The following is a 60,948-nucleotide window of genomic DNA, read 5'->3' on the forward strand; positions in this document are numbered from 1 at the left end:
CACATTTTAACAAATACAGAAATTATTAACATTATAAATATAAGACCAAACTATTTTTTCAGGGATGGGACAGGTTGGAAATGAGGGGTGAGAGACAAAGGCACTCCTATTGCTGCATGTGGATGCAGCCACACCATTTCATTTACAGCATACTTATTCACTGTGTTGTGTTCAAGTTCCATATTGTACTGACTGTCATACAAGGATAACATAAGCAAATCAAATCAAATTAGAAAAGGATCAATGCTGTTGTGTGGATTTTGCTGAACATGGCTGATATTTCGCCCTATATATTTGGTATCCAGCACAGGCATATTTGATGTAAAGTCAAAATTAACACTACACTGCTGACAATATATTTTACCGTTTCTGCATGAACTTTTCTTTTTTAAATTATAGTATATTAGTACTTCAAACAGATTAACAGTTATCGTGATGTCAACCCATAATTTTACATCACAAAGACTGTAATTCTGCCAATTTTTTTTGTTTTTCAGTCATTTTATAAATTTTGCACTGCACAAGATGATTGAACAAATTGCAATGTTTGAATTTGTAAACTCAAAGAATAAAAATCCTTTGGTCACAAATTAAATGAATTTTTGAAAAGAAATTTACTCTTAAACACTTTTAGCATATATTCTTTACACGGTCATGTATTTCAAGGAAAATATGCCTATTAAAAACAGTAATTTCTTCACTTTCAATTTTTTTCAATACTATGACAATTATCAGCCATGAGGTTATACAAACACAAGACCAGATAAGCGTTTTTCATCATTTCCACAGGACTCTTTGGAAAATCCATTAAAAACAGTTAAAAGTGACTTGAAATGATCACTTGGTATACATTTAATTTACAGATGCCAGGTTGTGTATTTCACATGCACTCAGGTCAGTAAGGAAGTGCGTCATTACTATTTTGGACTGTTAATTCTTATTTCTGAATTGTTTAACTTTTTCCACATTGAACTATCTTTTGGCAGTTTATACTGTAGCTTAGAATTTTTTTGATTGATGTATTTAATCATCTTTTGGGTTCTTTGGGTCCATATCCCACCTCATGCCCCTACATCATCAACTATTTACCAAAACTCCATGCCAACAACCAATTACCTGACCTGGCCACACATTAGAGAAGGTACAGCGTCATTGACGGTATTTTTGTCATTTTTGGTAAAAAAATCTTTAAAAATCTAATTCTTCAAAAGTACCCGTCGGATAGCTTTGATATTTGGTACATATGTCTCTAGGGATGATCTATTTCAGATTTGTTCAAATTGTGCAGAAATATGCAAATTTGCATTTTTAAGGCAATTTTTGCCATTTTGGTCAAAAAATGTATTTCTCTGAAAGTACTGTTCTGATAGTTTTGAAATTTGGTATACAGGTTTCTATAGATGAACTAAATAATATATATTGAATTGCTGATGAAATCTGTAATTTTGTATTTTTGGGGCAATTTTTGCCATTTTGGTCAAAAAATGTGTATTTCCAAAAGTACTGATCTGATAGCTTTGAAACTTGGTATACAGGTTCCTACAGATCAACAAATTAATATTTATTGAAATTATGCTGAAATCTGCAATTTTGTATTTTTTGGGCAATTTTTGCCACTTTTGGTCAAAAAATGTGTATTTCCAAAACTACTCATCTGATAGCTTTGCAATTTGGTATACAGGTTCCTACAGATCACCTTAATGATATTTATTGAAATTATGATGAAATCAGCAATTTTGAATTTTTGGGTCATTTTTTTCCATTTTTGGTTAAAAAAATGTGTTTCTCTGGTCCAGCAGCTTTGAAATTTGGTATACAGGTTTCTATAGATGAACTAAATTTGATCTTTTGAAATTATGATGAAATCTGCAATTTTTATTTTTGGGGGCAATTGTTGCCATTTTTGGTCAGAAAATTTTATTCTCAAAAAACTACTCATCAGATAGCTTTGATGGACATGTTCTTAGGGATGATCCGATGTGATATATGCAAAGTATGATGAAATCTTCAATTGTTTATTTTTGCAGCTATTTTAACCACTTTTTTCTGGCCACTGCATTGAGCTATCAAAGATTTAATTTCCACCTTCTTCATCAACATGTGTCAAAAATAGTTATTCTCTACATAAACACAGCGGAGCTATATCGGCCGCTAGGTCGCTTGTTTGTTTAGCATTTTGGATATGCAAACAGGGATATCAAGGATACCTGTACTGATCAGTGTGTAACCCGAAAAAATGCCATGACGAGCAGGTTCTGAAATGACGCACGCTGTGATCAGAAACAATCTTTTTTGGGCCTATGGACAACAGTGATACTCAAAGGTTTGGTGATCTTTTGACAACTTGTTTCATTCTCAGAGTTGTATGAGAATTTCGATAGTCGTCATGACAACAACCATGACCTCAGCATGCCGAGACTAGACATACTGTAGCAGTACTAAAAATAGACCATGGGCTTTCTGTAGGGAGGGTGCATATTGCCCGTGATTGACACATTATGATCAAAATGCAATGAAAATGCATTTTCATTGACCATCACTTCCAGTGCCTGTCATTCAAGTACGTCAGTTCAGATATTGGACATTGCACGCCAAGCACTGACTGAATTTTATGTCCTGGTCTTTGGTAGTCCTTCTGGGCTACCATTTTATTGATTTGGTAGCCCCAGGGAAAAGTTTATTGTCTGTGGACGCAGGACTACCGCTAATTTCGAGCCCTGTATGTATATTATGAAGATATCTTGAATTTTGTATTTTGGCTGAAATTTTTGGTGATTTTTTCATTTTAAGCAAAAATTATTCTTCTCTGAAACCGCCAGCCCAATCGCTCTCAAATTTGGGTCAGATGTTTCCAAGGGTGTTACCAGTGTTCGAAATTCATGGAAAATATCAACCAGTCAACAGAACTGGTAACTTTACTATTACCTTGTCTCTGAACAAATGAAGATGGGATGGAATCAATTTTCTCTTTAAATAACCTTTATTTGTAAACAAACATAAATTGCGAGGTACATATACTGCACAATACGTGAGTACTTGACTTTGTATTCATTATGCGTACTGTCAGTTTCCATGTATAACAGAATACAATCATATACACCCGTGGCCACTTTAGTGTTGATCAAGCCTGTCTGGTGCAAGCAGAAATTCTGTCTGCAGAAGGGTGGTAAAACTGTTACTTTACCCTGTGTCAGTGGTGATAATGATCCTACTATCGTACCCCATGGACACGCCGATTAGCCTGAAATTACGGAGTGATTATAAAATACACTGTATACAAATGATGTTGACAACAGCATTTGCCCTATCAGTATTTAGTTTCAGGTAAAACTCATGTGTTTCAAATGCAGTCAGTGTTACAGAACATCACACATTTTGTGCCGATTTCAATATTGCAGTGAATGCTTACCAACGATACTATAGCGTGTATCGTAAGTGTCGTGTTCAGACTTTGTTCAGACGTGGGAATTGAGAAAATGCCACTTTGAAAATGTTAGCAATTAAATTACAGACATCGCCCGTCTTGACTGCAAAACTTTCGAATAAACATTCACTTGCACTAAGCCATGTTTCATTCCTACAAACCGTGAATAAACTTACTCCAATTTCACTTGGTACGGAAAGGTAAGAGTAAAGTACAGTCGGGGTAGCGTTTTACATGTACATGTATTCACATGTGTGCAACCATGAACGACACTTTTCTCATCCCGGTTGAAGGGAACCTGTCCTGATACATGATGTATATCTCTTCCAAACTTTTCTGGCTCCCTCTACGCTTATCTTAAAACGGTCGCTCGCTTGTTTTTTGTAGCTCCTCGTGGTACCTCGCTAGATGCCAATGTCTTATATTTTGAACAATCAAGCTGCCCACGTCCTTACTGAAGGATTTTCCCGTATGATATTTGCCACCGTTGTTATTGATGTTCATTGTCGGAGTGCAGACTTACAGCGTGTCTACAGTGCAGTGTTGTGATCGATTTGAATTGGGCAGGCGAGACATTTTAGTAGAACGTTATCTCAATCCTAACAGTGGGGTGCCGATAGTGAACCTTACATTTATTACACCGACCACCACTTTGTTTCGTTTATACAAACAGAATTTCTGCTTGCACCAGACAGGCTTAATCAACACTAAAGTGGCCACGGGTGTATTAAATGTCATGAGTCTGGGAGAAAACAGGTGCACAATGAATGTCCACAGTTTTACTTGCTTTGCATGCTAAACATCAGACAGATCACCAGTGCTATCATCTGTCTCAAGCCTATCTCCTGCTTACCCCACAATTTTTTCTATTTTTCTGTTTTTCCTAAGTCTTTGAAGTTCAGCGCTTTCATTATAAATGCCCTGTGTGTTTGCAACCTCTCAGGCAATAAGCCCCAGAAAGTAGCAGTGGGGAATGCCACGTCTTGCAAAGTGTACATACACAATCTCATTTTCCACGACAGACACATCAGTTGAACCATCCGACAATAAACTGCTTGTGAGAGTTCACTTTCAATTTTAGCTCGTTCTGCCTCTGATATGGCTACGAGAAACTGTTGGGCACTTTTGTCGTTATTATATGGTATGTATGACCAATATCCACTCCTTTCTGTTTGCCAAGTGTGCACTGCCATCTAAAGTCGCTGATCGGTCTGGATTTCTTTGCCGAAGCATGAGCGATTCTGAATAGTTTTGACAGCTTATCAAATGTTGCAGTGTTCATTGATTGCAGTGTCCTTTCCACCACCAAGTCACCTGGAGCAGCATTTTTAGCTCACATTTTGTTAAACCAATGTGAGTTTATCGTATAAGCTGAAGTCGATGGCGTTTGTATGTATGTGTGTATGTCTGTATATATATATGTATGTATGTATGTATGTATGTATGTATGTAAGTATGAACGTATGTAAGTATGTACGTACATATAGTATGTCCGTCAACATCAAACACGCACATTTCAGCTTGGTATTTGGTGTGTGGATGCATCCTGGGCTATATATTGGATTTTGTTCAAATGAAGTCTGCATTGCCAAAATTATGCTAATGAGCTTACAAAATGTGAAAATGGTCAAAAATTAATATCTCGAGAACCGCTGTTTTGATTGCTTTGAAAATTTGTGTGCGAGTACCTTAGATGAACCTCATACAGTTTTATGAATATTGTGAAGTTATCCTTAATTTTGTATTTTTACTGAAGTTTTTGGTGATTTTTCTCATTTTCAATAAAAATTCTTCTTCTCTGCCAGCCCAATCGCTCTCAAATTTGGGTTGGATCTTTGCAAGGGTGTTACTCTTCTAATTTGTTGAAAGTATGACAAAATTGGGAAAATTACTATTTTGGAGCAATTTTGTCATTTTTGGTCAGATACAGTGTACGGGGGGGGGGGGGGGGGGGGGGCGTATATGTATGTGACTTAGTGTCAAGTTTCTCATCTGTATCATCAGATGACAGACCATTTATTTCAAAATTTATCTGTTTGCAGACCAGGCCTGTAAGAGTCATTAGATACACCATTATTACGTCTCTGTTTTGAGACTAATGTTTCAGACTTAGCTGTGACCTAACACTGCAATGCATGATTGTGTGGAGTTATGTTCTGACAGATGTATAATCATACATGTCTGTAAGAAACCTCTGATATCTCAGTGAAGATACAAGTCCAGTGACAGACGCTATTGTACATTCTCTGTAACAGGAACTGTTACAAGCATGTTCTAGTCTGTAGGGTGTATAATATTCAGGTTGTTACCCAAATACCATGACATCAGCCAATATGCATCAACACCCAGCCTCCCAATTTGCATTGGCCAATATACCGGTATACTAGCTACTCTGCCGGTACATTGCATACTTTGAGGTATTTACAGAATAACTTCATATTCTTTGAATATATCAGTGCACTGACAACGGTGTTTGCATTGTCACCTTGTGATAAATTTCATCTCAACTTGTTTATAAAACAGAGATCCATCCGATGACACCTTGAAAAACTTGAAAAAAGCTTTAGAAGAGATCAACTGCCAGGACTGGGTAAGTCAAGATAATTCTGTCACATTTCATACATCATGTTGGTATATTGTTGTTTAAGTAGCATGCGCCTCAATATTGTAAGACTCATTACAAACTTTTGCTCAAACTTTCCTCAACAAAACTTTCTTAGATGATTTAGTGTCTTGTTTCAGCAATTCAGCAATAAACCACACCCACCTAAGCCCAACGATGGCATACCATGAGATTTTGACCAGTTCATGATGTATATGCTCAAGCAATCTATGCATACATGTATATGAAGTGAATGAGTCAAAATCGATTGGTACACATGCTGCTGAGGAAATATTTCTTTACCAGAGAGTTCATGCCTGTTCTAACTGTGCTATATTGTGAATGTAGTATGATGGTTATTTTTATGCCTTGACCAATCAGATCACAGTATTTGTGCAATCAATATTATAATTCATTATATACCAAGGTACATGTATATACAGATACATCTATCTTAAAGCCTCTGCATGAATTTGTAATACATGATACTTGCCAGAACTTGTCATTCAAAGCACCTGCCAAGGATTGAGCACACTAGGCCCACTCTAAATACTTTTACAAATAAACTTTATAATAGTGGGCCCAGCAAGTTGCTTCTCACAAAGCTACGGAATGACCCCACTGAGAAAACCTGACTGTTTCCATAAGAAAGTCAGGGCCAAAAGTTCTTGAGGTGTAGTGACAGTGCACAATGTAATATTATCTGAAGGCATTTTAGGAAAAGATAGACATTGTATGATTGGTGACATCTCTACAGTGTGTTTCTTTAGTGGGTACACTTCATTTTTTATACAATCACAGAAACATGGAGAAATTCTGTTCTAAATGATGTTTTCACACCAATTCAGATAAAAAACTGATTTGTTTTAAAATCTTGACAAAAGGTTCAGGAATATCCTAAGTGCAAGTCATTAGTTTCACTATTTCTATTTGATTCCCTCTCTCATTCTTATCCTACTCACAGGTAAACGCGGTCAAAGACACACAAGTATTGTCACAGCATCCAAAACTACTGCCAAAAATCTACGATGTACTTCTTCAAGGCCAGAAAACTCAGGAAGGAGATAGAGACTGGACCCGTGATGAATCTCTCAAACCATTCTTTTTAAGATAATGTCTGCAAAGTGAGGCTGTCTGGTCAAGTTTTGACTGTTTTATAGTAAAATCCCAGCATGCATTTCACGAGCACTGCCAAAATAGTCCAATCATCGTAGATGTATTTACAAGTGATCTACAGTGATTTAAAATATGAAGGAATTCCAATATATATTCATACCATAGAATTATGTACTTTAAAAAAGAACAGATATCAGAAAGCATTCCATTCATATAAATAACTTCAATGTTCCAAAGATGTTGTAGATTTGAAGTCAATGCGTCCACCTCATGTGACATTTTAAGATTCTGATGTACAGAACAGATCTATTGAGTTTAATACGTAAAAAAATTTTAACCAACCAGAATCTCTTTTACACACATCTATGATCAACGACTTTTAGATAATTGCCATTATGCAAGAATTTTTGTTGTATGATACTCTTTAATCCATGTTGGAATTGTTCTCAATGATGCTGGAGAAGTGTTTGCAGTGTTGTTTTATGTCTGTCTGACAGACCAGTATGTCCATTTTTGGTGAGACCAAGTCAAGCAATTTATATCTATGTTGTAATGTCATGTATGTTAGGGGCACATCAGTCACAGGTGTTCTTAGTAATGTATGAATAATGTATGAGTATTTTGATCAAATTTGTGATTCACGTTACAAGCTATGGCCACATACAGCTTATATTGAGAGATCCATCACTTGAGGGCGCTCTCTATGCCCCCCCCCCCCCCCCCCCCCCCACCAAGGTCAGGCATGCATAGGGAGTGCCCTCAAGCGACAGATTTTTCAGTTGAAATAAAGCTATGCCCAATCTTTATCACTGAATTACAAGACTTGTTCTAGGCACGGCATAGGTGTGACATGAGTATCACAAGATACTGACTTATGCCAAATAACACTTTTGGGAAAAAGATATAATGTTGTGCAGATGAGAATAGCTGGTTCTAACCAGTGATTATTATCAGTTGATCAACTTATGAGTAGAATGGTTTCTAAAAACCAAAGAAGCAAGATGCTACTGTAATCAATAATGCATGATGCGAATTAAGTGTGTCTTAAACAAAACACTTATTCATAGAAAAAATAAGCGAAAGCCAACCTACCAACAGGCAAATTATTTTTATCAGTAATGATAAAAATTTTCCAACATCATTCTAACGTGGACAATTCCTAGAAAACTTTACATTCAAAAATTTGGATGTAAAAATGTCAATACATATCAGACCAGGTCCTTGAAAGTAGCAGGCTAATACCAAAGCATAGCAGTTAAAAGGTAAAGCCTTGAATAAATATAATTCTTCCGTTTTCCTCAAGATTTTAAACTTTAACTTAATACATCAACTTGAAAAGTTTTAATATAAATCTACATGGTTGGGCAGCTCATGTTACTATGCAAAACTCTATCCTCACTGTAAATTTTATTGGGTAGTACTAATAGTCATTTCCCAAATTTGAGTTTTTGCCGATCTATATCTTTGTATCCTGTTCTCAGTGCATTCAGAGATAACATGTATGAGCATTTTGTATATAAGTATTTTGCTCCAATGGTATCATATATGATTCCATTATTTCCAAGACCATTGGTGCGGCTATTATGGCGCCTGCACTGTAAAGATAATATGCTTTGAATATTAACTCCAAGTCAAAACACTCATACATATTATCTCTGAATGCATGGAGGACAGGAGACATTATAGAGATAATTATTATATTTTTGAAATGCTTCTTCAGTAATTTTCATTAAAATGTAATTTTTTGTCAATATGAGATTTTAGCTTTTAACTTTGTTAACATTATCAGATACGCAAAGATACAAATCAAAGATTTGTTCTCAATTTTGACAATGTCTTTCAGAGCTACTTATTAAGTTAACTTCCGAAACCATATGAATGGCAGAAATACATAAATGTAGTGTAAAACATCAACTTTGAAAGTTGTGAAGGTGAATTGCCATTCAAATTTCTTGTTAATGATCTTCAGGACAACTGCATAATATCATCAATTTCAGTGATTAGCTAATACATCATTTACCATCATACTTTTAACTTGAATATGCCTGACGTCATGTTGTATTTTTGTCATGAATATGCAAACCTAAACATGTGTCCTTCTACAAGACTGCAAGAAATATGTCAGAAAATGGTATGTCCATGGACCCCTACCACAATGTGCTGCAGTGAAAACAGAGATGCAAAACTGACAAAACTTAGTTTAAATTTCAATCAGCAAACAGCTTTACATGCTGCATTGTTCAGTAACAAACCTAATTAAAGCTAGCCCTATGGGCCAATATGTGTGCTATTCAAAGTAATTTTAGAAATTAAACATGTATGCGTTAGATTCATTACCTGTAACTTTAAATGTAATCTTAATGTACTCTGTTCAGCTTGCAAGATACAGTTTCTTTCTCTTTCTTCCAAAATATTGTTGCAAAGCCTACTGTTTAACTTGCCAGCACAGCTTGTATGTGTGCAATGGCCTCTGCAACTGTCATCCATTTCTTGATGTGCGTCAAAGACAAAACATCTCATTCATGAACATTCCCTTTCGGTAAACAATCAGGTGACTCCTATTTCCCATATTAACAAAAAACTGGTAATGTTTAGAATTCCAGTAATATTTCATTTTTTCAAGTGTTTCTATATCTAAGTCAATAAATCTCTACTTATCATTTAATTTACCATTTCATTCACTTTTACTGAATATTGGTCATAAAACGTTGTAAAACAGCGACATATGAACAGGTAACAGGTAACAGTAAGTGTCAGTAATCAATGCACACAATCAATATAGTACTTTGTTATGTGTGAATCAATATAGCAATAAGAAGATTGTCCCCTTGTAAGTCATCATCAAACAATTGACTTGAGAATATCACTGCCATATATGGAATTGTATTTCTTTGTTAACTCCTGTCATACATGGGAAATGTTGCTGTTTTGGCAGTTACTATGTGTCAATTGAAAATGATGAAGTACTTTCTTGAAAACATTCACAAAACCAGACAGTGTGACAGAGTGCATGTCAAGTGCACACTTTCTACTTTCTTCCAAGGTTTTCAATATAAATTTTGAAGAATTGCTCAGAATCAAGGTTTTAATTTTTCTATTTCACATTTACCGCTTAAATTTCCATGTGGGATTTTGTAATCAAACCTATCAGTACAATCTATTTTACATCGGACACACTTCTATTGTGTATGGAAATGCTAACCAATACTACTCTCAAAAACCAACATTTCTATACAAATAGATAAGAGTAATGTGTGACTAGCTGAGTGCCTTGAAACTCCAGTAGCCATCAAGGTTTGAACCTTTCAACCCCTGTGTTTTGCCATGCAATATGACCCTCGGCTGCACTGATTTTCAGCCTGGTTCAACCTAGACTCTCTCACAGCCCCTCGTCCGCTACGCACTTCTATCCTCAACAATATGGTGATGCGCCCTCAAAGGTCTCTCTAGCAAGTGCGGCTGACCAAGCCAGCCAACCTACATGTATAGCGTAGCAGAACCTCGCTGGCTTTACCGGGTCGATGAGCCAAGCTTTGCTCAGATCACAGCTTGGGGCGGCATAATGGTCTGAGGTTAACCGGCGAGGGCCTTGAGAGAGTCTAGATTTAACCCAGCTCAGAGAATTGTTGCGAAATAAATATAAGTGTCTACACATTGTAGAGTACAATTGAAACAAATTTGGTTTTCATTCCTACTTTTCATGTTAGAGTGTAAATTCTACTTAATCTGTGTATCAAGTATCCATTGAGAAAATCATAAAGTGTGTATGCTTGTGAAAATCAGAGATTAATAATGTAACTATTCAATTGTTCTTTGTATCTTTCAAAAGGAACTCAACTTGGGGGGTGTAGGGTGGGGGGATGGTGGTAGAGAGCGCCCTCAAGTGACGGGTTTTTGAGTCTGGACTGAAGCATGAAAAAGTTAAAAAAGAAAGATTGTTCATTTTACTCACAATTTCATTTCTGGCGAATACCTTGGTGAGTGAACCCACCCATTAAAGAAAATGGTTTATGGCATGATGTCAGACATGCCAATCACCCTACAATAGCCAATCAAATCGCTGGTACTGGCAGCCACACCTCAAAGGCCGGGATATCGTGCAGACTGCATTGCAAATGAGCAGGGAAAGCAAAGGATATTGAAAGGTATGTGTATCACTTTTTCCATTCATATCAGTTGACAAAACATATTGCGACTCCAGCCTTCAGATATTGAGGATAAGTGACGTACTGGTAGCAAAACCGCAAAGGCTGTCATGTCGAACTGTGTAGTTGTGTACATTACAATTTATTGCACTCATGGAGGTACCATGCTGTACCGGTACTGTAGTGTTGAGAGAAAAATGGCGGTCTCTGCCGACACTTGAGTATAGCTAAGGTAGCTCATTGCAGCTACTTGAGTGGCGTGCTTCCTTGCGGTGCTTTTCAACGGCACATTGGCTGCGTGAAATAATGTCAATGGATCGTCTACTATAACCTTGCGAAAGTGCAACTGCAAACTTGTATGTATAAGATTGAATCATTATTCATTGTCCTGGCAAGGAATTGCCAGTTGTACTTCATACCTAGCGCTACGATGGCGGTGTAACTTTGTCGTATTTGAAATGCAAGTTATTTATTGCACTGTGACTCCACTGTAGTGGGCTTGTCCCCACCATCATGGTGTTCGACCTCATTCACTGGTAATGATATCATACCCATCCATTATCCAAAACTCTGGCCTGATTTTCTGGTAACATATACCAGAGTTACCCCTATATATAGGGGTTTAGGCCTGAAAGGGTTAAAAGTGTATTTCAATTACACAGTTATGATGTAGGAAAAACACAATACAGCACAGCTAGACTAAGGACAAAGTACCGGTACACTGTCATATAATGCAGTCAAAAGTTGTGAGAAAAAAGAGCGACACATGTTGGTCAACAAATTACCCATGACACCAAGACACACACGCACGTATGAACGGAGAGACAAGCTTTTGTCTTGTGTATAACATTGATTTATAAGTATGCAAGAGAGATGGCCATGTCACTCTGCAAAATCAGCATATGACCTAAAGACGTATACTCAGTCTATTATCTGTATACTCCATAGGCTGGTGAGAGTGGAATGTTGCTGTCTACGTGAGGAAAATTTATGATACTAAAGTTCAAATCATCTCTCTCAGAATCAATCATCTTCTACTAATCTCTCTGTACAAAATTTACAATTTTGATATATATCGAAAGTCATTTCACATTTTCATGTCAGCTAATTTATAATTTGCATATCTAATGAGCTTTCACAGTTCGGCATATATGGCTTGAAGGACTTGGCCAAAGGTAATTACACTTGCTATATAAAGTGGTGATACAATGACAAAAGTCAAAGAACTTTAATATTTTCATTTCAGCTAATTACATATTTGTATACTTCATGACCTTTTAGAATTAATAGGTGGTGAATATTGTTCATTATGTTGATCATAATACTTTCAATGAAGTTGCAAACATGTGGCAAAGGTTCAAATTTACACATAACTGCAATATATAATGAAACACGTGAGCATTTTCAGTTCATATCTGGTTAATGTATATCCGGGTTTTTTTTTCTAAAATCATTAATTATGCAAATGAGCAAAAAGTTTGCAAGCCACACCCACCAAAAACTAATCTGTTCTTGCCATTTGCTAACTGAATCTATAAACCAGATTTGATTCTGATCTGATGAGCCTTTTTGAGGTATCGGACCAACAGACAGACAGACAGACGGACAGACAGACATCGCTGCGACATATGCTCACGTGTGTAAACACGTGAGCAAAAAATGTATGCTGGAATTGTGAATGTAACATCACACTTGCCATAAATATCTAGAGACCTGCAAATTGTGTACCATTTAACTTCAAAGATTATATCACTTTGCTGATTTTATGTACTCTGACAGTTTCTCATTGAATTATTATACAGTGCTTGTCATTGGGTATCATGTGTGTCAGTGAGAAAACTTACGTTGTATTATGTTTATTTACATAAATTGCACAGTTTAAAGTACAGTCTGAGAGAGGATTTGCATAGTACCCCAGAATGAAAGTATAGGATGATTGGTTTTGCCTTGCAATAAGATAAATAATATTATAGGTTTGATGCAAATAGTGATTTTTCTTGGCAAGCGGCTATCCAAAATTAGTCATTGTATCTGATTGCATAATAATATTTAATAATATTAATTCTTAAAACATAACGCACTCCAAAAACGTCTTAGTGCGCTGAACACCAGTATTTAAAAGATATAAAAACGGCTAAAAAACTCAAAAAACTACAATTATGAATAAAACTCAGTAAAAAGATGGGTCTTCACACAACGTTTAAAAGAAGATACATTTCTGGTACAACAAATTTCTGAAGGCAGTGCATTCCACAGCAAAGAAGCACATACTGAAATGCTCTCTGACCTTAGGACTTATTAAATAGCCGCGAGGAGGAGTTAAACACAATTTCTCAGAAGAAGAAGATGCATACATGTAGAAATGTCAGAAAACATACTAGGAATATTGTCAATTTCATAAAACTTTCACAAATGATCCACTGAAAGGTGCTTTATTGAAAAATATAAAACAAATACCATGATACTGTGCTTGATTTTTAAAGAGAATCATAATTTTATGTTTTTCTTTGAAAAATCACCGATGCAAAAGTGCTGACTCAGCATTTTTTCACAATTTTTATTACATTAAATAAGGTGGCATCTTTGTTATTGGATGAGTAACTTCAAACATGATGTTTATATCGGAAATACTACATGTAGACAATACTTAAAAATCAAGATTGTAATAAAATAATATTTTTATCCACCATGCGTGGCTATTGTTTTCTTTGAACAGGTCAAATTTCCAATAAAGTCATGTGTAGAGCTCAAAATCATGGGGTAATGGACAATTGAATGTAAACTATCTCAAAAAGTAGATTGGGCTACAACATAAGTGATTTCTAGAATATGACAATATTCTTGGTATTGGGTAGTCCCCCACCTTAAAGTCTGTACCTGCCACAGTCAAACATTTTCTAAGTTTTTCAAAGTTTTTCTAAGTTTTTCCACCTATGGGAGAGTACTTCTGAAAACAGTGAGACAACTTGTCTAGTCAGTGAACACACCCAGCTTTATATATCTTTAGTATATAATTTCTTCCTCTGAGTACTTGCTACGAGATGTAATGGTAAAAAAAACAAATCAGCAACAGTTACAACCAACATGTTTTATATAGACCACTGATATAACAACATCTGGGACAAAGTTATCGTCAAAATAATCAAGGAAAGGTCTATAAAATGGATCGTTATAGTGGACAAAACGAAAGAAGTATTCATGTTTCATAATTAACTCTTCTCCAGAAATTTACAACCTGATTTGTTCATTACTAGCCTTCCCAATAATGCGCCACTTACAGTCCCTGCAAAACTATATATATACCAGTGTGTGTGTGTGTGTGTGTGTGTGTGTGTGTGTGTATATATATATATATATATATATATATATATATATATATATATATATATATATATATATATATATATATATATATATATATATATATATATATATATATATATATATATATATATATATATGTATGTATGTGTGTGTGTGTGTGTGTGTGTGTGTGTGTGTAATATTGGGGGCCATGGATTTTCTCCATAATTTACCGGGGGGGGGGGGGGCACAGAAAAAATCACAAGGAAAATAGAAAATCCTCCAGGCTCCCCCTGGAATTAAATTCTGAACACTCCCTAATTGACGATAGTCTTCTCGTCATTTTAGAGTCATCCTTGGAGTAGCCTCTCCTCTTGTACACAACATAGAACACATTTGGTTGTTTACAAAAATACAGGGTGTTTATAGGAGAGCATGTACGAGATACCCTTGCCTATCATGTTAAACACAGTCTACCATCAGAGTTTGTGCCAAGGTTGTCTCTCATTCCTAGTTCCAAAAGTTGCCTAAAACGTGACACTTCAAGGAAATGCTTGCTGACAAAGTAGTTTCTTAAATGTGATTCTGAATAATGTACATATTGATACATTGGTCAATTCTGGTACAAATAAATGCAAAACCCAGACCTGCTGGGAAAGGAAAGCCTCTAATTTATAAAGTGACTGAGGATATGAAATCTCATGTACAGCAAAATTGATCGAACTAATGCTAACAAATTATTCAATTCATGTACCACAGGTCCTGATATATAAGCTTACCAGTGGATAAGTTTTCTCTTTGGCTGGCAGTTCACTGAAGTCTTTGATCCTGTGGACTAAAATGGCAGCACAGTTTGATCCATTCCCTGACTTTTTGATGGAGTTGGCAAACCACATTGGAGATGGTAAGGAAAGCATTTTCAAAATATTAGATTTGATATGTTTGACCAGCAATGTAGCATACGCAATTATATGCTACGGTACACTTCTGATTGTACCAATAAATGATAGACATACTCTGTTAAATTATTTGTTAATTCACTGTGTGACTGGTCATGCATACCGGTAGATCTTGGATTGTTGTGTTCATTCTCAATTTCTCCAGGCCTGAACCATTAGGGAGGTCAAAATGAAGGGATGTCCTGCAGAGCAAAAACTACTAAATCATTCCGCAGGCGCACTGATTTTTGAAAAATGAATATGAAGTTTGCCATAAACATGGGATTAATGTAGGCAGAGTGTAAAGATATCACTAATACTTGAGTTCACCATTAAATGTATTCATTTATGCAGAGTACCGGTATGTCACTCATCATTGTTGGAGTACGGTATGTAACCAATGCATAACACTCTCAAAATCTGTTGTTATCTCTTCCAGGGAAATTTGACCAAGAACACAAATTGTTTGTTTAAGCAATAAAGCACACCCACCTATAGTATACTACAAGATTTTGACCAGTTCACAACATATATACATGAGCAGTGAAGTAGTCGCTGTATATCGCCGCTGGGTGTGATTTATTGCTATTATATCATAACAGTATTTTGATATTCTGGCGTTGAACGTCAAAAACTGACTTTTGCTTAAGCAGAGAGCTCGTGTGTATGCCTGCCGTGGGGTATTGCTAATATACCACCGTTTTTTTTTACGTCTCAACCAATCAGATCGCTGTATTCGGGCCATCAATATACTGGTATGATTTAAAATACTAGGATTGTTTATGATAGACTTTAGTTCACAAAAAATTCCTTTACATTCGTTATGGCACACCTCTATTAACGCTTGCATTGTGGTCCAGATTTCGCCATTCTTACTTAAATATATATAGTTGCTATGACATTCCGTGTCATTGTAGTAAAGTTTTCATGTCATGCTATTTCATTTCAGCTGACCTTATGGCCATGATAGATGCAACCAGTGCTCTTACGAATCCCTCCTTTAGTAAAGTTCAGAGAGAGTGGGTCCAAAAACAAAGCAGAGGATATGTACTCTTTGAGAAGCTGCGAGAAACAGGACATATATCACAGAACAAGTCTGAGATTCTCATAAGTCTACTCAACAAAGCCAACCTTCGCACACTTGCAGAAGCGGTAATCTTCGCTACCACAAAGGTTTTAGTGATACTATCCGTTTGATGAAATTATCAAAGAAGCTGAAGCTGCACAAAATCCCGCAGCATACAGTGTTGAAGAAGAAACTGCTCAAAGACAGCAACATTCAGAACTGCAACCAGCAACCTCTGCCACAGTAGAACCAGTCACAGCATGTCAGCTGTTCCTCTTGACCATCTGCTCACCACTGTCCATAACACTACTCAGAAAAAGTCTTGTGAGGTTCAAGTAAACACAATAAAATCCCGTGGTAAGTACAAAATTAAGATATATATTGAAAAGGATGAATTCTTTATATGATTGTCCATGTGCGTACCTATTCAATTCACACTTTGCAAGTGTTTGTTTTCGATTGAATCACCAGAAAACAATTTGCTTTCTGAATACAGTCGTGTATCTCTTGAAATGAATATTCCATATTCCTGATTAGAAAGAAGGAAGGAAGGATTAGGAAGAATTTTTTTTAATAAATTGAAAATCCAACACAAAATTCATCCCAGTAAAGTGTCCATTGGATAGTTGTATAAACTGGTATAGCACACGACATGGTTATTCCGTGTTGCGATGTGCCAGAATACATCACCTGATGGGAAAATAGATACGTGTAATCCCAACAGAATCGACAAAACTGACATTAGAGGGTATTTTGAAAGATTTTTCTCGGGAAATAGTCTCGTATGTGTGCTACCAGAAACATATTGCTATACCCCTCTGCCTATGGCCTAGGTGAATAAGCGATGTGTTTCTTGTAGCACACGGCCCAATGGGTAATAAACAGGCACTATATCCCTCATGACCAGGTAATAGGTGTTTAATAATCCCCCTGTATTCCCCACTAATGTGGCTATTGTGTTTTAGACAAGTGATTCCATGCTGCATGGGGAATCACAAATACGCATCACAACACAAAAACATGAGTGAGGAATACAGGAGATTATATATTTGACCCATACAATATACTTACTTTTCTGTGAATAAACCATTCTGGCATGATATTTTACACTAACACTGAGATAGGGATGTTTTGAAGTGAATTCATGCATTTTTGTTATGCAGTCATGGCCAGGTCACAGCTAAAATGACTGCTCAGCAGTTTATGGCCCTGTCAAGGTAAACTTCAATCTGGTCAGAAAACCACATAATGGCAGTTTTCAGTTTACTAACTACCAAACACATTCCCTTCCATTTACTAAATGCTTATATATTGAGTTGCAATAATTTTCTTGAGTACAGAATATGGGGAGCAAGAAGATAGCGCTCAAAATTAGCAATGCTGATCAGCAGTAAATTTGCTCGAGGCATACTTCTTTTTGGACACCGTGGTGCGAAGCACCAAAGGTGTCCTATGTCGCCACAATGTCTGTGTGTGTGTCCGTCTGTCCGTCAGTCCGTCCGTCCGTAGACAGATTTTGTTCCACTCAAAACCCTTAGGTCCAATGTCATGCAATTTAGTATTTGGTATTATCATGATGAGACTTAGATCTAATTAGATTTTGGTGGGTGTGGCTTATTAATTAATTGCTCATTTGCATATTTTATGACTTTTTGCCATAGGGCTATATCTCAAGAAATATTGAACCAAATTCGATGTGACTGTACACATACTTAAGGTAAAGGGCGACGAATTCGGACGCGCACACGCTTTAGAACATTTCTGCGCAGATTTAACTCCAGCCTGCCGCAAATGGGTTATTTTGTAGCATGTATTTAACATCACCTGTCATTGTTGAAATTGCGCTTTTACCTAATTTTTTGACCCAGTCTCTTAGAAATACATGTGAACTTTAACCTTGTCATATTTTGACCCCTAGGAAGCTGGTTTTTATTCAATATGAGCGCAAAATTAACATTTCTCTCCCATTTACATGGCGCATATTACCCATTCACCTGGAGATATTGTAAAAAGTAGCATGGTGACACCCTTTTATTAAAAGTGTAAACTAAATGGTATTATGTCAGGATTTTATTCGCCAAGTTTGGTCAAAATGACACCATTCAAAGCGACAGGAAGAAAGTTCGAAAATTATGTAGTGATATAATTTCGATATCGTCATTTTGTAATCGATACTTATGTTAAAATTTCTTTACAAACATCATGAAAACTATACATTCGATAGATATGGATCTTAATTCTTGGTATTTATTAAAATTAACTCATTTGCTAAGCGTTTTATAATTGCTTTCTTTAGTTTAAGTATATTATATCATTTTTATTTATTTCTAACGACGCCATTTTAACGTCCGTTTCCATGGAAACGAGCGTGGTGACCCCCATTTTTTATTTCATTTTTGCATTTGCACAACTTCCAAGAATATTTGTGCAAAGTTTCAAGAAAATGACACCACAACCTAATTTTGACGTCATTCGTAGTACTTCACCTTAATTACCCTATAGCATAACTATGGTAAAAGTTTAGTAAGTTTGGTTAATTAATTATTTTTTTTCAATAAAATAAAAAAATGTGTTCAGTGGGTTTTCTCATAGGAGTGTACGTTAGCAGTAAGGGGTTCGTAAAGTTGTGTTTGCGGCGCCATCTAGTGGTCAGAACCAGTAAGGCCTTACGATGCTGAAGTTAGGTTTCGGATTCGGTTTCGGATTCGAGTGACTGAAAGAAATTTTATATTTTCAGCCGATTAAGTTATACTGTGGAATACTTTATTTTCACTTGGAATTTATTTTCGTTACTTTCGCTGGACTTTTTTTCAGCTATAATAAAATCCAATCAGACTAGACGAAGTGAAAATAAGACACAAGCAATCTGTTTTCAGCTAAAATAAATTCCAGTGAAAATAAAATAGTCCGCAGTACTTTCGTATGCAAAGATAAATACTTGTCGTCAAAAGCAAGTTTTTACTGGAATAAATGCTGCCATATGTTGTGCATATTTTAAAGTATAAATTGTGTGCGTATGTTCACAATTAAAATAGTCAAAAAATAGAAATTACAGAAAACTTCAAAGCACTTTAATTTGAAATTGAAAGGAAGAGTCGAGCAAGGAAAATGACATTTACAAAAATATTTATATTTATATGTCACAATGTGTGTCACATGGTATGATGCTAATGTGCTGTAATACTTTGATGTTTTGATTGATGTTGTTCTCCATAGATTTCATTTTGAATGTACCATACTAAACTCCCGGACTAAACTATCAGATTGCATTGAATGCATTTCATTGTATTGTGCGAAGTACTGTTAGCTTGAATAGTCCAAACTGCATAATGCCCATAATTGCTCAAAAGTTGTAACTTTTGACTAATTTTTCAGCAGTTTTGTCTGGTGTATTCATGCACTATAGTTTCTTACTCTACTGCCTAAAGTGTTTTTTTTAAACTGTATAAATTATGATTATGTGCGAAACATTTATGTCATGAAATACATGCTACTGAGTAGGGTGATCTAGTTAAAATATCTCCTTGTGTATCAGTAGCTATCATATCCTTCGAAAAAATAATAACATAAGCTGGAAATAAAACTATTCTCTGTTATTCGAATCCGAAACGGAATCCGAAATCAAAACCGAATCCGAAACTGAGTCCAACTTCAACTTGCGTTGGTAATGGCTCCATGTAACATGTAACAAGATGGCGTCTTCATTAATAGTAATGATCATCATTAATATTCATAAGCTCATTAATATTAATGATTGTACAGTACATAATGATGTACTATCGCTATTGCCTTCTTATTATGCGTGATATACCCGTGAATTACTGTTACCTACTGTATTTACTGTTCATAGCTGTTAATACTGTTAATTACTGTTATTATGAGTGATAATATGTATATACCCGTGAATAACTGTACCTACTGTATCTACTGTTCATAGCTGTTAATACTGTTAATTACTGTTATTATGAGTGATAATATGTATATACCCGTGAATTACTGTTACCTACTGTATCTACTGTTCATAGCTGTTAATACTGTTAATTACTGTTATTATGAGTGATAATATGTATATACCCGTGAATTACTGTTACCTACTGTATCTACTGTTCATAGCTGTTAATACTGTTAATTACTGTTATTATGAGTGATAATATGTATATACCCGTGAATTACTGTTACTCACTGTATCTACTGTTCATAGCTGTTAATACTGTTAATAACTGTTATTATGAGTGATAATATGTATATACCCGTGAATTACTGTTACCTACTGTATCTACTGTTCATAGCTGTTAATACTGTTAATTACTGTTATTATGAGTGATAATATGTATATACCCGTGAATTACTGTTACTCACTGTATCTACTGTTCATAGCTGTTAATACTGTTAATTACTGTTATTATGAGTGATAATATGTATATACCCGTGAATTACTGTTATTCACTGTATTTACTGTTCATAGCTGTTAATACTGTTAATTACTGTTATTATGAGTGATAATATGTATATACCCGTGAATTACTGTTACTACTGTATCTACTGTTCATAGCTGTTAATACTGTTAATTACTGTTATTATGAGTGATAATATGTATATACCCGTGAATTACTGTTACCTACTGTATCTACTGTTCATAGCTGTTAATACTGTTAATTACTGTTATTATGAGTGATAATATGTATATACCCATGAATTACTGTTACTCACTGTATTTACTGTTCATAGCTGTTAATACTGTTAATTACTGTTATTATGAGTGATAATATGTATATACCCGTGAATTACTGTTACCTACTGTATCTACTGTTCATAGCTGTTAATACTGTTAATTACTGTTATTATCAGTGATAATATGTATATACCCGTGAATAACTGTTACCTACTGTATCTACTGTTCATAGCTGTTAATACTGTTAATTACTGTTATATGAGTGATAATATGTATATACCCGTGAATTACTGTTACCTACTGTATTTACTGTTCATAGCTGTTAATACTGGTAATTACTGTTATTATGAGTGATAATATGTATATACCCGTGAATTACTGTTACCTACTGTATCTACTGTTCATAGCTGTTAATACTGTTAATTACTGTTATTATGAGTGATAATATGTATATACCCGTGAATTACTGTCACTCACTGTATTTACTGTTCATAGCTGTTAATACTGTTAATTACTGTTATTATGAGTGATAACATGTATATACCCGTGAATTTACTGTTACCTACTGTATCTACTGTTCATAGCTGTTAATACTGTTAATTACTGTTATTATGAGTGATAATATGTATATACCCGTGAATTACTGTTACTCACTGTATCTACTGTTCATAGCTGTTAATACTGTTAATTACTGTTATTATGAGTGATAATATGTATATACCCGTGAATTACTGTTACCTACTGTATCTACTGTTCATAGCTGTTAATACTGTTAATTACACTTATTATGAGTGATAATATGTATATACCCATGAATTACTGTTACCTACTGTATCTACTGTTCATAGCTGTTAATACTGTTAATTACTGTTATTATGAGTGATAATATGTATATACCCGTGAATTACTGTTACCTACTGTATCTACTGTTCATAGCTGTTAATACTGTTAATTACTGTTATTATGAGTGATAATATGTATATACCCGTGAATTACTGTTACCTACTGTATCTACTGTTCATAGCTGTTAATACTGTTAATTACTGTTATTATGAGTGATAATATGTATATACCCGTGAATTACTGTTACTCACTGTATTTACTGTTCATAGCTGTTAATACTGTTAATTACTGTTATTATGAGTGATAATATGTATATACCCGTGAATTACTGTTACCTACTGTATCTACTGTTCATAGCTGTTAATACTGTTAATTACTGTTATTATGAGTGATAATATGTATATACCCGTGAATTACTGTTACTCACTGTATCTACTGTTCATAGCTGTTAATACTGTAATTACTGTTATTATGAGTGATAATATGTATATACCAGTGAATTACTGGTACTCACTGTATTTACTGTTCATAGCTGTTAATACTGTTAATTACTGTTATTATGAGTGATAATATGTATATACCCGTGAATTACTGTTACCTACTGTATCTACTGTTCATAGCTGTTAATACTATTAATTACTGTTATTATGAGTGATAATATGTATATACCCTGAATTACTGTTACTCATTGTATCTACTGTTCATAGCTGTTAATACTGTTAATAACTGTTATTGTGAGTGATAATCTGTATATACCCGTGAATTACTGTTACTCACAGTATCTACTGTTCATAGCTATTAATACTCTTAATTACTGTTATTATGAGTGATAATATGTATATACCCGTGAATATCTGTTACCTACTGTATCTGCTGTTCATAGCTGTTAATACTGTTAATTACTGTTATTATGAGTGATGATATGTATATACCCGTGAATTACTGTTACCTACTGTATCTGTGTTCATAGCTGTTAATACTGTTAATTACTGTTATTATGAGTGATATGTATATACCCGTGAATTACTGTTACCTACTGTATTTACTGTTCATAGCTGTTAATACTGGTAATTACTGTTATTATGAGTGATAATATGTATATACCCGTGAATTACTGTTACCTACTGTATCTACTGTTCATAGCTGTTAATACTGTTAATTACTGTTATTATGAGTGATAATATGTATATACCGTGAATCACTGTTACTCACTGTATTTACTGTTCATAGCTGTTAATACTGTTAATTACTGTTATTATGAGTGATAATATGTATATACCCGTGAATTACTGTTACCTACTGTATCTACTGTTCATAGCTGTTAATACTGTTAATTACTGTTATTATGAGTGATAATATGTATATACCCGTGAATTACTGTTACCTACTGTATTTACTGTTCATAGCTGTTAATACTGTTAATTACTGTTATTATGAGTGATAATATGTATATACCCGTGAATTACTGTTACTCACTGTATCTACTGTTCATAGCTGTTAATACTGTTAATTACTGTTATTATCAGTGATAATATGTATATACCCGTGAATTACTGTTACCTACTGTATCTACTGTTCATAGCTGTTAATACTGTTAATTACTGTTATTATGAGTGATGATATGTATATACCCGTGAATTACTGTTACCTACTGTATTTACTGTTCATAGCTTTTAATACTGTTAATTACTGTTATTATCAGTGATAATATGTATATACCCGTGAATTACTGTTACCTACTGTATCTACTGTTCATAGCTGTTAATACTGTTACTTACTGTTATTATCAGTGATAATATGTATATACCCGTGAATTACTGTTACTAGTTATTAGTGTCACTGATCCATAAACTCTCAGCGGCGTTGATTTCTTGTGCGGTCAAGGGATCAAGTTTACGGTCCTTTTCCTCGCTCTTCAGATTGTTCACAAATCGTAGAACATAGGCACTTACGCGTAACAGTCTAGTCAAGGTGCTATAATATCTCAATGGAATAGGCAATAAAGGGGACTATTTGACTTCTGATAATTCTTGAAATTTAAAACACAAGACTGGAGTCAATAAAATAGTGTGACAACCAATACATTATTTTCTCAATGTAAATATGTAAGAAAGATGTACAAGTTTTTGGTATTGCACTGCAGTGCAAATACCGGTAGTACGCGCGCTTCGATGCACGTAAACTGTGGTACGTATGTAATACTGTTAATTACTGTTATTATGAGTGATAATATGTATATACCCGTGAATTACTGTTACTCACTGTATCTACTGTTCATAGCTGTTAATACTGTTAATTACTGTCATTATCAGTGATAATATGTATATACCCGTGAATAACTGTTACCTACTGATCTATGTTCATAGCTGTTAATACTGTTAATTACTGTTATATCAGTAATACTGTTAATTACTGTTATTATCAGTGATAATATGTATATATACCCGTGAATTACTGTTACCTACTCTAGCTACTGTTCATAACTGTTACCTACATTTTCGGATGCTAACGGCCCCTCTCCAGAGGTGCTTGTCGATACAGCTGTATACAGCTGTATACTCAAGCAATTTGCGGGAGAGAGGTCTTCTTCATTTTTCTTACTGCAACGGAAAAGGCGACCCTCCCCCCATGCTTAGGTTAAATTTTATGACCCTTCGAAAATGCTTGCGTTAAAAATGATGACCCGCCCCGACAACACCGGCCCACAATCCCTGTAATTTCTGTCCAGTCCCTTATTTATTCCTTTGCAGTTTGCCTTTGAAAATTTATCAACCAGTTGGTCTGCACTATCGCTTTGCAACGCCTGCCTACTATATGAAATTCGAAGACCTAGCTCTACTGCTATAGACAGCACAATTTTGTGAAAAGTAATTCAAATTACAGAATGCTCATTACTTCTATTGTAAATTTATTACACTCAAGTCTTTTCCTCTCTTATTTAGGCCCTAGAAACGATAACAGGTACAGTTATGCCCTTCATTCGTTGTAAAATGATTGCGATTAGCTGTTAAAAAGACAATTGTATATGGTAAAAAAGCATATTTAAGGATTGGTGAGATACACGTACGTAAAATGTTTGACGGTATGTTAACAAACAAGCATGTTTACCGCATTGAGAATGTCCTTTGTAATGTACGATTGACGGGGAATTTGTAAACGTGAGTAGGACAGTTGTTTGGCTACACGTTCGAGGCGAACGTGAACGCGACACATCGCGAATATCTGTGGTGATATCATCGAATTGTGTTGTAGACCCTCACGTTCACGATTTGGCGTTACGGAAAGAGCCGTTTTCATGTAAGTTCTACATTTAGAATATTTCCCGTATTTAGAAAAAGAAAGTGTCGTATTTTTCTTGAATTATGTGTGCAACTAGTAAGCTTGCTATTTAATAGTGATCACGTTTTACGATTCGTCCACACTTTTTCCATATTGGTGCATATCGTGCACTACACTTTCCGAAGGTCCAAAGTGTAGCTTTGCCAAAGCGTGCTACGTACAGTCGGATAAGGCGTGGCCAAACACTTTTTGGGTCGGCACGTCAACGCCAACGCGAACGTGGATTCTACGCTTTCGCGTTCACGTTGAGCGTGTAACCAAACCAGTCTATTATTTTGTTCCTTAACTGGTGGCACTATTTTTTATTTGTCTTGTGCAAAGTATTACTTTGGCCAATCGGATCGACATTTGCGTCCAAGTAAACTTCGGCTTAGATTAAACGCCGTTCAAGCTGATTGACAATGACCTTACCAATACTTATTTTCCCACTCTTTATTGTATGTGTGAACATTTGCTTAGACATTTCACCTAAAGAATTTAAGTGTCAGGGTCACTTTCAGCGATACAGTGTAGAGTCAGTGGAAGTCAGTCACGCATATGCATGACATTGATTTTATTACATTACATTGCCGACTTTTAGTTAAGAATGCGGCGTCTTAAAAACGAGAGGTTAGGGGTGCCGCAGGCTTGTTTGTCATATCAATGTTAAATGAAACAGCAACAGTAAACCAATAGAAAGGGTGACTCATCTTGTATTGTCTCATTTATAGTACATATGGCATTTTGTATTTTTCTTTCACAATCTTTAATTAGTTGGGTATACTTGAAACAAACGTAACAGATTCGATGATGGGTGATTTATTAAAGATACGACATTGTGGACCTACCCAACCTCTTCCCTTTAACATTTGTACCGTGGTCACTGACCTTCGTTTCTGTAACAATTCTCTTGATAAGTCAGCTAATATTGCGGACGATTATGGTTAATATTTCCTTTTTAGAGGGCACGAAGAAAAAAATGCTGGCGTAAACATGCACGCACAAGATAAATGTTAGAGCCTTTATTTTAGTGGACAGACAGTTTTGCATGAAAGGGATGAGTGTCTTTGTTGGTAAATTACATGTACGTTAATTTCCTGAGGCTTATAAGGGAATTACATCATTTGATTTCTGAGCATTCTCGGTAGCCAGAGCAATGATTTCCGTTCCGCTGACCTACGCAAAAATCAAAATCTCTTGACAGGTAGCGCTGAGCTGTTGCCGTAAAGAGGCGCGTTGTTTACGACGATGATTTCTGAGGGGTATGGAGGAAGTTGGTATAAGGGCAATTTTTTTTCACAGTAAGAGTTTCAGCATTTTTGTTTTCTACTCTCAGACCTGCATCAACTTTTTTTCAAATGGAGTAGCAGTGCAATTTTTTTATAAATTTGAAATCAAGTTTTAATGCATTTTTCATAACTGTACCACGTCACTGATTCTCAACTGTACCTATAAATATCTTGTTCTATGCAAGTAGAAAGAACTCTAGCAGTTTGTATGAAAGATGTCTACCAACCATACTTCTGCTCCTGCAGCTCCTTGACTAGACTGTTACGCGTAAGTGCCTATGTTCTATGATTTGTGAACAATCTGAAGAGCGAGGAAAAGGACCGTAAACTTGATTCCTTGACCGCACAAGAAATCAACGCCGCTGAAAGTTTATGGATCAGTGACACTAATAACTAGTAACAGTAATTCACGGGTATATACATATTATCACTGATAATAACAGTAGGTAACAGCATTAACAGCTATGAACAGTAGATACAGTGAGTAACAGTAATTCACGGGTATATACCGGTACATATTATCACTCATAGTAACAGCAATTAACAGTATTAACAGCTATAAACAGTAAATACAGTGAGTAACAGTAATTCACGGGTATATACATATTATCACTGATAATAACAGTAATTAACAGTATTAACAGCTATGAACAGTAGATACAGTGAGTAACAGTCACGGTTATATACATATTATCACTCATAATAACAGTAATTAACAGTATTAACAGGTATGAACAGTAAATACAGTGAGTAACAGTAATTCACGGGTATATACATATTATCACTCATAATAACAGTAATTAACAGTATTAACAGGTATGAACAGTAAATACAGTGAGTAACAGTAATTCCCGGGTATCTACATATTATCACTCATAATAACAGTAAAGTTCAAGTGATGGAGACAGAGGCGTCGACTGTATTTCTTCAAACTTTATTACTACAGCTACGATGAACTAAATATACGTGAACAGTAGATACAGTAGGTAACAGTAATTACGGGTATATACATATTATCACTGATAATAACAGTAATTAACAGTATTAACAGCTATGAACAGTAAATACAGTGAGTAACAGTAATTCACGGGTATATACATATTATCACTCATAATAACAGTAATTAACAGTATTAACAGCTATGAACAGTAGATACAGTAGGTAACAGTAATTCACGGGTATATACATATTATCACTCATAATAACAGTAATTAACAGTATTAACAGCTATGAACAGTAGATACCGTAGGTAAAATTAATTCACGGGTATATACATATTATCACTGATAATAACAGTAATTAACAGTATTAACAGCTATGAACAGTAGATACAGTAGGTAACAGTAATTCACGGGTATATACATATTATCACTGATAATAACAGTAATTAACAGTATTAACAGCTATGAACAGTAGATACAGTAGGTAACAGTAATTCACGGGTATATACATATTATCACTCATAATAACAGTAATTAACAGTATTAACAGCTATGAACAGTAGATACAGTGAGTAACAGTAGTTCACGGGTATATACATATTATCACTGATAATAACAGTAATTAACAGTATTAACAGCTATGAACAGTAAATACATTGAGTAACAGTATTTCACGGGTATATACATATTATCACTCATAATAACAGTAATTAACGGTATTAACAGCTATGAACAGTAAATACAGTAGGTAACAGTAATTCACGGGTATATTCATATTATCACTGATAATAACAGTAATTAACAGTATTAACAGCTATGAACAGTAGATACAGTAGGTAACAGTAATTCAAGGGAATATACATATTATCACTGATAATAACAGTAATTAACAGTATTAACAGCTATGAACAGTAGATACAGTAGGTAACAGTAATTCACGGGTATATACATATTATCACTGATAATAACAGTAATTAACAGTATTAACAGCTATGAACAGTAGATACAGTAGGTAACAGTAATTCACGGGTATATACATATTATCACTGATAATAACAGTAATTAACAGTATTAACAGCTATGAACAGTAGATACAGTAGGTAACAGTAATTCACGGGTATATACATATTATCACTAATAATAACAGTAATTAACAGTATTAACAGCTATGAACAGTAGATACAGTAGGTAACAGTAATTCACGGGTATATACATATTATCACTGATAATAACAGTAATTAACAGTATTAACAGCTATGAACAGTAGATACAGTAGGTAACAGTAATTCACGGGTATATACATATTATCACTGATAATAACAGTAATTAACAGTATTAACAGCTATGAACAGTAGATACAGTGAGTAACAGTAATTCACGGGTATATACATATTATCACTCATAATAACAGTAATTAACAGTATTAACAGCTATGAACAGTAAATACAGTGAGTAAAATCATTACAGCAAAAAACAGGATGGTTGAACAGTCTCATATACATTACGTTTACTTTATTGTACCTAACATACAAGTTTTTGTAGATAACATTGTAGATAAGAAGAACCGACTCATTTAAGTGTCTGGATAGACCACACAAGGGAGTGCTAAATTACTTGTCGTGTTGATAGTACAGACGGAAGTTAATTAGGAGAGCACTCTGGCTAACCATAAGACGTACTGATGCCAATCTGTTTTTATAGACACACAAGAATAAACAGTGGAGTGGAGTGTCACTTAGACGTCTGTCAAGTTTTACTTCTTAGAAAATGCATGCCCTTCATTAAAAGTCGTTTTATTAAAACTTGCATATGGCAGAATAAAAACCAGTATTCAAAAGACATTTCTGTCTGACATGAGGTAATCGCTGCTTCATTCATTCCTCTCAGAGTCTCGCTGTTTATCCATGTGTCTCGCAAAAAATCCTAATCAGCATCTGTCTGCATTCATTGTATCATGTTTCGTCTACCTAGAGTGTTGACATAGACCGACATGAAACTGTTTAGATATCATCAACATGATAAGTATTTCGGCACCTCCGTATCCAAACACTCAAATGAGTCAGTTCTTTTTATCTACAATGTTATCTACAGAACTTGTGTGGGACGTACAAAAAAGTAAACGTAATGTATATGAGACTGTTCATCCATCCTGTTTTTTGCTGTAATTCACGGGTATATACATATTATCACTCATAATAACAGTAATTTACAGTATTAACAGCTATGAACAGTAGATACAGTAGGTAACAGTAATTCACGGGTATATACATATTATCACTGATAATAACAGTAATTAACAGTATTAACAGCTATGAACAGTAGATACAGTAAGTAACAGTAATTCACGGGTATATACATATTATCACTGATAATAACAGTTATTAACAGTATTAACAGCTATGAACAGTAGATACAGTAGGTAACAGTAATTCACGGGTATATACATATTATCACTGATAATAACAGTAATTAACAGTATTAACAGCTATGAACAGTAGATACAGTAAGTAACAGTAATTCACGGGTATATACACATTATCACTCATAATAACAGTTATTAACAGTATTAACAGCTATGAACAGTAGATACAGTAAGTAACAGTAATTCACGGGTATATACACATTATCACTCATAATAACAGTAATTAACAGTATTAACAGCTATGAACAGTAGATACAGTGAGTAACAGTAATTCACGGGTTATCACTCATAATAACAGTAATTAACAGTATTAACAGCTATGAACAGTACTACTGTAGATACAGTAGGTAACAGTAATTCACGGGTATATACATATTATCACTGATAATAACAGTAATTAACAGAATTGACAGCTATGAACAGTAGATACAGTAGGTAACAGTAATTCACGGGTATATACATATTATCACTGATAATAACAGTAATTAACAGTATTAACAGCTATGAACAGTAGATACAGTAAGTAACAGTAATTGACGGGTATATACACATTATCACTCATAATAACAGTAATTAACAGTATTAACAGCTATGAACAGTAGATACAGTGAGTAACAGTAATTCACGGGTGTATACATATTATCACTCATAATAACAGTAATTAACAGTATTAACAGCTATGAACAGTAGATACAGTGAGTAACAGTAATTCACGGGTATATACATATTATCACTCATAATAACAGTAATTAACAGTATTAACAGCTATGAACAGTAGATACAGTAAGTAACAGTAATTCACGGGTATATACACATTATCACTCATAATAACAGTAATTAACAGTATTAACAGCTATGAACAGTAGATACAGTGAGTAACAGTAATTCACGGGTATATACATATTATCACTCATAATAACAGTAATTAACAGTATTAACAGCTATGAACAGTAGATACAGTAGGTAACAGTAATTCACGGGTATATACATATTATCACTGATAATAACAGTAATTAACAGTATTAACAGCTATGAACAGTAGATAGAGTAGGTAACAGTAATTCACGGGTATATACATATTATCACTCATAATAACAGTAATTAACAGTATTAACAGCTATGAACAGTAGATACAGTAGGTAACAGTAATTCACGGGTATATACATATTATCACTGATAATAACAGTAATTAACAGTATTAACAGCTATGAACAGTAGATACAGTAGGTAACAATAATTCACGGGTATATACATATTATCACTGATAATAACAGTTATTAACAGTATTAACAGCTATGAACAGTAGATACAGTAGGTAACAGTAATTCACGGGTGTATACATATTATCACTGATAATAACAGTAATTAACAGTATTAACAGCTATGAACAATACATACAGTAAGTAACAGTAATTCACGGGTATATACACATTATCACTCATAATAACAGTAATTAACAGTATTAACAGCTATGAACAGTAGATACAGTAAGTAACAGTAATTCACGGGTATATACACATTATCACTCATAATAACAGAAATTAACAGTATTAACAGCTATGAACAGTAGATACAGTGAGTAACAGTATCATGAGGTATATACATATTATCACTCATAATAACAGTAATTAACAGTATTAACAGCTATGAACAGTAGATACAGTAGGTAACAGTAATTCACGGGTATATACATATTATCACTGATAATAACAGTAATTAACAGTATTAACAGCTATGAACAGTAGATACAGTGAGTAACAGTAATTGACGGGTATATACACATTATCACTCATAATAACAGTAATTAACAGTTTAACAGCTATGAACAGAAGTTACAGTGAGTAACAGTAATTCACGGGTATATACATATTATAACTGATAATATCAGTAACAAACAGTATTAACAGCTATGAACAGTCGATACAGTGAGTAACAGTAATTCATGGGTATATACATATTATCACTCATAATAACAGTAATTAACAGTATTAACAGCTATGAACAGTAGATACAGTAAGTAACAGTAATTCACGGGTATATACATATTATCACTGATAATAACAGTAATTAACAGTATTAACAGCTATGAACAGTAGATACAGTAGGTAACAGTAATTCACGGGTATATACATATTATCACTGATAATAACAGTTATTAACAGTATTAACAGCTATGAACAGTAGATACAGTAGGTAACAGTAATTCACGGGTATATACATATTATCACTGATAATAACAGTAATTAACAGTATTAACAGCTATGAACAGTAGATACAGTAAGTAACAGTAATTCACGGGTATATACACATTATCACTCATAATAACAGTAATTAACAGTATTAACAGCTATGAACAGTAGATACAGTAAGTAACAGTAATTCACGGGTATATACACATTATCACTCATAATAACAGTAATTAACAGTATTAACAGCTATGAACAGTAGATACAGTGAGTAACAGTAATTCATGGGTATATACATATTATCACTCATAATAACAGTAATTAACAGTATTAACAGCTATGAACAGTAGATACAGTAGGTAACAGTAATTCACGGGTATATACATATTATCACTGATAATAACAGTAATTAACAGTATTAACAGCTATGAACAGTAGATACAGTAGTAACAGTAATTGACGGGTATATACACATTATCACTCATAATAACAGTTATTAACAGTATTAACAGCTATGAACAGAAGTTACAGTGAGTAACAGTAATTCACGGGTGTATACATATTATCACTGATAATAACAGTAATTAACAGTATTAACAGCCATGAACAGTAGGTAACAGTAATTCATGGGTATATACATATTATCACTCATAATAACAGTAATTAACAGTATTAACAGCTATGAACAGTAGATACAGTAAGTAACAGTAATTCACGGGTATATACACATTATCACTCATAATAACAGTAATTAACAGTATTAACAGCTATGAACAGTAGATACAGTAGGTAACAGTAATTCACGGGTATATACATATTATCACTGATAATAACAGTAATTAACAGTATTAACAGCTATGAACAGTAGATACAGTGAGTAACAGTAATTCACGGGTATATACATATTATCACTCATAATAACAGTAATTAACAGTATTAACAGCTATGAACAGTAGATACAGTAGGTAACAGTAATTCACGGGTATATACATATTATCACTGATAATAACAGTAATTAACAGTATTAACAGCTATGAACAGTAGATACAGTAAGTAACAGTAATTCACGGGTATATACACATTATCACTTATAATAACAGTAATCTACAGTATTAACAGCTATGAACAGTAGATACAGTGAGTAACAGTAATTCACGGGTATATACATATTATCACTCATAATAACAGTAATTAACAGTATTAACAGCTATGAACAGTAGATACAGTGAGTAACTGTAATTCACGGGTATATACATATTATCACTGATAATAACAGTAATTAACAGTATTAACAGCTATGAACAGTAGATACAGTGGGTAACAGTAATTCACGGGTATATACCTATTATCACTCATAATAACAGTAATTAACAGTATTAACAGCCATGAACAGTAGATACAGTAGGTAACAGTAATTCACGGGTATACTCATATTATCACTGATAATAACAGTAATTAACAGTATTAACAGCTATCAACAGTAAATACAGTGAGTAACAGTAATTCACGGGTATATACATATTTCACTCATAATAATAGTAATTAACAGTATTAACAGCTATGAACAGTAGATACAGTTAGTAAAAGTAATTCACGGGTGTATACATATTATCACTCATTATAACAGTAATAACAGTATTAACAGCTATGAACAGTAGATACAGTAGGTAACAGTAATTCACGGGTATATACATATTATCACTGATAATAACAGTAATTAACAGTATTAACAGCTATGAACAGTAGATACAGTGAGTAACAGTAATTCACGGGTATATACATATTATCACTCATAATAACAGTAATTAACAGTATTAACAGCTATGAACAGTAGATACAGTAGGTAACAGTAATTCACGGGTATATACATATTATCACTGATAATAACAGTAATTAACAGTATTAACAGCTATGAACAGTAGATACAGTAGGTAACAATAATTCACGGGTATATACATATTATCACTGATAATAACAGTAATTAACAGTATTAACAGCTATGAACAGTAGATACAGTAGGTAACAGTAATTCACAGGTATATACATATTATCACTGATAATAACAGTAATTAACAGTATTAACAGCTATGAACAGTAGATACAGTAGGTAACAGTAATTCACTGGTATATACATATTATCACTCATAATAACAGTAATTAACAGTATTAACAGCTATGAACAGTAGATACGGTAAGTAACAGTAATTCACGGGTATATACACATTATCACTCATAATAACAGTAATTAACAGTATTAACAGCTATGAACAGTAGATACAGTGAGTAACAGTAATTCATGGGTATATACATATTATCACTCATAATAACAGTAATTAACAGTATTAACAGCTATGAACAGTAGATACAGTAGGTAACAGTAATTCACGGGTATATACATATTATCACTGATAATAACAGTAATTAACAGTATTAACAGCTATGAACAGTAGATACAGTAAGTAACAGTAATTGACGGGTATATACACATTATCACTCATAATAACAGTAATTAACAGTATTAACAGCTATGAACAGTAGATACAGTGAGTAACAGTAATTCACGGGTATATACACATTATCACTCATAATAACAGTAATTAACAGTATTAACAGCTATGAACAGTAGATACAGTGAGTAACAGTAATTCATGGGTATATACATATTATCACTCATAATAACAGTAATTAATAGTATTAACAGCTATGAACAGTAGATACAGTACGTAACAGTAATTCACGGGTATATACACATTATCACTCATAATAACAGTAATTAACAGTATTAACAGCTATGAACAGTAGATACAGTGAGTAACAGTAATTCACGGGTATATACATATTATCACTCATAATAACAGTAATTAACAGTATTAACAGCTATGAACAGTAGATACAGTAGGTAACAGTAATTCACGGGTATATACATATTATCACTGATAATAACAGTAATTAACAGTATTAACAGCTATGAACAGTAGATACAGTGAGTAACAGTAATTCACGGGTATATACATATTATCATTCATAATAACAGTAATTAACAGTATTAACAGCTATCAACAGTAGATACAGTAAGTAACAGTAATTCACGGGTATATACACATTATCACTTATAATAACAGTAATTAACAGTATTAACAGCTATGAACAGTAGATACAGTGAGTAACAGTAATTCACGGGTATATACATATTATCACTCATAATAACAGTAATTAACAGTATTAACAGCTATGAACAGTAGATACAGGGAGTAACAGTAATTCACGGGTATATACATATTATCACTCATAATAACAGTAATTAACAGTATTAACAGCTATGAACAGTAGATACAGGGAGTAACAGTAATTCACGGGTATATACATATTATCATTCATAATAACAGTAATTAACAGTATTAACAGCTATCAACAGTAGATACAGTAAGTAACAGTAATTCAGGGATATACACATTATCACTTATAATAACAGTAATTAACAGTATTAACAGCTATGAACAGTAGATACAGTGAGTAACAGTAATTCACGGGTATATACATATTATCACTCATAATAACAGTAATTAACAGTATTAACAGCTATGAACAGTAGATACAGTAGGTAACAGTAATTCACGGGTATATACATATTATCACTCTAATAACAGTAATTAACAGTATTAACAGCTATGAACAGTAAATACAGTGAGTAACAGTAATTCACGGGTATATACATATTATGACTGATTATAACAGTAATTAACAGTATTAACAGCTATGGACAGTAGATACAGTAGGTAACAGTAATTCACGGGTATATACATATTATCACTCATAATAACAGTAATTAACAGTATTAACAGCTATCAACAGTAAATACAGTGAGTAACAGTAATTCACGGGTATATACATATTATGACTGATTATAACAGTAATTAACAGTATTAACAGCTATGGAACAGTAGATACAGTAGGTAACAGTAATTCACGGGTATATACATATTATCACTCATAATAACAGTAATTAACAGTATTAACAGCTATCAACAGTAAATACAGTGAGTAACAGTAATTCACGGGTATATACATATTATGACTGATGATAACAGTAATTAACAGTATTAACAGCTATGGACAGTAGATACAGTAGGTAACAGTAATTCACGGGTATATACATATTATCACTCATAATAACAGTAATTAACAGTATTAACAGCTATGAACAGTAGATACAGTGAGTAACAGTAATTCATGGGTATATACCTATTATCACTCATAATAACAGTAATTAACAGTATTAACAGCCATGAACAGTAGATACAGTAGGTAACAGTAATTCACGGGTATATTCATATTATCACTGATAATAACAGTAATTAACAGTATTAACAGCTATGAACAGTAGATACAGTAGGTAACAGTAATTCACGGGTATATACATATTATCACTGATAATAACAGTAATTAACAGTATTAACAGCTATGAACAGTAAATACAGTGAGTAACAGTAATTCACGGGTATATACATATTATGACTGATTATAACAGTAATTAACAGTATTAACAGCTATGGACAGTAGATACAGTAGGTAACAGTAATTCACGGGTATATACATATTATCACTCATAATAACAGTAATTAACAGTATTAACAGCTATGAACAGTAAATACAGTGAGTAACAGTAATTCACGGGTATATACATATTATGACTGATTATAACAGTAATTAACAGTATTAACAGCTATGGACAGTAGATACAGTAGGTAACAGTAATTCACGGGTATATACATATTATCACTCATAATAACAGTAATTAACAGTATTAACAGCTATGAACAGTAGATACAGTAGGTAACAGTAATTCACGGATATATACGTATTATCACTCATTATAACAATAAATAACAGTATATCAGCTATGAACAGTAATTCACTGGTATAACATATTATCACATGCACAAGCCAAGTTGTAGTCTCCGAACAAAAAATACGGGATTTATTCTCTGGTCGTTCTACGTCACGACAACCTGCGTCTATGTCATCAATTTTGGTGCGTCGGAATTTTGTTTTTGGTCGATCTTCGGTGTGCTCGTAAATATGTAAACAAACAACATGGTGGCCGATTTTTCTCCCACGATCAAAAGTCATGTAATGAAATCGATATTTTCACAGACTACGACTTACTAATCCGAACAATGTAAACACAAGAGTGTACCGCCTGTATATTCCGAAGGAATTACGTGAATAATTTGCGGAAACAACGAACTCGAAGCTGGTCGCGTATACTGTGGGTTCCGTACGCATTGCAAACAGGGTCAGGTGCGTGTGTCGGCTACATGGACGATCTGCCCAGGTGCGACGTTTGCAATGTTCGCGCCGTTGAGATTCAGTCGATATTTGTTCCCGAAAAATAGCGTATCTTTGTCTGTGATACATTTCTAGGACTATACTATCTTTGAAATAGAGTATAACTTTGCGGAAGGTAGCCTACATGTAGACCGAGAGCTGTCATTTGCTCCACACATGAACGAACGTGAGCGCAAATGCACACGACGGACGACTGGAAATGATTGACAACTTGTGCACGGCGTACTGATATTTATTCCTAAAGTAGTTCAAAAGTTTAAACGCGGAATCGTCATGGAAAACTTATTTTATTTTGCAAAAAATAACAAATTATTGGCTTTTGCATGTGATAAGTATATTATTCCCTAATATTTTTCTTCATTCACCTCGGAAAATACTCGTGACGTAATGACCGTGTCACCACTCGTCTTCGACTCGTGGTGACAGGGTCATTACGTCACTCGTATTTTCTTTCGCTGAACGAAGAAAAATATTAGGGAATAATATCTAATTATTACTGATAATAACAGTAATAAATAGATGATTAATATTAATGAGCTTATGAATATTTATACTACTTATTAATATTAATGAATACGCCATCTTGTTACAAGTTACATGGAGCCACTACCACATCGTTAAGGCCTTTCAACCTCGCTCTCACCACAGGGTCCGGCGAGCAATATTCGTCTAGAAATTATGAATATGATCAATAAATGTCTTGTATTAATCTTTTTTTTCATTATACAAGCCTTACCTGTGTCTAGTGTGTGCCTATTACTTTACCCTAGCTATCTGTGGATAGTATTTCAAAGAAAACAGTCTATATCTGTTAATTGCCCTCCCTTATCCCTTCATTAATTTGTTCTGCCGATCGCCAACGCTGATCGCCAACGCGGGGGCTTATCGCCCTGACCAAATACCTCGTTAGCAGCTCATAAGGTAGTAGACGGACCTTATGAGCTGCTAACGAGGTATTTGGTCAGGGCGATAAGCCCCCGCGTTGGCGATCGGCAGAACAAATTAATGAAGGGGATTAGGGAGGGCAATTAACAGATATAGACTGTTTTCTTTGAAATACTATCCACAGATAGCTAGGGTAAAGTAATAGGCACACACTAGACACAGGTAAGGCTTGTATAATGAAAAAAAAGTTTAATACAAGACATTTATTGATCATATTCATAATTTCTAGACGAATATTGCTCGCCGGACCCTGTGCTCTCACATGTGTCATGCATTGAGCAGCCATACTTTCTGTGTGTAGCTACGAGATTCAGTTCCTGCTACGTCTATCTACAGTCACACCAGTGGAGCCAGTACGACATTCGGTAAGAGGTTTATTTTTGTATCCGTATTTAGAGCATGTGTTAACTTTGCGTGTACCGGAAAATATCTGTGAGTGAATGAGAGGTGAGAAGCTGTGTGCGGAAAGAAACGGCCTCGAAGGTTATCCAAAGCACGTCACTGATAAGTCGTGTCAAAACGTGTGGCAACATCTCACCACACATCGAGTATGCAGTATGGGCCCTAAATATGGTCTAGTTTAAAAAGAGTATCTAAATCTAAAAGGGATCGACTGTAATTGTGTTTCAATATTCACGGAGTTCATTCGAATAATGTTAGTCGCGTGATGACGACGCCATTGTTTTACAATTAGGGCTTGGGCGTGCATTAAAAACAACCGTTCCCCTGATTTCTGCCACACTTCACTTGAAATGATTCTTATAGTGGAAACTGAAAGTTCAACCCCGATTTTCGAGAATTTTTGGTTGTTTTTGGGCATCGTAACGTTTGTGGAGTATGAGTTGGGGGCCCCTGTAAGGTTGTGCCGTCACGGACATAGCGGAGTAAGCGAAATGTGGTGTTTACATGGTTCAAACTAGGATATATTTTCGTTTTAGCATACCGAGTCTGAAAACAAATGACCCTCCTGGTTCACTTTAGTAAATTACTATATCTTGTATTTTCACTGATATCGTGAAATTTGCCAAAAGACATTTAACACTTCTAAATAAACAACAATTATCAAACGTTTATAACCCATGTGTTGCAAAATGTAACTGGCGCATTTTTCTTTCCGACCATTGTACGGCGGTGCACGGACAGTGGGCTATCGCCACGGGAAATATTCACAATATAGCAAGGCATTTCTGTGTTCAACATATGACGGTCGATGAATTTCATTCGGTTGTAAAACGAATTTTAAAATTAACCCTCTGTGTCATAGTGTGGCGTTCAAATTATGGTCTGTTTTCAAAACATTTCAGTTTAAAATGTTGAAAAATGAAGTGTAGTCCACAGTTTGTTTCAACATATGCATATTTATTACTGGTATGTTATTTCATTTCAATAATATAGCCCATCTTTAGTGTGTATTTTTTTATTTCTTTAGTCCATATTGTTTAGCAGTGTTCTAAAATTTCTGAACAATTTGCAAATTATTCTGATGATATTTCAGATGCATATATTTGTGGTGATGATAACATAGTTGGTACTTTGTACAAAGATTGTAAATTTTGTGCAGTCCAGCTTCAATTGAAACATCAACTGATAATGGTGTATTAGTTTCCTATTGGATTTATATGTCAGAATTGCACAAATCTGTGCTGAATTAGAATAATGACACTGATCAAGAATCCCATCCGATTTCAGTTTTACAGTGGCTATTGGGAGAATGTTGTTCGCAGAGGAATGCATAAGGCCAAAAAAAAAAATTGTGTGTTTCCTGTAACATGCTCTTCAGAAATAGGGTAGGTAGGTAGGAAAATTTTTTTTTTTTTGGTAATTTTTTTTTCTCTGCAAAAAAGAAAATGGGAAAATTTTAATACCGTCAATTGAATTTCTCAACTCTTTAATGTAAGAAACAAGTAGCATTGACAATCAATGCACCGTGACATAGCTTTTGACATTTTGTGATGCAGATAAAGACTCTGTTGCTGCTTTTTGCTGCTGCTGATTGTTTACTTTTTGCCAAATGGGCGGTAAGTGATTGGCATTTTGCCAAGTTCATGGCATGCATTACACATAGGTAAGACAGTCTTGTATTGTTTTTTCAATTCAGCATCTATCTGTGCCTCATCACAACCACAGTGGGCACAGACATCTTTTTGTCCTACATCAGCTCCATAATACGGGATCTCTACTGGTACAGCACAGCTGAGATGTGGCCGCAAAGCAACTTTTTCATGTAGCCGATGGTCGGGTGGTGACAGCTCTGCACCACAGGTATAGTCATTCTCTGACATGAGGATTGCTAGCTTGATCTGATCAGTCTGAGACAACTTTGTCTTTGCATAGATGACACGTGGCTTTCTGCACTCAACACACTGCAGACTTGCCCTGGCAGTCTGAGCAGAAAATGTAATATTACTACACTGGGGTGATGCCCTTTGGACTGAAACACTTTCAGACTCTGATTGGGGGACTTCACTTTGACTTGACCTTTGCTTTGAGACTTTGGTCACAGTTAGAGAGGGTCTGTCATTTTCTGTGGTGTCTGTTCCCTTCACTTCAGAGTACTGTTTGTAGTGCTCTCCATTCTCTTGCAACACCGGATCAGGAAGCCATTCCAAGTCATCCATTACTGTCTTCTTTGGTGTACAGCACATGGTATCATCACATTTCCTGATTTGAAAGCAATATTGCCTCTGACGGCTATGCTTGTCCATCCAGCTTGTGTAGGACTTCACCTTTTGGGTGTGTGCTTTCTGTAGTTTGTCTGTAGCCAGATCTGGAAATGCTGCCTGCAAGTGCTGTTTAAGATGATCTATCTCTACATCAGCTACAGGGTCCATTGCCTGAATTGCTTCCTCTTTCAGTTTCAGCCTGGTAAACCTATTCCGTACAAGTGATTGTAGTGGTTCTACAACTTCTACCCACTTGTCTCTCAGGTCTGCCTGTTTCTTGCTACGCTCTCTGATGTCAGCCATTGATCCACACTTCTTAAGATTTGCTTCTCCTTTGTCATCACTCATTCGTCTCTCCAACGAACAGTTCTGTAATCCTAGGTTGAGGATTGACATCACTCGCTCAGCTGGGTTTGTCCAACTTTGCCCGGGTGCACAGCGAGCCAGAATCAACATATCAAGATCAAGCTCTCTGAACATGCAGAACGCTGCACATTTCACAGATTCTAAGGTGTTTCGATGATCCGTCCCTCCATCACTGTACTTCAGCAGAATGGTAGATTTGATATCATGTTGTCTGAATATCTTTGTTAATTGTGCTGCATGTCTGAAGGGAGTAGACTGTTGAAACACAGAGTCATTCACCACTGTGGTAACCTTACCACGGACAAATGACTTCTCTACATTCTCAGGAATGGTACACTGTAGGATAACTGATGGAGTGAGTGACGCTTTTGTCATATCATGATCAAGGGCGCAGAGTGTGGTGCCTGTAGGTGTAATAGTTTTTTTACCACGGACTCCAGTAGATACAGCATGTCCAGGTTCACCGAATGGTACTTTTGCTTTGTCATCACAGCAAAACATAACACACCTGTCCTTCAGTTCAGTAGCTTTATTCTTCAAATACTTAAATATGGCAGCACAATAATGATCGTCGGGATGTTCTACTCGTAGTTGCCTTCTCTGTATTTTGTATTGCACCTGGATACGTGATGTAAAGTTTAATGCAGCATGTGTGTATGGGTTTCTTGGTGCAAATTGAAGGCGTACAAGGCTCTTTGAAGGCACTGGTGTATTTTCAGGGCACAAGTCTTGTGCCTGCTTCATCATTTCTTTAAGTGAAATCCACTCTGACAGATGTGCAGTGTTGTGTCTTCTTTCATCAGCAGCTGTCACATTTTCAACAAGTTCTGCAAGTTTCTCAAAGAACACATCATATGTACCGGTGGGTCTGCCTGCATTCAGATGTCTCAAGTCTGCCACTAGGCCCTTTTCTCCCAAAAAGATCAATCGCAGTCGTTGCTGGGTCTCTGGGTGGGAAGCTGTTGAAGCATCTAGTGCAAGTTCCTTGTATATGAAATCAGCAACACTTGGCAACACACCAGTGATATTGTTCAATCTCTTCCGAAATAACTTTCTTTGGGATCTTGTGTGATATTCCTTAAAACGACCTTTAATCTTTGCCATCATCCTGGCAGACTCAGTTAACATCGCAACATCAGATCGACCTTCTGGTACTTGCACAATGCACACAGAAGTAAGACAAGATCCACCAGGACAATACCTGTATATATCTATTGGAACAGACACTTGAAGTTCAGTCAAATATCTGTGTTTTTGCATAGGATTTTGAAATGGCTGACTGAGATGTTTCTCTTCGTCAAAAAAGACAGGACAGGACAAACCAGCTGCTTTCACATCAGTATCCAACAGCCTGTATTTCTCTTTCACAAGGAAAGAAACTTTGGGCCGATGTTCAACTGTTGCATTCTCAGACACTGGTCTGACCGGGTGTTCAAGGCTCTGGTTCTTTTTCATCTCACTGTTCTGATGATCAAGGTGTTGTTGGTATGATGCAAGACAGTCTGCCAGTTGTTTTATTTCATTGTGTGCAGTTACCCAACTAGGTTTGCTTTTCATTACAGGTCTAAGTAAGATAGAATACAATGCCTGACTGTGGCTTTGAAGCTCTGAGCTAGAAAGCTGTTGGCACTTAGCTTTCTTTCTCTTGAAATCATTGTAACCATCATAGTCTTCAAATGCTTGTGGAATGGGTGACACACGGCTCTTTGTCAAGGAAGTATCATTGATAACTTGATGGTGGTTGGTAATATACCACAATGCATTACAGATGACCTAACAAAAGAAAAGAAGAACAAATTAATATTCATATATGTCAGGCAGGAGAAAGATATTTTATGTGTGTAGCTTTGTGATTTTTTAAGTTCAATTATATTTTACCTAACAAACATTAAAGCAGCCAGAACATAAGCTATAAAATGGAATCTTACCTATTGATAGTTATGTTCTGAAAGGAAAAAAGGAATGAAAAATGAAAACAAACATGTTAGAAAATAAATTAAATTGACAATAACACTAAAAAATAAATGTACAGAACATATATATTCTACCATAAAGTTCATGCAATGAAGCAAAATTAAAACAGTTACAATACTAAATTCATAATACATAGAAATAATTTCAAATATTTTATTGAACATTTTAAAACAGCATGCATACCATTTTCTTCATAAAAAATCAAAATGTACCTGCACAATGTAGGATCCAGTAGTTTTTGCAGATGCTTTGGGGAAATCCAATCCTTTTTCAACAAATTGTGTCACCAGTTTGTTGTACAATTCATCTTTTTTTGAAAGACCATCTTTAACACCAGCACTACAAACATAAAAAAATAATTTTATATCATTTGTGACCACGCAAAATATATAAATTCATTTTCATATTGCAATTTACACTTAACTTTTGTTTAGGTTTTAATATTACCAATAATTCTCTGTCTAAAAGAATTTTAATTTTTTTCCTTTTCGGTGACCTTCAAAAACATGCAATACATCGTGTTTGAAGTCACTGTTTATTTTCTGTGCATATTTTTCACGGAGACACACTATTTTTTCACAGAATTCATGTAGGGTTTGCCTACTAAAAACCCAAATAAAACTGGGTGAATCCACACAACAATTCGATCCTTTCACAGAGACATCAGTGACTTAAACCATCATCATTTTGGGGGGTTTGATCTCTGATATTTTTTAATTTAATGTGCCAACAAAATCCTGCAGCCATATGACTCTCTGGGTTACAACATACAGCTTACAATGTGGACTTGGGACAGGAGCAAAGTTGCATACGGAGCGCCCTCACGCGACAGGGCTTCACAACGTAAACACGTGCACATCATTGCACGTTCGACTGTGAAATTAATATTTAAAATCACACAGAAAATACGAATAAAACCAAGTTTAGCAATTTTCTATGCAGGGTCTTTACAAGTACAGCTGCAATGCCGTCCTGGTTGTGGCGAAGGTGACCGTGGAATTTTATCAGACAGTTTACGCCTGACGCTACTACCACTAGCATGGCCTCGCACTACAAGTACAATCGCATCACACATGACCGCTACATTCACAGTTAGTTCGGTACGCTGTTTATCAAACATTTAGCTTTACCTTGATGTCTTCTTCGGGGCAAATTCACGCCCACCGGCCATCAGAACTTGAAAAGCATTCATAGCCTTCTCCTTGGTTTCCTGGACCACATCTTGAAGTGATACCAGAGCTTTGTCTCCAGTACAAAGAAATCGTATCGACTTCACGCCAAAGGTTGAAGCAACTTCTCCCAGGAGAATGTTACTATCCACATCGAACCAGGGACCATTTGGTGATACAGAACACTGTATGGCAATTCGATATCCCACACAAACCTTGAAACCGGGGTGGTAGTCTTCTAATATTTCTTCTAAATTACGCCTGTGTTCCAAAGTTGTCAGCAAAGATATTTTTTCTTGAACGTGATCGCATTTCTCACATGTTACGGAAAACACGCTTGCACAAACTGTCGCCATCGTTGTTTAATGACGTCATGAAATCACGCGTGATTTAAAACTTTTCCCAGCCAATCTCGCGGGATTTGTTTTCAAGGTCCAAAAAAAGTTTAGGGTCGGGGGGTTTGAACTAGGGTAGGTCGGGTTACCGGAAACACACAATTTTTTTTTTTTGGCCTAATGTGCATTGAATGTAAAATCAAAATATTTAATATGAAATTTAAATCATTTTAGTGAATCATAGCTAGACAACCTATCTCTGACATATTTTTCTTTCTTTTGCAGTACTGGTATTCACTGTGTCTTTACTGCAGCTGCTAATTAAAAAAAGAGCCAAAATAAATCAGAATACACACACTTAGTACACAGACATTTGACAACAACATCCAACAGTGACATTGGACAATACATACTAACAAGCAGAGCTTGTTAGTTCTAGAATATACAGAATATTATCTCACATAGTGAGTGTCTGAATATTATTCTGAATTGTATTCCAAAGCACATTCTGAAAGTACTGTTCTGGAATATACAGAATATTATCTCACATAGTGAGTGTCTGAATGTTATTCTGAATTGTATTCCAAAGCACATTCTGAAAGTACTCTTCTGAATATCCAATTACAGTACCTTCTGAATACTTTCTAGAAATACTGAGCTTTTCATAGTTCACATATGCAAGTATTTTGAACTATCATTGATAGTGAAGGCATTGGACAATAAACATTTAATATTTACGTGCATTATATATTTAATTGAACTTGACATTTTAGAAATACACTGACAAATATGAAAACAAAAAAGAAAAGTCAAAAAGCATCAAACTTTGCAAAGACATTATACATGGAGAGCCGAAGGTCTTCCCCAAAAAGCCAATATGAGATTGTCTCAATCAGAGGTGATGGCAATTGTCTATATCATGCTATAAGTTATGGGATGATTACACTGTCGCGTGACTATAATATAATAATAATAATAATAATAATAATTTATTGTTTAAAGACCACTACACACCTTGTCTCAGTGGTCTGTACATTACAGAAAATTACTGGAAGAACTAAAATAAACGCAGAAAATACAAAATAACTCACAGAGGAAAGAGTGTAATTAAAAACAATCGATAAAATCAAGCAAGCTAAAATCTAGACTAAAGGAACCTACCTAAAAACAGCAAAGAAAGTATTTTAAACAATTTCACTAAAAATGATAAAAAATAAATAAACTATAAAACATGCAGGTAAAAATTATATCCAAGTCAACAGTAGCATTGACGAAAAATAATGGTTTTAAGAGACTTCTTAAAAAGAGCGAATTTCTTTATCATCCGAAGTTCGGGCGGCAAACTATTCCACAGTTTAGGGGCATACACGCTAAAAGCTCTGTCACCATATGTTCTAGAAAGTTGTTTCCCGTGATCTTTGACAGAAAAGGGATTCAATCTTACACCGACACTCCTTCTGGTATTATGTATTGGGATATCAATTGTTACTAGATCTGATAAGTAATTTGGAACGAATTCATCTTGATGGACAATTTTAAAAGTACCTTCTATGCTATTCAAGTTTAGTCAAATTTCACATTCTTTGCCACTGCACCATCTCCCTAATACATACTGATGACCCACGTGTCCACTCAAGTCTCACTTTGATTCATCTACCATCAGTACATTCTCACGAACCAGAGCAATAATTTCCGCTCCGCTGACCTACGCAAAATCTCTTGAGGGGTAGGGCTGAGCTGTTGCCGTAAAGAGGCGTGGTTTACGACGATGCCATCTGCATGGAAAGTTCAGTTTTTAGTCCCCACGGACACCGTCCGGGGGGACTTATTCTTGACCGCGGAGTGACGTCACTTTCACCTCAAGCACGCGAGTGAGGTGAAATGGGATTTGACTATACAGGACAGTGAACAATGCAGAAATTATGTGACAAAGTACAGAACTTAGTGTTTATCATTGACATAATGTTGAAACTTTGAATACTGTTGTAAATGTTGAAAAATCCACACTTCATATTTTGTTCTCACGGCAGTGTGACGCAAAAATGACGTAAAAATCCGCAAGTTCCCGGATGTCCGCGGTCAAGAATAGGTTTGGTCATGTCCGTGCGTGCGTCCGTGCGTGCGTCCGTGCGTCCGTCCGTTCACGCAGATATCTCAGAGATGCCCAGGTCAATTTCTTTCAAAACTTTGCACAAGGATAGTAGCCTACCCCATACAGATGCACGTCGATTTGTTTCACAATGCGATCAAATTTGGTCGTGTTAGAGGACTTTTTAGTTTTCACCTCCATAGACTCCCATGTATAAGGCAGTCCATAGACTCCCATGTAGAAGGCAGTCCATAGACTCCCATGTATAAGGCAGTCCATAGACTCCCATGTATAAGGCAGTCCATAGACTCCCATGTATAAGGCAGTCCATAGACTCCCATGTATAAGGCAGTCCATAGACTCCCATGTATAAGGCAGTCCATAGACTCCCATGTATAAGGCAGTCCATAGACTCCCATGTATAAGGCAGTCCATAGACCCCCATGTATAAGGCCAAGAAAAATAAAAATTTAGTTCTCATCGTATTCATATTGCAAAAAGGATGCAGTGACACAGTTTTCAGTCCCAACGGATGAAGTCCAGGTGGCTAATAGATTGGGTCATGTCCGTCCATGAGTCCATCCGTGAGTCCACCCTTTCACGCAGATATCTCAGATATTTTGACAAAAAGTCACGTGACCTCGGTGACCTTTGACCTCAAATATACATATTTGTCCATAACTCAGGAACCACAAGTGGTACACCCTTCATATATGGTATGATGGACACAGCTTATGACGCCACATATTGTACCTCATTAATTATGTGCATATCTAATTTTGAGCAAGCCAATAGAGCTAGAGGTCTGATTTTTGGTATGTAGGGATAACTTAGCAATACAATTTTTTTGACAAAATGTCATGTGACCTCGGTGACCTTTGACCTCAAATATACATATTTGTCCATAACTCAGTAACCACAAGTGCTACACTCTTCATATATGGTATGATGGGACACCTTATGACGCCACATATTGTACCTCATTAATTATGTGCATATCTAATTTTGAGCGAGTCAATAGAGCTAGAGGTCTGATTTTTGTATATAGGGATAACTTAGCAATACAATTATTTTGACAAAATGTCACATGACCTCGATGACCTTTGACCTCAAATATACATATTTGTCCATAACTCAGGAACCACAAGTGGTGCACCTTCATATATGGTATGATGGGAGACCTTATGATGCTTCATACTGTACCTCATTAATTACGCATATATTTAATTCTGAGCAAACCCATAGAGCTGGATGCACACATATGCACATAGATTTGTTCTGTGATACGATCCAATAAGGCCGCCATGTTGCCATTTTATTACGATTCTTTCATGTCCTGAACTACAGCTCAGACATGTATCAAGCGAATTTATTCAAAAGTATTTTTATCACAGACCTAATGAAGAGGACTCTATCCTCTCTGAGGACCTGTAATCAAAGTACCCATTAACAAGTGGGGACTGTGTCATCAACGATGACTTGTTGTGTAAAGACTGCTGTTCCAATAAGCTCATTCACATCTGTATCTTTTTGATGATTTTTATGCCCATGGCGTAGAAAAGGGACTTTGTCTGCAGTGAGCCCCCTTGGGTATTGGGACAGGATTTTGACTCCAGAGTGATATCTTTGGTTGAAATTAAATAATTTAAAAATATTGTGGCTGACATAAAGAAACATCAAGGAATTTCCTACATGCAATTGTTTGAACATATAGGTCACAATTCATGAAAACTCTTCTCTCAACCTAATGTAGATTGTATCAGTATCTGTTAATACATGAGCCTTCATGATCAGAGATCTCAAATAAACATTCTCACCTCACTGATCTATTTTATAATGCCATGTTGTTAAAAGAGTATACTGTATTATCAACTTACAAGAATGTTTTGTCTCTTTCAGGCAAAGTGGTACTGCTTGTGAGTAGTAAATGGAATAATGATGTTGACAGACTGGCAATTGTTAACAAGATACTGGCTTTCACTTTGGCCGGAAAAGGAGCAGAGACATATTCCACGTCGTTAGAAGTGTCTGACAAGGAATTCACGAACCATGAAGAGGGTGGTGCCAGTGTCAGCGTCATACATCCTCCCAAAGGAATTGTAGCTATGCTGGCAAACAGTAAACCAACCATAGATTGGCTGTCAACCCTGTATAACAGTGTGTTTCCACAGCTGGCCAAGTCATTGAAGGGTAAGGTAGATGTAGTGGTGGGACACCTTGTCCTGGGAGAAGATAAAGCCCTCGCTGAGGCTTGCACCCGAATCAGAGAGAGTATTGCGCCGAAAGCAAAGTTTATTCTTTTTAATCACGAAATTCCAGAAGAAGTTGGAGAACCCAACTTTGAAACAAACGCTGTACAGTATGCAAGACAAGCTGACGTAATCTTCTCCATCGGTGACCGTGTTTATGAGCACTTCAAGCTGAAGTACAACATACCGGTACTATCTGACAAACTACATTTCCGCTACTATCCTGGTCTCATGGAGCTGTTCACAAAAATGAAGTTGAAACCTCCACCAGAAGGCAAGCAACAGATCTTAACAATCTGCAATGTCCAGACAGGAGATGATTTTAAGAAATATGAAGTCATCGCCAAGGCAATGGGAAAAGTGGCAGACAAGTATTATAAATTATGTTTGCGCATTCCGGTATGGCATTTATACGGAGTAAAGAGTGACATAGGGAATAGATTTCAGCAGTACGTGCAGAAGACTGGGAATTCAAGTAATCTCGAGATAAACCTTGCAAGTTCATTTTTAGTGCAGGATATGAAAACTTGGATGCAGCAAAGTATCCTTCTGGTGGCACCGGAGAAAAAGGACCCCTTCAACTTCCCGGCGTATTTTGCTCTTCAGGCAGGATTTCCAGTCCTTGTGCCATCCTGTTCTGGTATTGCAGATTTCCTTGATAATGTATTCCCATTATTCAGGGACAACATCTGTGTTTATGTCGGAGTGCAATCCAGATCAGTCAATGAAGACAGTGAAATGTGGGCTAACAAAATCATACGGAATTGCAAAATCCAAACATGCCTTCAAGGTAGCTGCAGACCTGAAAAAGGATCTTATCAAGAAGCTTGAAGCCTTCCAAGAGGAGTTCTTCTGGCAAAGCTTTGGTGTCTCAGGTAATCAACGTGTTTTACTGAACATTCCATCATAAAGATCATTGTTCTCCCTAAGGCTTTGACTAAATGTGCAACTTAGGCTTTGATGCCCGAAGGGTACAGTGACCAAAGAGGCAGCCATGTTGCATCTTCTGTATATTTGCTAATTTATCGAGTTGAGTAAATCTGGTCATGAACACAATGTACCCTGAAACTACACGTATACATGTACCGTATATGTACTGTGTGTTGGTAGCTACTGCGCCACCAAGGAGCACTATAACTCAAAACACTGATTCAGAAGTAAAATTGGCACTCAGCTAGAGATTGCACATTCACCCCAAATGTTGATGTTTATCATTACCAAGCTAATATCAATCAAAATGACTGAAACTAAGGTTGTGGAAAACATGAAATTTCATAGCAATGGCAGTCAGTGACACTGTGCAAATAGCATGCAAATAAGTCTAAGCGGGAATACTGATAAGGATAAAACATTTGTATTTTTGTATTGATAAGACCATTTTTTAAATGACTCTGCATATATTTCTCCAATAGAGGGGTCGAATGAGAATGATGAACTTGACTCTACTGCAGCAGATACAAATTCTAGTGGTAACCAACCAGCAACACCTACTACCACTGGGGCAGTTACATCAGAGAGCGACGAAGGCTTCACTCATGAGGGACTTGTAGAGATTGGTAGAGAGACATGTGCAGCGTCTCCTACCTCTCCCCACACTCACAACCAAGAAACAAACGACCAGCCAGTGTGTTTGAAACTCCATCACCAAAGGTTGCAGCCATTGGCAACAGAGAACTGGTACGCCAACAAGACCAGCAGGTTGCCGAAACCAGCAGGCAAAGTGCAGGACAACTGTCATTGGACAGAGGGAGAGCACCTGGGAGAAGTGTAAACCAGGTGAGATATTAATCTGGTTAACTTGTTGCAACTTTATGAATCATTCTCTGCCTTTCTTCTGAAGCATGTTTCTGTAATACATTTTTTATGCTAAGTTCACTGAGTTCAACTGTTGGCAAACATATCACATCATTAGTGAGAGGAGAGAAGCAGAAATGGAGTGAGATCAAAGGGATACATGTATGGTACATAAATGTCATTTTAGAGACAAGTTTACACGGTGTTGTTGAAACGTCTTCAACCTTATGCAGTGGACAGTGTACTAGGGAATCATTGTTTCTGTGAAACATACATTTGGAAAGTAACTTTATCACTCCAAATCCCTGTGGCAAACTTAATATGCAAAATTTTGTTGAACACACTTGACATTTTATGTGACATACATGTAAGTGTGCAGGTTTGTGCTTAAAGTGGCCATAAATGTAATTTTCCATTTAAATCTGTACACCAGGAAATATCAAGCAGTAAAGTGTGGGCCAAAAAGATAGCAGAGCTGAATAAGGAAGAGGAGGACTTCATACAGCTGGAAACCTACAAAATTGGGAAGGAAGACTATCTCATTAATGAAGGGTGAGCCTCACTGCTACTCCATGTTTTCTGCTCTTTTTCTGCCATTTCCTGATATAATTCTTACATAACACTTCCATAGAGGAAAGTCAAACCATAAAATTGTCAACACAATTATTGGTCCCTGAGTCTCTGTGATAATTTCTTAATGCTTTTGGTGTATTTTTGTTTTTATTCTTCTCTTGTGCGCTCACATGAATTTACGGGAAAATAAGAAGACTTGATCACACTCATTGTCTGTTTGTTTCCACATCACATTTTCGCGATGATTTCATCGATCGTGTCTAAAACAGGGGTCAAATATATGCATGGTCACCCATTCATTCAGTATCTTTCAACATGTCAAACAATATATAAGAAGTATCTCATATCAAACAAAATTCATGAAAAATAGCCGACTTTGTCCCTATACTTCACATCAAACTCATGCATGAATATTGAACACAATCTGAACTTTCAATCACATTATCTTTATGAACTGGCATGCCTTGATCATATTGATACTAATAGACAACCAGAGCGAAAAGAGAGCAAAACTCAGTGAGAATTTCCAAGATTAACTGACAAGGTATTTTATATCGCTGTTTCAAATCAAACTGATTACACAATCCTTCGATACAGAAGTAACATTTTGGTGACATTTCCGCTTGAAACATTCATGTACCTTGAACTAAAAATAAACGTGAAACAAGACATCATGTATGCTGCCGTTTAACAGCATGGTGTGAACAGTGACCTGACAAGTGCATTGGCTGCATGTAAAAGTAACTCGGCTTTCCAAGATCAAACAGTCCGTATTTTGTAAAAACAACAATTTAGCAGCGAAAATTGTTATAGTCACTTACCATATAAAACTCTTCAAAGATGAAAGGATAATTTGCTGAAACAACTGAAATTGCCTGTGTACGAGGATGACAACCTACAAAGCTATGTCGTGAAAATGAATAAAAATAAACAAACAAGTGGACATGTCTGCCGAGTGGGGGACACAGATTCATAAAGATGCTGGAATATCATGTCATTTTCCTTAGGATGCTGTCACAGGGTTTTCTATGTCCCATGTTTTAACATCTTTTAATAGTTTTTTTGATCTAAAAAGTAATTTATTAACTTTGATGACCTATTAAAATCTGAAATCAGTGGAAGGGCTTATACCGGTATTTGGACGAGTAACGGTAGTACTATGGCGAAAGACTCCCCAAAAAGTCTAACAATTTACATCAGTACAATAGAACAACATTGAACAAAGTGAACGAACATTACAAATTGTGAGTGGCCAGTTTGGCAATTGTTTCAACTGTTTGGAGTCACCATTGAGTGAATCAATTTACCATTTAGCCATCTGGTGAGCAGTAGGGCGAACACTGATCATTGCTCTTCCATACATTTGTTGAAAAGTAAACGTCTGTGCATTTCTTTGTTTTTGTTTTGTTTTGGGTTTTTTTTAGACAAGATGGAACCAGAGTTTTTCTTGGATTGGATAGTCAGGCTTTGGCGGTTGCTGTGAAACGGATATTATACAGCGAAGCCGAAATATTATCTAGAAATAACATAGAACATAAATTGATCAATATCCAGGCATCAGGTCATCTCCAAACATTGTCAAGCACTATGTAAGTATGATTTCAGCAAGAAGTAGTTAAAAGGCAATGGTCACTTTATAATTGATGTGGTTAGCGTTGCTTCTTCTGTCACAGTGGTTTTTTGTTAGCTCCCATATATGCATATGTATATATGCAAATGGGAGGTATTCTTATAAGGTGGAAAATGTCGTCTGTATGTATGTATGTATGTACGTATGTATGTATGTACCTGTATGTATGTATGTATGTATGTATGTATGTATTGATGTATGTCCGTCCACATCAAAAACTCCTAAACCGTAGCACCTACTGTCTTAGTATTTGGTGTACAGGTGCACCTAGGGGTGGAGATGTGAATTTGTTCAAATGAACATGTCAGTGCCAAAAATATGCAAATGAGGGGAAAAAAGGAAAAATCATGCAAATGGCTAAAACTCAGTAAGCATTGGTCAGATTTGGTTGAAACTTGGTATGCAGATTTCTTTAGGTGTTCTAAATTATGTGTGCAAAAATTGGGATGAAATTTGCATGTTTGTATTTTTAGGGTATTTTTTCCTTTTTTAGTCAAAAAATCTTGTTCTCTGAAATCGCTCGTCTGATTGCTATGAAACTTAATATTCATGTTCCTCAGGATGACCTCAGTCATGCTTGTACAAATTGTATTGATATTGTCATATTTGTAATTTTGGGGCAATTTTCCCAATTTTTGATAAAAAATTTTTTTATCCAAAAACTACTGATTTGATAGCTTTGATATTTGGTATACAGGTATCTAAGATTAATCTCAATATAATGTATTGAAGGTATGTTGAAACTGGCAATTTTTATTTTATTTTGGGGCAATTTTTGCCTTTTTGGTCAAAAAATTTTCTCCTAAAACTTCTGATCTGGTAGCTTTGATATCTAGTGTACAGGTTCCTAGGGTTTATGTTAATTAGATATATTTAAAATTAGGATGAAATCTGCAATTTTGTATTTTGGGGGGGGGGCAATTGTTTTCATTTTTGGTAAAAAATTTGTTTCTCAAAATTTAATAGGTCTGATTGCTTTGATATTTAGTAAACCAGTTCTTAGGGTTTTGTTAGCTCATATTTGGTTTTGTATATAAATACCAAAAAGAGCTTATATGATGAGTCTGAGTCTGTATATTTGTGGGTATGTGCGGATGTATGTCCGTCACACACAAAGGCTCCCATACCGCCAAAGCTACCATCTCAGTATTTGGTGTACAGGTAGATGCAGGGGTTGAGATGTGAATTTGTTCAAATGAACATGTCAGTGTCAAAAATGTGCATATGAGGTAAGAAAAAGCGAAATCCTGCAAATGTGCAGGAGTGATGGCCAGTGTCTGAAACAGGCTTGAGTCATTTCCTGTCATTGTTTATGAACTGTTACATATTAACAGACCAGATCAAACCATAGACAGTAGAGGGGGAAGACTGTCTATGGTCCAACTAAGAGGGACTAACTGTTTCTGCTATGCATGTTGCTAAAGTTGAACTCCAGTACCTAAAGTTTCAGACCTTATTTACTTTTGTCATTCTTTTTTGCTGGTTTAAATATTTCTTGTTGTTTTTCTGGTTGTACTGTGCAGAAATCATTGTCATAACATCAGCGTAGAATTTTCCTGCTCTGAACAGATAGAAACAATATGTATTGTTGATCTTTGGTACCCATACTGGTATATAATATACCAATTCTGATCAAATTTGAGCGACACCGAATAATTGCGGTATTTTTAATAAGATATATTGAAATTAAGTTGAAATCCGGAATTTTGAATTTTTTGGGCAACTTTGCGAACTGTCAGTGTTATTGGGATATCTTTCATTTTGTATTTTTAAGATTTTTTTTGGTAATTTTATACCTACTGGAACTAAGAGTATATAATGTGGTGATTTAGTAAGCATTTGATATGGTAAACTGTATTGGTGTTGAACGTTGAAATGCAGTAAAAAAATCCTGGCAGATTTTGAAAAAATTCCAAACAAATGCCAATAAAAAATTCAGCCAGAGAAGGTTTGACAAAAAGAAAAGATGGGAGAGTGGGGAAAAAAGAATGTACAATGGATTGGATAAAAAAGATAATGTACCTCATCGATCTTCCAGACACCGTCCCTTATCAAATGGTCCACCCCGATGTATTTTTGTGCGCAATTAACCATGCAGTGTATTTTAGTTTAAGATGTCAAGTTAGGTAAGGATTCGAAAGGAATAGTCAAGTTCACCACAGTTTAACTTTATCTCTTGTGTCATCATCCTTGTGTAATTGGTTAAGTTTGTAAGTTGTTCCAGATGTGGATGCACCAGCTGTTCTGGAAGAAAACAATGTTTACTTTTCCATGTAGGGTTTCTGAGCTGATGATTGTATGTTGAAATTTCTCCATGTATCTGGTGTATGGGCAAAGTGTAAACATTGGTTGCATGTTATGTATTTCAGTCTACATGTATGTCAAATATTTAAGTGAAAAAATCAAGAACAGTTTGCTGTGTGCTTGTAAAAGATAACATATTTGTCAATACATAGACTGCCTTGCAGATTGATTGTCTTAAAGATTATCACAGAAGTAGAAAAGGGAAAGAAACTAATCAAATTGCTGTAACATATTCACTCTCAGTGCCTATATAGCCTATACTTAACTATTTTATCATTACATTCAGCTGTTTGTTATATCTTTATCACTCTCCATGGGCCAAGGCACTTGGGGTCAATGTCATCACTCTGTGCCAGTCTGTGTATGTCAGTCTGTCTGTATATGTATGTCCATGTTTCATACAATTGTTGACTTGTTTTGATAAATATATGGGAGCGAACAGTGATGTTGTCACTATTTTTTTTTACAGATCCTGTGCATTAATGAATGGGCCAAATATCAAAATCATTTCAATATGCAAAAGCACCATTTGAACACCAATGAAATTCAGAGCATAACTGTGCCTTTTGTTTCGAAGTACCAATAGAAATGTAAATAGTGAAAAGACTGCATCAGATCTGTTGATTGTGCTGTAAAGACCTTGTGTTTTCAGTGTAAGACAAAATTATGACAATATTCCCTGAAATTTCAAGAAATTACAAAGACTTTGAAGAAGAAAAACGTATGCTAATCTTGAATCAACATTTTTGTTTTGTCTAGTATTGCATTGCCTTTTAAGTGGTACCAGTACAGTACCACAGTGCCTGTTCATAGTGTTTATCAGATTAAAGAGGGTTGTCCTAAATCTTATCATGGTTGTGTTAAACAGGATGTCCTCAGAGATGACAATGGTTACTTTATTTATGTTGTGATCGAACTGTGTGAGAAAACTTTGCATGATCACCTTGAAGAACTGATCGAGGAAAACTTTCTACGCAGTAAGGCAAAACAGCTGGTTATGGACATGTTACATGGGCTGCAGTGTCTCCATCGTGAAGGAATTGTCCACAGAGATCTGAAGGTGAGTGAAAAACTAGTCAATATTTTCAATTGTCCCTCGTATACTGTATGTATTGTGATGAAGACAGTCCAAGGGCTGGACTCTTTTGCCTCTCTTTGTTGCGTTGGAAGTCTTTACATTGCACGGTATGCCGTTGGCAATAGGGACATGAGATGATGGGTATAATGCTTTTAGGACTAACAGTCTCACTATACCTCGCTCGATGTTTAAAAGGTTGTTAAATGTGTGATATGCTTGAAGTTGCACTTTTCTTGAAAATGTCAATGTAGTTGCATGATTATCACAGCTCTGAAAAGTATTAAGTACCTGGGATTGTAAGAACAGCGCAGCCATTGGAAGGGCCTTTCAACCATATGAATCGCAGTTCCTTAATACCTAGTTTGACTGAAACAATTTTTTGGGTTATTACATGAAGTTTGGGTGATACCGGGTAGTATTTGAGTGATGTGTCCGTATTTTGACCAGTTAGGCAGCAACAAGTCAAAATGTACATACCGGTATATCACGAGAATATGACTTGGTATCACCCAAACTTCGTATAATAACTGCTGTATCATACATGCATGCTTTGGTTATGACTGTTTTCCTACGGACGTTCTGAAATTAGCGATGAAATCAACTGAAATCGATCTTGCTTGCCCCTCGCTGTACTCATAAAAAGTTCTTTGCTATGGAGTGATGATCGACAACCGTATCACTTCTTTTTATTACCAGTGTTCCACTGTTGGGCCATCATACTTCAAGGGAGGGTTTATGCCACTTTTAAAGTGAACAATTTCAACATTAAGATGTCGACACAGATAGGTTTTCACAAATTGAAGAACATTTATTTTGAGCTTAAAAGGGCGGTGGATGTAAAACATAGGCTGGAGTCTGTAAAATGAGTGTGTTTTTTTCTGTTCTGAACAACCTTATCCCTTAAAATACTCACGCCACCCACCAGCGTTCGATTTCAAACTCGATTGATTATGAACAGCTGAGAGCATAGAGTTAGGGCAAGCAGCTCTGCGACATCTATGAATGCACAGTGGATGTAATAGCCGTACCAGTCACTTTATCTCCATGAATTATACATGTCCTCAGACGTCAAATATGCCGAATTTACCATCTTAGAAAGGAATTTGTGAGCGGGTTAGGGAAAACATGAAGTAAGTACACTTTAAGCAGTAGCTTCGTAACTCGTTCTTAAAAACTATCTACTGTTGATTGACCAATCAGAGTGCTCAATTCAGGGTGTTTTATTTACTCGTAAAGCCTTGGTCACCAAATTCCAGAAACAAATGACAGCGCCATAGTAAAGTACTGTCCAATCAAAAGTGAACATGTCATATTCTGTAGACCTTTTGGTACGTTTTTTCCCTAATATTCAAATTTGGCAACACAGCGGAAACCAGCTGCAACACAAAATCTGCGGGGGTACAAACATAAACTAATGTGCCCTAGGGCATTTATAGGACGTTCCATTACATTGGAAGGCTATTTCACAAATACAAGTTTTAATTCATATCCTAAACATGTTACATTGACAAAGGGACGGTTGGCGTAAACACATTGAAAACAAAATGTATCAGTTAGGGTGATAGTTTTTAAGTCGGATAAAACCCTCGTACTCGGGCTCTTCTGGTATATAAAGTCCAACTCAACGATAAAATGTCTCGGCCTGCGGCCTCGACATTTTATCGTTGGGTTGGACTTTATATACCAGAAGAGCCCGACTACAAGGACTTTATCCTATACATGATTATGATGCTGTATGAATAAAACATTTCAAAGGTATTTACATCGTCTGCTCATATATTTTCGTTACTGGCTTGCCAAAATAGAACTAAACAACTTTTACAACCTAAACGAAGTTGACTTTCCCTAATATTTCAAATTACATGTATATCATAAAAACCTGCACCGGACACAATCCATGCCCTGTGAATCTCACTGACAGGTACAAATTGGAAATATAACAAGTGCACCTCCTCTGTCGCGAGTATTTTCAGTGCGGGTGGATTTTTGTGGCTCATTTATGGCTATAAACGATGTAATTGAAAACCTAGATACTTAAACTCATAAACAGAAAACTTAATTGTCATATAGCGATTTTATCATGATGCGCTGTCAACCGGGACCGTAATCTTCAGCAGTGTAGACAAAATGAATGACAGGTGTCGGCAAAACAGAGAAATTTTCAACACATTCGTTTACATGTTTTCGGTACAACTGTACTTGTACCTAAGTGCAATGCCTGTTAACTGACTGCAAGCAACAAAATTTTGACCATACTCACAATGACGTTGTTGTTTGTACTTGTCTTAAGTCTTATTCGCTCAGCTGTTTTACATGTGTGTGATCATACAACAAAAGTCACGAATACCAGCGAAGGTCATGTGTACATGTAACTGTAAGTACTTGGTTACAGTAAAAATATAATTCCTATTTTAACATGTTAAATACGGGTTCATATCAGTACCGTCTAAACAATAGGAGAATGGCAATACATGTATGCATAGCATGTATGATAATATTATATACCCCATGAAATATTAAAATAGAATAATCATTTCCAGCATTTTTCAGATACAACTTTGACCCTTTGTCATTTGGATACAACATCAAGTATTGTAGCTGAAATCATATCCCATTGAGTACCTCTCACTTAACACAGACATTTACAGCAAAGAAGCTCTCCCTGCCACTTTGGAACAACCTTTGAACTTGCTCTGGCATTCAGTACTGCCAAAACAAATAAAGACATTACTGTTATATATAGCCCAACAAGGGAGACTGTGTCAAAGGGCAGGTGACTGTTTGCCGGACACAAAGAAGCGCAAACAATCTTCTGCCTCCAGAGAACATGGTCAAAATATTCCAAAATTTTTGGTTTGGTTTGCAGATGACCATCATAATAGCTAGGCAAAACCATGTAAAATAATACAATGTTCATCATAGACTGGTGCATGAATATACAGGTATTTGAATCACTGTTAGTTGGTTGTCACCATATGCTGAGAATAAATTTTGTTAAGGTACAAGAAAGTGATGGCAAGGTAGTCTTCTACATCATCACACAAGTTGCATCGAATCCTTTTGGGTCGTTTACATTTGATACATGAGGCAGATGTGACTATGAAAGTTGACTGCCCTTAATTTTCAAAATACCGTACTTGGCTGTGAAGTTGGCACTAGTGGATGGCATGATCAAGTTAGCTGCATAATATCACCACCATAACACACAGGGCTCGAAATTAACTTTTTTCCGTGGTAGTCCACTGTGGCTACTATTTTCTGAAGTTGGTAGCCCAGTGACAATGACTGGTAGCCCATGCATATTTTAGTTTAGAAATTTTTTTCATTAACAAGAGAAGAAAAAGCTATTTTCCAAGATTCTGCCAATGAAGTGAATTTGTTAGTCATTTAGTGAATACTTGTACACCGTTATTACTCAAAGGAACTGTTATAATTGATGACAGTGACACTAAAAAGTGTGGTGACGTGTCATTGTATTGGCAACCCGTTTCATTCTCAGAGTTGCATGCCAATTTGATTGTCGTCTTGGCAATGACCACCACTTTCTCAGCAGGGCTAAAAACAGACCATGGGCTTTCTGCAGTGGGGAGGAGTTTGTGATACATTTTGATCAAAATTTAATGAGAATACGTTTTCACTGACCATCATTTTCTGTGCCTGCCATCCAAGTACATAAGTTGAGATATTGAAACTTTCTTGCAAAGTTCCATCACAGGGTAGTCTTTGTAATTTGCAAAACAAAGTTCAAGTCTGCCTTACTGTGTCCAGCTGGCTTTGGCTGCATTTAGCTCGTCCAAAAGTGAAAGACCGGACATGGCACGCCAAGTACTGACTGAATTTCATGTCCAGGGTTTGGTAGTCCATGTTGGCCACCATTTCATGGACTTTGGTAGCCCCATTAAAAGTTGGTAGTCTGTGGATGCGGGACTACCGCTAATTTCTAGCCCTGACACACTACTCCAGACAAAAGTGATTGTGCTAGCGTAGCGTACTGTTGTATTAGTTTACTGACCAGTGTCACTGGAAGCTTCTGTTACAACAAATAATGCAGAGTGTGAAACACACCTCAGCTTATGACTTTGTTCACCATTACAGCCCCAGAATATTCTGATTGGTGGTGATGGCAAAGCCAAGCTGAGTGACTTTGGAATAAGTCGTCAGGTGG

The 60,948-nt window shown here is 35.7% G+C and overlaps 1 protein-coding gene across 1 annotated transcript; it reads right to left on the minus strand.

Annotated features, from left to right (window-relative positions):
* Positions 1-40,000: 40,000 nt before the first annotated feature.
* LOC139135608 (uncharacterized) lies at positions 40,001-45,242 on the minus strand. Its single transcript, XM_070703092.1, has 4 exons — positions 44,693-45,242; positions 43,775-43,901; positions 43,517-43,533; positions 40,001-43,361 (listed from the first exon to the last, which is right to left on the minus strand). The coding sequence occupies exon 4, from the start codon at positions 43,143-43,145 to the stop codon at positions 40,557-40,559; it is 2,589 nt and encodes an 862-aa protein (XP_070559193.1). The 5' UTR covers positions 43,146-43,361; positions 43,517-43,533; positions 43,775-43,901; positions 44,693-45,242; the 3' UTR covers positions 40,001-40,556.
* Between the last annotated feature and the right edge of the window lie 15,706 nt (positions 45,243-60,948).

The sequence above is a fragment of the Ptychodera flava genome, chromosome 1 (assembly GCF_041260155.1).
Source record: "Ptychodera flava strain L36383 chromosome 1, AS_Pfla_20210202, whole genome shotgun sequence".
NCBI classification, from domain to species: Eukaryota; Metazoa; Hemichordata; class Enteropneusta; family Ptychoderidae; genus Ptychodera; species Ptychodera flava.

Excerpts from the sequence above, each read along its gene's own strand:
- LOC139135608 (XM_070703092.1), bottom strand. The coding sequence starts at position 43,145 with ATGAAAAGCAAACCTAGTTGGGTAACTGCACACAATGAAATAAAACAA.